This window comes from Pelodiscus sinensis, chromosome 3 (genome assembly GCF_049634645.1).
Source record: "Pelodiscus sinensis isolate JC-2024 chromosome 3, ASM4963464v1, whole genome shotgun sequence".
Lineage (NCBI taxonomy): Eukaryota > Metazoa > Chordata > Testudines > Trionychidae > Pelodiscus > Pelodiscus sinensis.
This window is the reverse complement of record NC_134713.1, coordinates 185,759,502-185,831,167: the sequence shown is the minus strand read 5'-3', so window position 1 is coordinate 185,831,167 and position 71,666 is coordinate 185,759,502. Positions and strand designations below refer to the sequence as shown.

General features: G+C 45.3%; 1 protein-coding gene across 7 annotated transcripts; it reads left to right on the top strand.

The window, feature by feature from the left end:
* The first annotated feature begins 17,483 nt into the window (after window positions 1–17,483).
* On the top strand, window positions 17,484–66,581 carry LOC102460964 (uncharacterized). 7 transcript variants are annotated; one of them, XM_075925613.1, is made up of 12 exons: window positions 17,484–17,913; window positions 28,824–28,970; window positions 34,187–39,864; window positions 45,185–45,212; window positions 48,816–51,653; window positions 53,697–55,391; window positions 57,585–57,650; window positions 59,497–59,597; window positions 60,803–60,867; window positions 61,819–61,970; window positions 62,239–62,391; window positions 65,274–66,581. In XM_075925613.1, the coding sequence occupies exons 3-12, from the start codon at window positions 39,850–39,852 to the stop codon at window positions 65,609–65,611; spliced, it is 5,451 nt and encodes a 1,816-aa protein (XP_075781728.1). In that variant the 5' UTR covers window positions 17,484–17,913; window positions 28,824–28,970; window positions 34,187–39,849; the 3' UTR covers window positions 65,612–66,581. The 7 variants fall into 7 exon arrangements, with proteins under 7 accessions (XP_075781728.1, XP_075781727.1, XP_006114126.2 ...); XM_075925612.1 differs by lacking the exon at window positions 28,824–28,970; XM_075925614.1 differs by lacking the exons at window positions 17,484–17,913; window positions 28,824–28,970 and adding an exon at window positions 17,966–20,213.
* The last annotated feature ends 5,085 nt before the right edge of the window (window positions 66,582–71,666 follow it).

The following is a 71,666-nucleotide window of genomic DNA, read 5'->3' as shown; positions in this document are numbered from 1 at the left end:
ATGGTTTGAGAGGCCTCCTGTGTGAGCAACAACAAACTCTGGGACGGAATAGGAGAATTATGTAGTCACGTCTGTGCTGCCGAGGTTAGTGAAAAAGCAGTTGGATTTCTAGAGGAAAATGAACTCTAGAACCCTTTTCTTTCTCACCCTCCTCCGCCACTGCTGTGTGGGGGAATAACCAAATGCTTCTAGACAAACTTAGCAAGCTTAGTAAAGTCCATGGGCGAGCTGACAGCCTGCCCTGTGTAGAGGAGTGGGGATGAATGCCAATGAATTGAAAGTGTGCTTGTCGGGTTGAACTTGGAACTTTCCCTCAGAATCAGCCGGTAGAATCCTTTTTGTGAAAGGGTTGCCTGCATGGCTCTGCTGGGGCTAGAAATGGGGCTAACCCCCAGCACAGAATGCAGAGTATGCAGCAGGACACTCTTGCCCCACACTGCCCAGAGAATGAGCCAGGGAGGGGTCACAGCTAGGGCTGAGAAGGGTAGTTCAGTCTCCATGGTTTGTGACCAGGGCTGATGAAAAGACTTTGCTGGAGCCTGGGCAATATAGGGCGGAAGGGGAGCTTGGTTCCAGGACTCCCAGAAGGGATGTGGCCATGGGCAGATGGGGTGGAACGAGGCAGCACATGGACTGTGCCACATAGGGCTCCGGTGGCGATTTAAAGGGGGCCCAGAGCCCTGGGCCCTTTTAAATTGTGGGGCCCAGGGCAACTTTCCTCTTTCTCCTGCTCCCATCAACGGCCCTATTTGTGATGCTTGTCTATTAGGAACTAGATTGAAACCCACAAACTCATCACACCTGAGTCACTGAACAACTGTTGAATGGTAGAAAATGTTTATTATTATCAAGCTACTGGACTAGGGGGAAGAGTCCTGTTAATGGAATTTTTTCCTCTGAATTGCTGGCATGCGGTGTCCTAGGATTGTCCGTGTGCAAATATTTTTCACAGTAATTGCAAAGGGTTCTTGAGATGATTTGCGTGCAGAGCATGACAGAAATGTGGTGTTTTTATGGGAATATGACTGCTTTAACTTCCATGATTGTATCTTAGACACACCACTTGTGACACTGAATAGAGCCCTGCCCAATTCTTCTGATCAGAAAAAAGTGGTTTCAACACAGGGTTGTTCAACAAGGAAGTAAGGTGATAAAATCAGCCTTCCCATAGGTGTCTAGATATAATTCCACCTCCTTTAGCCTACAGATTTGTCTCTACCAGAACAGCAACCATATTAAAGGACTCTGATACAGTATCATTATATTCTTACGCAGTTAAAACACACAGTTTTCTTAGGTAGCGTAGGCAGGATCTAGTAATGCTGTAAGGGTGTTTCTAAATGGTGATTTGCCTTGACTAGAAAAAGCTGCATCATTTTTAAAAACCTTATTGTTAGAGAATGGCCAAACATATACAATAAGGGCCTGATTCTCACACTCGTTTTACCTGATGTGTGGTTTCATAGACTTCTTTGGATTTGAACTTGGGCATCGTCTCCACAGCATGAGGTCAACTCCTGTTAACTTTCCTTACTTCTCATGAGGATTAGGCGTACCATCATTCGATTTAGTGGGTCTTTTCTAGACCCACTTAATCGAATACCAGAAGATCAATCTCCAGAGCACCAATCCATGGCTAAGTATAGACTTGGCTCCATAAAGAAAACAAATTAGGATAGACAGTAAGACATTCTTCAAATACTAAGAACCAAGGCCAGCCCAAGGGTCCAATGCAAGCAGCCAGTCCCAAATTGTGGACACTGGACCATTAATGGCATATAGAAAACAAACTGTCACTGTGCAGACAGCTGCTGATCACATGGCATTGGCTCTTAGTCTCAGCTACCAAACTTTTTCTTAGCATTATTTTTCCAGGTAAGCATTTGCTGTGGTTGCCACAAGGATAGTAGCAGATCCTCAGTGGGAAGGGAGGTGATGTCCCTTAGATAGTCTATTCAGATGTGATCCATATTGTGCATTTACTGGAAAACTCTGGTTTAGTGATAAGGTAACACAGGCTGTGTCTACACAGCGGAGCTATTTTGGAACACATCTGGTTTCCCAAAATAGTTATTCCATGTCTTTAAGTGTGCCTGTTATTTTGAAATATATTTTGAAATAAGAGGCATGCTATTCCGGCATCCCTGTCACCCTTGTTTCACGATGGTTAAGGGATTCGTCGAAACAGCATGTTATTTTGAGGCAAGGGTGCTGTATAGACACAGCCAGGCTTTGTCTAGACTACATCCCTCTTTCAACAGAACGATGTAAATTAGATACTTCGAAATTGCAAATGAAGCGAGGATTTGACTTTCCCATGCTTCATTTGCATATTTGTGTAATGGCGCTCTTTCAAAAAAGCGCCATTTCAAAAGTAGACCGTGGTTTTACTTGGTTTAACCGAAAAGCCATGCAAGAAATCAGGTCGGATTCAGAGACTTGTCGATTTTAAGGCCAGAAGGGATCATCATGATCATCTAGTCTGACTTCCTGCACGCTTCAGGCCATGGGCCCTCTCCCATGCACTCCTGTGACAGACCCCTAGCCCCCGAATTACTGAAGCCCTCAAATCATGATGTAAAGTCTCCAGGTTACAGAGAACCCACCATTCACACTGGTTTAAACTTGTAAGTGACCCATACCCCCTGCTGCAGAAGAAGGCCAAAAACAGGGAGTCTGCCAGGGATCCAAGGGAAAATTCTTTCTTGCCCCCAAACATGGTGACCCAGAGCACTTCAGCAAGACCCACCTGCCAGACATCAGGAAAGGATTCTCTGAAGAAACTCAGAGCCTCCCCATCTAGTCTAATATCACCAGCCATTGGGGCTATTTGCTCCTCACGGTTGCAGATCCACTCTATACTATTGTAAGACTTACCAAGCTCAATCTTGAAGTCAGTTATTCCCCCCTCCCCCACTGTTCCTTTAGAAAGGCTGTTCCAAACTTCCCTCCTCTCACAAGTAGAAACCTTTGTCCAATTTCAAGCCTGGACTTGCTGAGGGCCAGTTTATACCCGTTTGTTCTTGTGCCAGTGCTGTTACTTAGCTTAAAGAACTCCTCTCCCTCTCTGGCGCTTATCTCTCTGATGGATTCAGGTATGCAAAGCTGGTGAGCAAGAGGATTGATGTTGCTAAGGGAGGGAACGAATCCTTGGCTCAGTATCTAAAACAAAAGACGAAGCCCTCTGGAACAGCCAAACTGCACGGAGTTGAGCCTGGTTACAGCCGTGGTCTCTGCAGAGCCTTCTTGACCGGGGCTGGGGATGCAAGGGTTCAGTATGCAGGCTGCCCTGGGGAGAGAGGACTACCCCAGCCCTCTCTCACCATAGCAGCTTGGGGCCAAGTGAGAAGCACCTCTCCATGGCTGTTGTAGCTCCAGCAGGTACAGCTGAGGGAAGGGTGCATGTTCTCTCAGCTGGGGCAGATCCCGGTTCATCTGCCCCCTGCATTCCCCAGCCAAAGTGAGGAATGCAGCAAACTGTGCATTTTCCCCCACTCCCTGATGAAGGGGAACAACCAGCAGTGTTCCCATACGAATCAGGGGGAGGGGGGACAGCTGTGTCAGCTCCCCCTTCCTAAAGGGCACCTGGGGGTGGGAGGCTCGGGGCTGGGACAGTCCCAGAGAGGAGGGGTTAGGGTGTCCCCAACCAGTCCCTTTCACCTGCTTGGTGATTCTGTGTCTGTTCTGTTTGGTTTTATGAGATGCAATCCCATTTCAGGCCATCGCATTTTCCTGGCACAACCAAACCCTGACCTTTCTTTAAGTTATAATAAGAGGAAGCTGCATACTGAATCTGATGGTCCTAGCTCTTACTGTTTAGGAGGTGTTCTTGAAGGCTATGTCTACACTGGCATGATTTTCTGGAAATGCTTTTAACGGAAAAGTTTTCTGTTAAAAGCATTTTCGGAAAAATTGCGTCTAGATTGGCAGGACGCTTTTCAGCAAAAGCACTTTTTGTGGAAAAGCGTCCGTGGCCAATCTAGACGCAGTTTTCCGCAAAAAAGCCGCAATCGCCATTTTCGTGATCGGGCCTTTTTTGCGGAAAACAGTACTGTGCTGTTTACACTGGCCCTCTTGCACAAATGATTTGCGCAAGAGGGCTTTTGCCCGAACGGGAGCAGCATAGTATTTCTGCAAGAACACTGACGATCTTACATGAGCTCGTCAGCATTCTTGCGGAAATTCAAGCGGCCAGTGTAGACAGCTGGCAAGTTTTTCCGCCAAATCATCTGATTTTGCGGAAAAAGTTACCAGTCTAGACACAGTCGAACAGAGACAGATGGACACACGGACAGACTCTCAAACTCTCTCAAATATGTAGTCAATTATGGTTAATTATATGAGTTTGGATAGCGTAATACATATTCCAAGGCCTTGGCCTAGCTTTTATCTGGCATGTGTGCTGTCTTGACAATATCTAGCTCTCATATAGACTTGTTCAGATAATAGTTCTTGAGGACAGGCCAAAGGTGATGTTTTCTTTTTGTTTTGGAAGAATCCTGGACCCTTCAAATCGCTATCAGAGCCTCAAGTGGCAAATGTGTAGCACTGCCAAAGCACTGCCTGGAGGAAGCTAGCCCTCAGTCCTGGCCCTTTTGCCCCAGGCCCGGTCCTTGCTGGGGGCCTGGAGTCCAGCCTCCTCCACCTTGCCGAGGGCCCGGCAAAGTCTGCTGGCAGCTGTAAGTGCGGTAGACCTTCCCGGTATCCCAGAACTCAGTAACTTGGACCCTACCTGTTCTACCTTATCTGTTTCTTCTTTGTCATAATTAGATTATAAGAACTGATACCAGATAATAATTCTACCTGAACACTTTAAATAAAGGTGAGAATTGATCCTGTCTAAATTGGGTGGATTTGTGACTCAGTTTTCCACCTTACACTGGGGACCTCCATTGTGTTAGGTGCTGGGTAAAGGGAACAAAAAGATGGTCCTTGCTCCCAAGAGCTCACAGTATAGGCAAGCTCGTAGGCTGTAGTTGGAGATGATTATTTCATTCTTCCCCCCAGCTCGGGGGGAACAGGGGCCGTGTCTGAACATGGCATCAGAAAATCCACTTCGATGCTGTTTTGGTTCCTGGGGGATGTGGTGTATCTGTGGGAGACTTTCCTCTGAGAACGGTCTCGTTTGATGCGGTCAAAAGTAAACCCAAGCTGGCTTTAATAACAGCCATCAGATTCTCTTTACAACTCTTCAGTTAGAGGACTGGGTCAAAGAGTTTCTCCTGAGCTAGGCAGCAAGGCAAAGATATGGGAGGTTTCGAGGAGGAGGATGGGCAACTTAGTAATGATTTAATTAACACAGAGAGCAGGTTGCAACATCCTTGTCTCTGTATTGTGGGATTGCCTACAAAGGAGGGCTGGAGCATTTTTACCTTTTAAAATCAGTTCTGTATGATCCCAGGATCCCCCCCAAACAAATAGCAAAATGTGAAGGCTGGGTCTAAACGACTTCCATTTCAGATTATGGCAAACATCCCTGCAAGAACCAGTGGAGTGATGTGCATTGAGCACCAGAAATGAAACCCCAAAATGGCAGCTACCTCTGTGGTAAAAGAGAGTGTTTTCACGACATTTTGAGGTACAGAGCACAAAACAGTGACAGTATTTCCTTGAGTCATCGAGCCTTGTGTAATGCAAGATCCCTCCTGATCTTCTACTGGTCTGCACTCTGGAAACCCAGTCTCTAACAACTAAGCCATCAGTGGTAATGGCTGCTGTTTTCCTAGAAGGCTGGATGCTCCTACCTGTTATCAGGGCTGTTTCCCACTCTGGCACTCCGAGTGCAGAAGATGGGGCCTGCAAGAGACCTTGAAGCCTTTGCCTCTATAGGCTCCACTTACAGAAACTCCCCAGAGTCACAGGTTCACTGACTTTGAGGGGTAGCTGCCACCACCAAGTGAAACAATCCCCTTTCTTCTTGAACCCAGGAAGAAAGTACTTGGACTTCCTTCCCCAGGGGTAGCCCAAGCTTCTTTGCCACAAGAGAGCTTGAAAAAAGAAACAAAAGAAAACAAACTGTGTCTTTGAGAGCTAATCTCTCCGGCTAGGCAGACACACACTCCGACAGACCTCCTGTTTCTTTCCAGGATACAAGAATAAAATTATCACCTTAAAATGGTGATTTTATTAACAAAACAAAAAGATACACTTGATAAAGTATACTTGGTTGCTAGGTGTTATGGAGCAACTGAATAAAATAAATTAAAACACAGAGAACATCTCCAGGTACACTATTAGGGTACGTCTAGACTACAAGCCTCTTTCGAAAGAGAGCGTCTAGACTGCAACCTCTTCTTTCAAAAAAGTGAGCCGCTTTTTTGAAAGAGAACACCCAGGCAGTCTGGATGCTCTCTTTCGAAAAATCCCAGTTTGCATTCAAGAACGCCTTTTTTTGAAAGAGCACTTTTGAAAAAAGGCGTTCTTCCTCGCGAAATGAGGAGTACCGCCATCGAAAGAAAAGCCGCGTACTTTCAATTAAATTTCGAAAGAACGCGGCTGTAGTCTAGATGCAGGTGAAGTTTTATCAAAAAAAGACTACTTTTTTCGAAAAAACCCTGCAGTCTAGACACAGCCTTAGATAGCGAATGGGGGAAAGTAGGCATAGATTCACACAGAGAAGTTTAACCAAACAACCAAAACAAAGAAAAATGCCCTGATGGCGACTAAATACACATTTTCCCTTTATTTACTCACGATCTCATCCTGGTTCAATCTACTTCCATGCCCTGAATTCCTTGTAAGCATGGTAATTCTGATTATTGCATGTTGCTCCCGCCAGCCTTTCACTTAGAAGACCCACAAAGAAAGAGCAGGCAAGGTATCTATATGCAATTCAAATTTCAACAGTCTTTCCCATTGGTTTTTCTGGCTTTTCTGCCAACACCCCCTGCTAGCTATTTGAGTTTAACCCTTTAGTCACTGGGTATTGACCAGCACTTCTCCTTATACATCACACCCGTACTCAAGGTTCCCTCCAGAATGTTGTAGTTTCTATGATTCAAAGCTTGCTAGCTGCATTTCAGCTGCTTCCTTTCCTCAGCCTTTCTCCTCTTCCATTTTGTCATATAAGAAGCCATACGCGGGGCCTGCAGCCCAGAGGGCCGGGATGGAAGTTTCCATCCTTGGAGTACACAGCCTTGAATCCTGCAAATGCAAATACCAGATGGCCCTTATCGGACGCAGCCCATACAGCTGAGCAGGGAATGTAGTGAGGAATAAATCATGTCAACCTTGATTTCACTTCATGAGAATGCTAAGAGTGGCATGGGGCCAGTACGCGCACACCCAGTAAACAACTGTGATATAACTAGTGCAGGGAGTCCTGTGCCTGGTGAGTTTCACCAGGGACCTAGACCTCAGAGGGTGCCCTGGATTCCTCCAGCTGGAGCCACATCGACTGTGGCTCTTGAAGTGAAGATCAGGGACAGGACTCCCCGCGGTAGAAGCATTCCAAGTGTCTTTTACTTATATGCATTGCTCTGTAGAGCTTGCTGATGTGCACTCTGTAATAGCTGTATAACAACAATTCATCAACATTAACTCTGTAGTAGCAGTAACGTAGTGAGACTCATAAAACAAACTATCGCTAATCGATTCTGTGTTGAAGCGAATCCATAATCCTGTTCGTCCCTGGCCCTGTGAGTTGACACATTTCCGTCTTGTTAGTGCTTTTGATGGCTGGATCAGAAGCAGGTTTTACATGAGCTCTTTTCATTTCTCAAGACCCTTTCAGTCGTGAGCCTGCCTGGGATGGCCACTCAAACTGTATTTGACAACTGCCAGGAAAGGTGTCAGTTGTGGAGTCTTATCTGTTAGGAAGTGGGCTGAGGTGACAGGATGCTGAAGAGCTATTAGACTGCGGTGACTGGCCATTCGAATCAGTGCCACCTCAGGGCAAGGCTGGGAAAACAAGGGTAGTGACACCACATGAAAGGGATTTTCCCAGATTTTTGAGGAAACTGGCCTTTATTTGGCTTTATGTGCCAACCGCTTACTCAGAAGCTGTAGTGGTGCTAGAAAGATCCGTATTATCTTTCCCTGAGCATTAAGGGAGGATTTCTCATCTCAGCACTGCCCTGCCCTGGACCTCTCATTAGCAGGGCCTAGGAGACATGTTGGAGGTGCACCTCTGCTGTTACCATAGCCCTGACGCAGCAATGGCCCCTAGTGAGGGGACGAAGGCAGGGAGGAAACACACAGCGGCAAGGCCTCTAGACCTGCTCTGCCCAGCCTCTCGAATGCCCGTGTCACTGCACATGCGAATGCTCAAATTGCAGTTTGCTTCAGCAGAGCAGAATTCAGGCTCACTCAGGGGAACTCGTGCAGGTTACATTCCCCTCCCCCAAAATCCTGACCTCCTGCCTTGGGAAAAATAATCACAGGAGCAGGACTTTCCATTGACCTAGAATATTAGATTTTGATCAGGACCCTGTGTGTTACACTATTAAAAACCAGAAGTGCCTTCATTAAGTAAGTCTGGAGGATGGCACATCATATATATAGTAGCCCAATTTCTGTGACTCTGTAACTCTGAAAAGCTGGCTGTTCCCTCTGGACGGCGATGTTGCCTCTTGCCGTGGCACTCGGCTGACTTCTGCGCCACTCAGCCAGGCCGCTGCACAGGAGCAAGTAGGGCAAGCGGCTGTTTGAGGTCCGCACTCCCCATGCAGCACCGGGGTGCTGCATAGGGAGCGCAGAGCCCAAATGGCCACTTGCACCGCTTGCTCCTGCATGGCGGCCCAGCTGAGTGGTGCAGAAGTCAGCCGAGCGCCACAGCGGGAGGCGAAGGGGGCAGGGCAGTGATGTACACGCCTAGGGGGTGGGGCCTGGACAAGCGTGCATCCCCGACGGAGACAGAGGAGAGTGGAGAGAGAGTGAGAGCAGGAGGAGAAGGAGAAGAGAAAGGGAGAGACGGAGAGAGAGGCAAAAGGCAGAGGAGAGCTGAGCGGGGGGGAGGCAGGAGCAGGAGGAGAGACAGAGAGAGAGACAGAGTGAAAGACCGGAGGCTCAGGAGAGAAGACCGATGTGGAGGAGAGACTTGAAAATCCCATCTTATGACAGGCTAATTGGCTAATTATCAATAATACAGTTATTGTTTCTTGCAATACCATGAGCAAATTCATAGATAAAAGGAAGCAACCCCCTGCACTCTGCTTGCCGGGCAGTGTGTTCCTAATGAGGTAGAACTCGCAACATCCTGCCACAAACTGCCACATGCTTTCCGGCAGTCATGGTACCAGCTTAAACTAAATATGGCTCACAGGGTAACTACAGCTTGGAAAATGACTTTGCCAGGCTTTGTCTGAAAACAGTAACGATTTAATTAACACAGAGAGCAGATTGCAACATCCTTGGCTCTGTCTTTTGGGATTGCCTAGAAAGGAGGGATGGAGCGTTTCTACCCTTTCAAATCAGTTCAATACAATCCTTTTTGCTGCAATGAATGTGATCGGATGTCGGAATAGTTTAATAGTCATGTGGTTTTTAAATGGTCAGCCTGCCCGTGCTGCAATTGGAAATGATGTTTCTCTGTTACATAGGACTTAGGATAATGGGGTTAGCATGGATGGTGGATGAAGCTACTGCCTGGGGAGCCACTCTCCCCAGCCTGTGTCCTGCCAATCTTCCACCCTTCCTTCCCCACCCACGGCTCTCTCCCCACTGTCTTCTCTCTGCTCAGCCCTTCCAGCCAAATCACTGAACCCAAATGTAGCAAATGACATTTGGGAAAAAATCCCACTCCTTTACAATTTCTTTCTAAAGAAAATGGAGCATGTTTTCCACTGCATGCCAGATGGTGATGACTGGACATGCATAAAATACTTACTGAAAAGCACTACATTTAGAAATAAAAAATGCCAGTCACACATTTTTTTATATACTCTAAAGTTTGTCAAAGATTTATTTGCAAAACTTTGTAATAAGGGCAAGTCAGTTGTCCTGCTGAATACAACATAAAATAATATGGAATAAAAGATGTAATCCTTCCCTGGTTTACATTTTCTTTATCAATATTTCTAAGCTGATTTTATATTTTAAATATACTCTTAAAAGGCTTCATAAAGTAATCATTCCAGATTACTACATATTTAAATTCATTGAAACAAAGACATTATTTTAAATAATCAATCAGGGCAGTTCAGTGTCATAACAAAGTTAATAACAAAGGTCAAGAAAAAGGGAACACTAATTTATCATGCGATTTTCATAAGACATGTTTATGAAATGTCTTTATATATTAATGTTAAAAAATACAGTTCCAACGATTTTAGGCATAAGAAAGGATGTTATATCTTAGTAAGGTACTGACCTGGGTGGAGGGTTCCTTTAAAATTAGCTCAGTAAATAGTCAGAAGTAAAAAGGAAACTCATTTGTCCAACTCTCTGGAAGAAAACGAATGTTGTCCCTTTAAGGGTTTTCTTCAACAGATGGCATGAAAGGAGAGAAGGGAAGGCTGGGAAGACTTTGGAAGCAAGTTTTTGTACTAAAACTTGTATTAACATTAAAATGTCGATTTTCGATCAGAATGGTCATTTGAAGAATTTACTTAAAAAACTATATATCTGAAGATCCAAGCATTGAAGGCCAAAGCTGAATTCGCAGACTGCGCATCTAAATATTTATGCAAGGATGTTTTAGAGCTGTGATTTTATAATCTTCAGCAACAAACTCATGAAATATTTAAAGCAAATGTTAAACTAAGGCCCTGTAGTCGTAGTAATGCACAACTGTGTCAGTAAATTCAGGGCTGGCACATGCCTTGTAAATGGTTTCATTAGCACTTAATGGCTCTTTCACAGGTTCAGTGTTGCGCTAATAGGTCTGGCAAGCTGGAAGGCTTTTCCCTGTTAAGTGAACAGATCCACTTCGGGGAAAGCGTGGCCAGTCTGCAAGCTGCAGCAGCCTGCTGTGGGAGCGTTCAGAAACGGTCAGAATAGGGATAGGAAGTGGTTGAGCACTAAGACCCCGGGAAAGCACTGCTTCCCCTTGCCTCTTATACCCGCACTCCGGGGTGGTGAGAACTAGATCCTTCCATCCAGTGCCGCATATTGCTTCTTCCCTTCCTATGCAAAAAGCAGAGTGAGCTCTTTCCTCAGCTCTCAGAATGATTTGCCATTTTCCAGGCTGGCTGGCACATCAGAGCCTGTAGGGAGTGAGGGAAGCAGTGCAAGAGGTACAGTTAGCACACTCCTGTGTGCCGTACGTGCTAGCCAGGCGTGCACAAGATGCAAAATGTGACCCAGTATAGGATTGTTTGGCTTGCCCCGTGGAATTCTATCCTGGCTGGTGGGCTGTAAGAACTAGAAAAGGAAACCTCAGAAGCCTGCTCCTTAGAAGAGCTGTCAGAGGCAGGACTTAATAGCAAATTCCCACATTGACTGATGATTTGTTACAGTGGGATTGAGCTTTATGGCTCTTATTAATCTGAATGCATGGTAAAGATACAGGTCAAACATGCTCTCTGGGATTTGAATGTGCCATATTTCTAAAACACTAAAAATGTCATTTTGGCCTGTGCAATGAAAACGTAAAGACATCCTCTCCCTTTGGAGTTGCAGTATAAGTAATATTCAGTTTATGGGACGGCTGCAGACAGAAAATGTCTCCTTGTAATGTAAGTGATCATTAATGTAGTGACATTACTCTGCGCATCCAATGGGCCAAATCCAGCCCTGGCATAATGACAGGGAAGTCAATACAATTACACCAGGATGATTTTGGCCTGTTATTTCCAGCTGCCATAAAATGGAGTATGTTTTCCACCCCCGATTAGTCTCTCCCTTTCCCCCGCCCTTCTTCTGTAGGAAGAGAGCTATTTTGTTAAATGACAATACATTATCACCAGCCCATTTTTAGATCTGAAAGCCTCGTTGAACCTTGGTTCGTTTAAATATGATTGTTGCTTAGCAAACATCTTCTCTGCCTCTTGTTTTCCCCATCTCCATTTTTATAGGACAAAAAGAGTATCTGAGGCCAGAGATTATTCTTCATTGTTGGGTGACAAAGGGGAATATCTGATACACAAGTGACTTGAAGCTATTCTTTAGAGAGGGAAGATTATTATCATTTTTGTTTGTTTGTTTATTAGTATAGTAGCTAGAGGTTCCAGTTTAGGTTAGGGCTGTATTGTGGTAGGCATTCTACTTAACAAATGACAGGCCCTGCCCAGTAGAACTTAAAAATCTAAATAGGCAAGACAAACAAGGGGCATGAGGAAGGAAGTATTAACTCCATTTTACAGATCGGAAGCTAAGGCACTGAACAGTTATAACGTATCCAGTTTCCAAAGCCATATTCTCATTGTCTGTGTTTGTACCAGTGTAGTGGGGTGGAAGATGACAGCCTTCATGCAGTCCATCCTGTTAAATGGGAAACCACAACTAAGATCATCAAACCAGTGGCTGAACAACCACCATAGTCAAAAGAGCAGCAAAATAAGCCTGTTTTGCTCATCACCATTGTATCGAAATGTGCACCATTCCAGTGCTGCCAAAATTCATGATTTTTGGGGAGTCTTATGATAGCTGGTATTTTTCTGAGTTTCCCCAACTCCTAGAGTCTTTTGAATACATGAAACTTTCAGCTTTCTTTAATAGAAAAGAAAAGAAAAGAAAAGAAAAGAAAAGAAAAGAAAAGAAAAGAAAAGAAAAGAAAAGAAGGAGTATTACCCTGGGGTAGCTTGTAGGCTCAAAACCCAGAAGACAGAGAAAGATTCCAAAACGTTGGGTTTTTTTAAACTGTGACATGATGTTTGATTAGTAGGGGTAGGTAATGCTGTATTCCTACAGACACAGACAATTGCTTGGTGCAGGTTGGGAACCCTAACCACTTTGGTGTGGCCTACGGAGTTATGGCAATATAAGACTGTTTATGTAGATCCATGATATTGCAGTACAGTGACAATATGAAGCCCCAGCTGGCCATAAATCGCTTACGACTGAATCTGAGCTCCTGTGAACTCCAGGAGCTGTACGATTGGCTTTGTGCAAGGGAGTGGTGATGGTGGTGGTTGGGTACTCCCTCCTAAGAGGGACTGAGCCATCCATCTCCCGTCTGGACCTGGAATCTCGAGATGTGTGCTGCTTACTGGGAGCTCGAATTCAGGATGTGACTGAGAGGCTTACCAAACTGATCAAACCTTCAGATCACTACCCCTTCCTGCTTCTCCACGTGGGAACTAATGATACGCCCAAGAATGACCTTGAGCGGGTTACTGCGGATTATGTAGCGCTGGGAAGAAGGATCCAAGAATTCGGAGTGCAAATGGTGTTCTTGTCCATCCTCCCTGTTGAAGGGAAGGACTGGGCAGGGATCGTCGAATTGAGGAAGTAAACGCGTGGTTGTGCAGATGGTGTTGCAGAGAGGGCTTTGGTTTCTTCGACCATGGGACTCTATTCCGGGCACAAGGATTGGTAGGAAGAGATGGGATTCACCTAACCAAGAGAGGAAGGAGCATCTTCGCGGGCAGGCTTGCAGACCTAGTGAGGAGGGCTTTAAACTAGGTTCGTTGGGGGACGGTGACCAAAACCCTGAGGAGAGTGGGAAAGTTGGATACTGGGAAGAAATGCAAAGAGGAACAAGCAAGAAAGGAGGACCCCTGATTTGGATGGAGACGATAGGGCGATCAACTGGTTATCTGAGGTGTTGTACACTAATGCGAGAAGCCTGGGCAATAAACAGGAAGAACTGGAGGCCCTGGCCCAGTCCAAGAAATATGATTTAATTGGGATAACAGAGACTTGGTGGGATAACTCACATGACTGGAGCGCTGTCATGGAAGGGTATAGATTGTTCAGGAACAGGCAGGGGAGAAAAGGAGGAGGAGTTGCACTATACATAAGAAAGCACTATGATTGCTCTGAACTCCAATACATAGAGGGAGAAAAATCTGTTGAGAGTCTATGGGTTAAGTTTAGAGGTGCAAACAACAGCAGTGATGTTGTGGTTGGTGTCTACTACAGGCCACTAAATCAAGTGGATGAGGTAGATGAGGCTTTCTTCGGACAACTGAGAGAAGCTTCCAGATTGCAGGCCCTGGTTCTCGTGGGGGACTTTAATCACCCTGACATCTGTTGGGAGACCAACATGGCAGTACACAGGCAATCTAGGAAGTTTTTGGAGAATGTTGGGGATAACTTCTTGACACAAGTGCTGAAGGATCTGACCAGGGGCCATGCGCAGCTTGACCTTCTGCTTGCAAACAGGATGGAACTAATAGGGGAAGTACAGGTGGGTGACAACCTGAGAAGCAGTGGTCATGAGATGGTAGATTTTAGGATCCTGACCAAAGGAAGAAAAGAGAGTAGTAAAATATACACCTTGGACTTCAAAAAAGCAGATTTTGACTCCCTCAGACACCTGATGGGCAGAATCTCCTGGGATGATAACATGAAGGGGAAAGGAGTCCAGGATAGCTGGCAGTATTTTAAAGAAGCCTTATTGAAGGCACAGAAAGAAACCATCCCGACGCGTAGCAAGAGAGGCAAACATGGTAGGAGACCGGACTGGCTTACAGGGGAAATCCTTGGTGAACTTAAGCACAGAAAGGAAGCTTACAAAAAGTGGAAACTTGGACGAATGACCAGGGAGGGGTTTAAATGTATAGCTCGAGAATGCCGGGGGGTTATCAGGAAGGCGAAAGCGCAATTGGAATTGCGACTGGCGAAGGATGTGAAGGATAGCAAGAAAGATTTCTACAGGCATGTTAACAAGAAGAAGGTGATCAGAGAGGGTGTGGGGCCCCTACTGGATGAAGGAGGTAACCTAGTGACAGATGATGTGGGCAAAGCTGAAGTACTCAATGCTTTCTTTGCCTCTGTATTCACGGACAAGGTCGGCTCCTGGACTAATGCGCTAAGTGACGCAAGATGGGATGAAGATGGACAGCCCGTGGTGGGTAAAGAACAGGTTAGGAACTATTTAGAAAAGCTAAACGTACACAAATCCATGGGTCCGGACTTAATGCATCCGAGGGTAATGAGGGAGTTGGCAAATGTTATTGAGGAGACTTTGGCCATTTTCTTTGAAAAGTCGTGGAGATCGGGAGAGATCCCGGATGACTGGAAAAAGGCAAATGTAGTGCCCATCTTCAAAAAAGGGAAGAAGGATGATCCAGGGAACTATAGGCTGGTCAGTCTTACCTCGGTTCCTGGAAAAATCATGGAGGGGATCCTTAAGGAATCTATTTTGAGGCACTTGAAAGAGAGGAAAGTGGGATTAGGAATAGTCAGCATGGATTCACAAAGGGCAAGTCATGCGTGACCAATCTGATTAGCTTCTGTGGTGAGGTAACTGGCTCTGTGGACATGGGAAAGTCAGTGGATGTGATATACCTTGACTTTAGCAAGGCTTTTGATACGGTCTCCCACAATATTCTTGCCAGCAAGTTAAGGGAATGTGGATTGGATAAATGGACGGTAAGATGGATAGAAAGATGGCTAGAAGGCCGGGCCCAGCGGGTAGTGATCAATAGCTCGATGTCAGGATGGCGGTGGGTTTCTAGCGGAGTGCCCCAAGGTTCAGTTCTAGGGCCGGTTTTGTTCAATATCTTTATTAATGACCTGGACGAGGGGATGGATTGCACCCTCAGCAAGTTTGCAAATGACACTAAGCTAGGGGGAGAGGTAGATACACTTGAGGGCAGAGATAGGGTCCAGAGTGACTTAGACAAATTGTAGGATTGGGCCACAAGAAATATGATGAGGTTCTACAAGGACAAGTGCAGAGTCCTGCACTCGGGACAGAAGAATCCCAAGCATAGTTACAGGCTGGGGACCACCCAGCTAAGTAGTAGTTCTGCAGAAAAGGACCTGGGGATTACAGTGGATGAGAAGCTGGATATGAGTCAACAGTGTGCCCTTGTAGCCAAGAAGGCTAATGGCATATTAGGTTGCATTAAGAAGAGCGTTGCCAGCAGATCCAGAGATGTCATTATTCCCCTGTATGCGGCTCTGGTGAGGCCACATCTGGAGTATTGTGTCCAGTTCTGAGCCTCTCACTACAAAAAGGATGTGGACGCATTGGAGAGCATCCAGCGGAGGGCAACCAAAATGATTAGGGGGCTGGAGCATATGACCTATGAGGAGAGGCTGAGGGAGTTGGGTCTGTTTAGTCTGCAGAAGCGAAGATTGAGGGGGGATTTGATAGCAGCCTTCAACTTCCTGAAGGGAGGTTCCAAAGAGTATGGAGAGAGGCTGTTCTCAGTAGTGACAGATGGCAGAACAAGGAGCAATGGTCTCAAGTTGTGGTGGGAGAGGTCCAGGTTGGATATTAGGAAAAACTATTTCACTAGGAGAGTGGTGAAGCACTGGAATGGGTTACCTAGGGAAGTAGTGGAGTCTCCATCCCTAACGGTGTTTAAGTCTCGGCTTGACGAAGCCCTGGCTGGGTTGATTTAGTTGGGATTGGTCCTGCCTAGAGCAGGGGGCTGGACTTGATGACCTTCTGAGGTCTCTTCCAGCTCTATGGTTCTATGATTCTATGATTCTAAGAGTGGAGCATTTGAAATGAAGCAACTTGTGGGTGTGGGTACCACTTCTCTCTGCTCAGTGGGGTCAGAACTGCTCACTTCATCACTAAGCTTGGATGCCAGAACAGTTAAAGAAGCTTCTTCTTCAAAGCTCAACAAGTGGCAGAAAGGTGTATTAGTGGTGCAAGGAACTTGAGTGCTAACCTCACTGTCTTTGTGAAGCCTGGAGTGGCCATGAAGTGCCGTGCCAGAAAGTCCTACGTGGCCACGAGGTGCCAGGTGAGAGTCTCCCGCAAATCACTCGGCACTAGCGTGGCTCCTTCTTTGCACCCCGAATCCAGGGGTCACATGTGCTCTGCCTGTGACCACAGTAGCTCCACGTCACAATGAAATCCTGTCAAATAGGAGCATGCTGAGAACAGCTCACTGGCTTTATGCCCGGATTCCAGAAAGCCACTATTGGCAGATGTCACATGGGAGGGTGGAAGGGGATTTCTCATCAAACTGAACCACATCCAGGGCTCAGGCCACAGCTGTACCCAACCCCAGCCCTTGGAGGGAGGACAGATACCTTTCTGGGTCTGACCCAGTCCCCTGCCCTGTGCAAGCTAGAGCAGCCCAGGAGCTCTCCTAAATTGGGCTGATTTATGATGGAGGCCATGTTGCATTGCTCTCGTGGTCTGGGGTGCTCTTTTCACTGCCTTGCTGCTGCAGCCTGCTCACAAACAGCCTCTACCATGTAAGTCACTCCCAGTTATATCTGCATGTGCCGCAATCAGCCTGCTCCACCTTGGCTCTTGCCAGCCTTAGTCATGCTGCTGGCGGACCCCAACACTCTGGATCCCCCCCAATCCTGGATCTTCCTCTAGAACTGCACGACCCAGTCCTCTCACAGACAGTACACATATAGTAAGTCCATTATTCCTTGAGGGGACTAATACACTAGCTTAGTATTTTAAATAGTTACCCAGACACTTGAACTTAAACACACAGGCTTAGATCAAACAATAGAACAAGCTTATTAATGACCCAGTGAGAGATTTTGAAGTGAGTACACATCATGAGGCAGAAATAGTCAGAAATCACTTGAAAAATAAAGATAAAAAGCTCAGCAGTGCCTAATTTAAATGATACTGGATTCAAAGCCATGTTCTCTCAGCATATGCTTTCAGCCCTCTTACTGGCCAAGGTCATGCGCCCCTCCTCCAGAGTCCAAAGGTCTTTGTCTTTTAAGGCACAGAAAATGTGATGGGCCGGCAGAGAGGGGGGCGTATCCTGGGTGTCTGTCCCTTCCTTTTAGAGTCCTGCCCTCCTTTAAGAAGCAATTCCAGCTGGGAGCGCAGCGACAGGCTGTCTGTGTGGAAGGAAACCCCATGCTGTCTTTTGCTCAGATGTAGAGGTTTGCCTCCACCCCTTCTCCTGCCGAAGAATGGCTTCTTAGCAGGTAATGGTCCATCAACCTTGTTTACACGGGGCTGAGAGCGTTGGCTTGCTCTGTCTCTGAGGAACTGGTTTGGCTGCTCCCCAGGCTTATCTGGAAAACATGCTTGTAGTCATGATGTCAGCTTCTGTTTATAGTTGCTCATCTAATGCTGCTTTGTGCTTTTTGCCATGATTTTACTAATCAGCAAATTACCAGTTTTTAAATGACACCCTCAAGATATGCCTTGTACAAACATTGCAGTCATGTATAGGTGTGAACACAGGGACATATGCTGTCACACCTGGGGCTGCTCCCATAAAGTCACTTTCAAATATCTTTTTAGTAGTCTAGCTGTGGGAAGAGACCTCAGTGAGAGTCAGGATCTGGTCCCATATGTGGGGTGAGTGAAAATCCCTCTAGAGCAGTGGTTCTCAAACACGGGGGAGGTGCAAGAATGTATCACGGGTAGGGTTGCCAGATGGTTTCAACAAAAATACTGGACACACTTGATATTACATCACAATCTACATGACATCTTATTTAGAAAATACCAGACTTTTGTATTTTCTCATTTGTATTTTCTCAATTTGTTTCCCAAACAGAAAGCTCAAATACTGGACGGTCCAGTTCAAAACCGGACACCTGGCAACCCTAATCAAGGGAGATGTGATCTGTGTGCTTTTTTTTTTTTAAAGTGCTCGTGCTGTCAGCCGCACCAGCATCAGCGCCCTTAGTGACCATGGCAGTGGGGCACTAAGTCTGCTGAGGAAAGTTGTAGTGATGAATATCACTTTTCACATTGCCACCCTTCCTTCTGCGCCGGCGCTGCCGTCAGTGCTGTGCGGCAGTATATGTATTTGTCTGGTGGAGCACAGATGACGACCGACACAAAGAAGGGGGAGCATAGTCAAATAAGTTTGAGAGCCACTGTCCTAGAAAGCAAAAGATGCTAAATGCTCTCACTGACTTTGCTTCTACTGAAACAAGGGCCAAATGTCCCACAGACTTCAAAGGGTGCAGGGTCAAGCCTTTACTTATCCACAGGGCAGCGTATAAGAGAACTAAATCTTCTAGAACATTCCCAGTATTCATACTACAGGGCTGAGGGAAAGAGGTTACACAGGGGAAAGGGAGAGAGACACACGCCTGCTCTTTTTGACAAGCATCATAAACATGCCCAATGACCGAGGAAGGGAAATTAGCCAAATCCAGCACGAGCTTCTTTCACACCGAGCAGTTAAATCTCTTTGTCTGTGGCTTGTCATAAAAAAACCTGCTGTCCTGTGTACTTCCAGGGCCTGTTCCTGCCGGTGCTGAAGCAGTCACGGGCAAGGCTTAACACCTCCAAGGCTGAGCTTTGCAGTGCTTCTGAATTCTTGTGGCATTCCTGTAACTAAGCAGCCACACATAATTCTCCCCCCCCCCCCCCATCTTTTCTTATTAACTTTTTAATGAACTCCCAGCAGAACAGCAGAGGTGCTATGAATGTGCCGCTCTTGGGCAAGAAGGCACAGATTTTCCTCAGCACGTTTCCCCCCTCACCACCCAGGTCATTCACAGACCATCTTCTTCACGTATCATTCGTCATTTGTGCCTTACAGAGGAAAAAGGGGTTAATCCAGAACAAAACCAGCTACTAAAGCAGCCCTTTCCCCCAGAACTGAGAGCCGTGACACAAATTTAAATATCCTGGTTCTGCTCTCACATATAGGGGGTAAATCTACCTATCTTGGGTACTTATATGCCCCCTCCATTTCAGTAGCGTCTGGGCACCTGACTGTCTTTAATGTATTTTTACCCCTTTTAGACCCAGGCAGTTAGCTAATATTTGGGGCCTTCTGGGTTGTGTTCATTGGGAAGATAAATGATGCTAGAATAAGGTGACTCTTTGATGCAATCCTCTGACAGCCCTGCCTCCCCCCACACACCTTCTCATGCACTGGGGCCCCTCATTCTCTACTCCTCCCCTTTTCCGAGAGCTTGAGCAGCCACAGACAGCTGATTTGCAGCGTTCAAGCTCCGGGAAGGAGGGGACGGAGCGTGAATCAGGCATTCGTGGCCCTCCAAAGTGCCAGGAGGGAGGGAAAGGAGTAGAAAGTGAGGACTGCAGTGCTGCCACGTGGGGGGGGGGCAGACAGAGGGGCGTGGGCCACAGCTGGAATCTCAGTGGGTTGGCTGCAGCCCGAGGGCCATGGGGTTGTCCATCACTGACCTATGCCAAAGGCACTCAAACTTCTTGGTGCTGGGAGAGTGAGGTGAGCTCTGTGTGCCACCCACGTGGGATGCCGTTTACTATGGATCATCAGAACAACTGTGCAGTGGTAAGTATTTTGTTAGTTTGTTGTTTGATTTCCTGAGTTGTGAACTTTGGGCAGTAAACACAGACTGAGCACAGAGGACATGACTAAGCTGTTGGCTGGTGCTCTAATGGGTCAATGCCTCCCTTGGGTCGGACAGGGCATTGCACAGCGTCGGCTCTCTCTTCTTGCCGGAGTCTCTCTGGCAGTCTGATGCTGGACACTCAGTGAAAGCTGTTTGTTTCAGTCCCACTGGTGTGTGCGGGTTTCCCTGCATACTGCATGTGAGCTAGTGGATTCTGGTCCTCAGAGGGTCCTTTGTGGGTCGTAAGTCTCCGGCTGAAAGGATTATTACAGGAACCCCCACCCACTCCACTGGGTTCTGGCTCAGGGCCTTCACCCAAAGCAGGCTGCATCAGTCAACCATTCTCCCTGCACTACTTCCTACCTCGCTTGGTTCTATATGGGCTTCTTCAGCCCATGTTTCTGGATTGTCCCTTCTCTGAGATGCTGCTGTCTCTGAGTGGCTTCTCACCTGGTGAGACTTTCCTTCTCTAGCCGGCTTGCTTCTCTGGCAGTCACCCCACTACGCCCTGATCTTCTCTGCTCTTTTGTCCTCCTCGCTGCTCTGCCAGTCAGTGCTGATGACAGTTGCTGCATTGACTCAGGGGCTGCTGAGCCAGTATGGGAGTCTCTACACCCCATGACACATGTCCAGGAGTTGAAAAGAAAAGAAAAGAAAAGAAAAGAAAAGAAAAGAAAAGAAAAGAAAAGAAAAGAAAAGAAAAGAAAAGAAATCTCTGTGGGATAGCAGAATTTCTTGTGTGTGAATAGGCTGGCAAGTCTGACAGGGCCCTGCCAGTTTGGCTATGCATCAGCCTTCTTTAACAGCAGCTTGGCAGAAGAGAGACCCATGTGGGACTGGGTGGAGGAGGTGTATGCCCAATGCAACTTGATAAATGTAATGGATGGGGAGCTAGCTTAAGTGACAATCAAAGATAACGATTTTGAAGGGTGTGTAGGCATTCTAGAAAATCGTTCCCTGGGTGAAATCGACCTTGTACGAAGGACCAGCAGTAGTCTTATTTCCTCTGAAACCCTCAACATAAGGCTTAAGCAGGACTTAAATGATACAGAGGCCTTCTGCTCGGGGTGAATTTCTTGCAGTGTGAACTGAGATCAGTTCAGGAAATATCTGAGCAAAATACCGAACCCTTTCTCCCCCTCCTGAAGGGAAGTGTATCAGATAACAGATCAATGTAACCCTGGCATCTAATTTTTAAGAAAAATAACTAATGAAAAACAGGAAAACAGCTTTAAAATCATATTTATCAAACAAATGTGAGAGGAGGGAGGTACCTAAAAGACTATTGATACCAGGGAGGACATAGGAAGTGGTGTCCACCAGGGGAATGAATGGAAACTTGGAAATTTACAAAAGTCTGATTTCTGTTTCATTACTATTGGGAGCATTATTCCTCAATCTACTTCCTAACAAAAGACAGTTCCAATTGGGACAAATACCAGCAGCAATTCTTCAATGGCTATAAGGGGTTGACTTTTCTTTTGTTTACAGCTAAGTAACTCCAGTCAAGGTATAAAGGAGTAAAGAACCAAGCCCAACCTACAGAATCAAGTGACAAGTATTGCTTAAAAAAATCTATTGAGAGGTGGAAATTGATCAAAAATGTTTCTGCAAATATTTACTTGAAGAATCAAGTGAATTTGTTTGGTATTTTTTACTGGCTCTTTTCTATTTGTTTTCTCACATATTTTAGTGAGCTCTTGACCAGCAGGAGTGTTCCGGAAAACAGTAAATTTTACATAACTACTAGAAAACATTCACAGAAAATAAACGTTGAACTTCAAAAATCTCAGTATTCATCCTTGAAGGTGTTCATAGTCATTACAGCAAGGGCACAAAACAAAAACCAAGTTACCTTCTGTCTATGTCAAATCAAAACTAGCACATCGTGAATTTCCAATGTCAAATACTAGCAGTGAGCTGTTCAAGAAACAGGGTTATTGGCAGAAAGTGTTTTGGAATCATTCTGAATATTGAATAAATCTGAGCTGCTTGCTAACAACTTATAAATAGAAAGACGCAAATGTCATCAAATATCCACTAGAAATTATTCAGTCGTTTCTAATGTGCTGCGTTCTTACCCAGTAAACACTGTGGTTCTGATCTTGTAAAACACTTACACATGTGAATAATGTCGATACATTTGAATAGTTCCACTGAAATCAAAAGATTACTCGGGTACGAACATATCTGAAAGATCAGGGCATTTGTACATTTTCTCTGTTATTGACTGCAGTGTTCCTTTAGACCACCAACTGGAATTGTCAGATAATCACACTCATTCTTATGATATCAGGATTTGGGGAATGCACAGAAGATGAGGAGCCAAAACTTTTTTTTAAAATACGAATGCCTGAAATCTGAGAAAGAGAACCCTCAAGTATTGACCAGAAAGGCCTGCTCCAACTGAGAACTGTAAGAGTAACAATGCTTTTGGTCTGAAGGAGCAAATATTTATAGCAGCCTGGGAACCAAAGAAGGCACTGAACATAAATACACATATTATGTTTTTTTCCCCTGAGGTTGTATCCTGCCCCAGGATTCAATGACATATTTTTCTGCCAGAATGACATTTGAAGAAAAATCTCGGAGGCGGTGACTTAATCTTTTATAGCCAAGGTTGAAGTGGCGTGGGAAAATATTGTTTCTTTGGGAACGGGAATGGACTCTTGCAAATAGTTAGCCACAAGCATGCTTATTTATTAAGGTTAATTATTAACAATGGCCTAATATCCTGATAATTGTTTCTGCAACAGTTTGCTCTTTGAACTGTTTGTTTCTCCACACGCTGAGTTCTGCCCATTAAAAAGTACCCATGCTAGTCAACTGTCCCTCAGTATCAGAGATGTCTTACACAGACTTATGAGCAACGTGGACTATAAATCAATAAACGATTTGGCATCTTAAGCTTTCCACTCAGCTGTGTGCATGGTGCCCTTTGGTTTGGGTTAGAGCCCAGTGTTTACCTCTTGGCAGGTTCACACTGACAAATTTGTGAGGGGCACTTTGGTCAGGGTTTCCTTGACTGAACAGTGCAGTTTTAAGGGCTGATCTGATTTCCAGAGAGTAAGAATTCTCCTTCTGGAGACCACTGGAGAATATTTTTCAACATTATTAGGGCCAAGTTTCGCTTTTCTTATTTGATTCACAAATGTATTCCCATTGGTGCAAGGGACTGTTCCTGTAAGGCACGCGCAATCTGCCATCAAGCAACAGAGACTACAGCCGTGCAAAAGGTTAGTGACCGTGCGTCAAGCCACATGCAACTTGTTTTGTTCCAGTCGAAAACGACAAACCATAGCAACTGAAACGGCTCATGAGCTCTTTCACTGAACCTGAGTCAGAGTCAGCCTGAGGCCAGGGCCAATTTAGGGTTGAAATTGCGAATGTTTCAGAGTCACATGATTCCAGCACAAACTGATCCGAAATGCCACTGCTGCATCTTAGCTCCACACCTCTGGCATGAGCGCTCACCCCATGTGAACTCAGGGACATGGTTTACATGACCCCTAGGTGAGCTCTGAGTTCACTGAGTTTGGCATTATCCTAACACAGCCTGAATCTTATTGACCTATGAGGGGATGAGTGAGTTGGAAGGTTTTACATGGTGCCATGCAGCACACCTGGGCTACTGAGGCAGCAGAACAATATTTTATTTTGACAAAAACATGGTGCCAACCAATTACTCCACCTACTGATCAATGGATGAAATCACAGAGAGGCTTTTGCTGAGGACTCACTTGGTCAGTGTGTGCTGTAAGATATGTTACACTGCATGTAGGTACATTACAACTGACAACCTCACACTTCACTGCACTATGACTCTTCTGACAACACAAATTACTACACAGCCCCAGGAGGGGACTGAAGCCTGGGCCCGAGCCCTGCTGGCCTGTTCAGTGGAGAGGAGACAATGCCAAAATCCAAGGCCTTTATCCCTAGGCGGAGGGGCTTGGATTTAGGTCCTGGGCAGTGCAGTTCAAGCCACAGCAAGTCTAATGCCAGCCCTCGTATCCCCATTAAATTGGGATCCCGACACATTTTCAAGCCTTCACCAAGAATCTGAAAATCTGCTGGTTTAGCTTGAGGGAGATATCAGGGGAGAGCACAGTGTGTGTTTCTCCTTTATTACTGACTAGAAGCAACTGTCGAAAACAAAACAACTGCTGCATTCTGTGCACAGGCTCGTCCTGAGATGTGTAAAGGTGCAGTACACACCACCCAAAAGCCAGCGCCATTTCTTAGCTCTCTCTATACCACTGCTACTAAGAAGTTTTAGGCAAAGTGGGTTCAGCTGGTGAATATGAACATTTGGTCATCAGACTTCTTATGAAAGCCACAGGGTTAGTTAAAGAGTTATCCAGCTCCTCAACCACACTATCCAATTGTACCGGAGTCAGACCCCACAAAAGTGCCATTATTAGGTTTTATTTTGTAAAGCAAGGCCACTGTGAGATCTCAGCAGAGATGACTAGGTCCCAGCTACGTTATTCTACCTTCCTGGCAAACCCTGCTTTGGAGCAAGGAGAATTCCTATCTGTCAAGCTCTCCCAAAGCTTTTGCCTTTTGTCGATTGGCTTTTTCAGGTCTCCTTTCTTGAGGGATGTATGAACTGGAGGGGAGACAGAGAGTGACTGCTGCAAAACCTGAGGCTACCACAGTAGCCATTTTCCTGCTGCTGGACAATGAGGAGATTTATCCTTTTTCTTCTGCCTCCTCAGCAGAGCTCCCCCATGCCCAGTGGGGCTATTTGGAACAATCTGAACCATTTAGTGGAGGAATTTTCCTCTGCTGCTCTGGCTCATATTTTCCCCAGAGGAGGGAGAGATCTGGCTCAGTGTTACCAGAGTCACATTTCCTACATGTCTGTTATAATGAAAGTAAAAAACAACAACAAATGGTCTGGTAGCACTTTATAGACTAACAAAACATGTCAGTGGTATCATGAGCTTTCGTGGGCACAGCCCACTTCTTCAGATGAGTCCTTCATCGTGCATGGAGGGGGTTGGAGAAGGAGGGACAGGTGTCAGGAGGGACCTAGCTGTTTGTGACACCAGAAGCTCAGGAATGCAAGGTGGGGGCCAGGCTGCTACCAGACTAACACAGACCCCTCAGCATGCTCAGAAAAAACCTCTGACCTACAACTCTGCCTGCTGGTATACCCCCCTGATGAAGCAGTACAAATGAATGACAGTGCTACAGGTCTGTAAGGTTGGCTCCGATTCCAGCCATCGTTAGCCAGTCACTGGCGTGCACTATTCAGACCCACATTATGAAGAAGAGAAAGCTGCTCCGTGCACTGGTGATGTTTTTCCCTGCAGGAAAGTTGTGGCGTATCCCGGTTTACTCTGTTAATGGTCTTCTCTTTATTGCAAAGCTAGCTCGAGGTGTAACTTGCCCGTTGACTCTCGCTCCAAACCCATCCGAACACAGTGGGTGGGGCCTTTAACTTGCACTGGCTGGCCTGTTTGGGAGCACAGGTTCATGCTCCTCAGCTGCTCGCTTAGGCTATGTCTAGACTGCAGGCTTCTTTCGAAAGATGCTCTTTCGAAAGCATCTTTCGAAAGAGCATCTTTCGAAAGATCGCGTCTAGACTGCAGGCGGATCTTTCGAAAGAAAAATCCGCTTTTTCGAAAGAGAGCACCCAGCGAGTCTGGATGCTCTCTTTCGAAGACGGCCTCTTTACATTGAAGAACGCCTTCCTTCGAAAGAGGAGCTTTCGAAGGAAGGCGTTCTTCCTCGTGAAACGAGGTTTACCGCCATCGAAAGAAAAGCCGCGTTCTTTCGAAATAATTTCGAAAGAATGCGGCTTGAGTCTGGACGCAGGGGAAGTTTTTTCGGGAAAAGGCTACTTTTCCCGAAAAAAACCCTGAGTCTGGACACGGCCTTAATTGCTCTGTGCAGCTCAGGTGCTGCTTTGCAGTGTGGCCACTCTCCTTGGAGCCAGGCTAACTTCAGAGGGGTTACTGAAGTGGAGGGGACTGGAGGTCACTCTGCAGTGCAGACACAGCATGGAGGGGGGGCTGCAGTGGTACATCTGCACTAAGGACTGGACACAAATTGCTCTAATCAAAGCAACCAGGGCAGAATGTAAGTCATGGTAGTTTTCTTGGTCAGCATATTACAGTCAATCATTAGCTGTTCCCTGCTGCTAGCCTGACCCTGAGGCCACCGAACCTCAGGCAATCGCACTTGTTGCCAACAGAAGCAGGTCAGTCTGACATCATGAAGTGCCCAACAAAAAGTTTAGTCACTGTGATAGCAGCATCCCGGCGCACCCTGAGCAGGGCAGCTGGAATAATTTGAATAAGGGGGATGGGGAGAGGCACTGAACTGTGAGCCCTGTTAATGATGGCAGTCACTTCAATCCTCCCCCTTCCCCTCCCTCTCCCTCAGCTCTAGTCCAGCACCGAAGTCCCTGACCAACTGTGCTAGCTGAGGCCCCTAGTGTAGACTGGAGTGGGGTGAGATGACTGACTTGCTGGGATCCTGGGCAAGATGAAGGGAAGTGCCTCCGTGCCCCCAGAAGGGGCGTGGCCTCAGGCAGAGAGGGTGGGGCTGGGGTTTGCCTCCCTCAGGCAGCCCAGAGTGCACCACACCAGGCTCCAGTGAGCTTTGGCTGCCGCCATTGCTCCAGTGACAGCCAGGAGCCCGGGCCCTTTTGAATCACTGAGCCCTGGGGCAGTTGCCTCCTTTGCCCAATCCCTCCTTCTCCCTCTCCCCACAGTCGGTGGGCTTGGTGCAGATGCCATTATACTGGCAAAATTGTGCTTTTCTCTGGTAGTTGGAAGCTGGCTCCCTCCCCAAAGTTATGCACCTAGAATGGTACCTGTCCAACTTTCATATGCAAACAGACAGTTTGGGGACAGCTTCCTGGTTTAAATTGTAAGCACTTGGGGGCCAGGGCTTGGCTCTTCCTGCCTGGATGCACAGAACCTAATGTAGTCGAGACTTGGGGAGCTATTGTAATAGGAGCAATAAAAAGGGAAATTGGTCTTTAGGAATTGTCTGCTTTGCATTTTGCCCATCTCCACTGGCAGGTGTTTTTAAGCATTTGTAGGAAGCCACATTTCAGAGCTACACTTTTAGTGCTGTGATAACAGCCCACTACAATAATTAGGGAAGTGGGTGTTATTTTTTCCTTTGGGAGAAAGTGATTCCTCCAGGGTTTAGAGTGGGGGGACAGACGTGGGTTGAAAACTCCAGGGCTGAAAACCCAGAGTTTCTCGATCCTGTCAGGAGCGGGCCAAAACAAGCCCAAAATCGAAGTATTCTCAAACTCTGTCCCAGTTGTATCTAGCTTTTGGTCTAACCTTTGCTGTTCAGATTGGTCTCCAGTCACTTAAGAGTATTGCAAGTTTCCCCTTATTTCCCTAATGCCAGATTTACACTAGGGGTGTGTCTAGACTACATGGCTCCATCAATGGAGCCATGTAAACTAGTTTACCCGGCATAGTCAATGAAGCGGGGATTTAAATAAACCCCGCTTCATTAAAATAAACATGGCCGCCGCACTGTGCCGACGATCAGCTGATCTGGCACAGTGCAGCAGTCTAGACGCTGATCTGTCGGCTGGGGAAGCCTTTGCCGACCGATCCCTTATACCTCGTGGAACGAGGTTTACAGGCCTGGTCGACAAAGGCTTCCCCTATCGACCAATCTGCGTCTTGACTTGTGTGCTGTGCCAATGATCAGCTGAGCTGGCACAGCGCGGCGGCCATTTTTATTTCAATGAAGCTGGGGATATTTAAATCCCGGCTTCATTGACTATGTTGGGTACCCTATTTTACATGCCTCTGTCCGCAGAGGCATGTAATCTAGACATACCCTAGGAGACAAAGTCGAATTAAGATGTGCAAACCCAGATATATGAATAGCGTAGCTGGAGTCGACGTATCTTAGGTCAAATTTCTGCAGCATCCCAGGAGGGAGTGCAGGAGGTTGATAAGAAACTCTCCCGTCGACTTCCCTTTCTCCTCACAACCTGGTGAAGTATGAGAGTCGAAGGGAGTGCTATCAGTGGTCAATTTAGCAGACCCACTAAACCCACTAGACCCACTAAATCGACCCCTGGGAGATCGATTGTCACAGCATCGGTCTCCTGGTAAGTGGAGACAAGGGCTTAGAGGCTGAGAGTGCCGCCTTGAAAAATCCTCCTGACTCTGAAGGTTAATGTCTAGCTGAGTCTCAGCCTGAGCAACAGGAGGGTTCTTGTTGCTGTTTCTTTTTACATTTGTTTGTGAAAACTAGTGGAGCTTTTTCTTTAGGTGCAAAAAGATGGCTTGGGCTGGTTTCCTCACTGATCAGAAAAAAGGCTTTTCACTGTCTCCTGGGACTGAGTCCTGTGATTCCTCAGAATGCACTCACGCTGATTTAGAGGTGGCGTTAGAGCGCTGTTCTCGGGATGTGAATTCCACTGCTGAATAACAAACAGCCTTGCCCCGTGGCTAATGCGTCATCAAAGAGAGGAGGATAAAGAGTCCAAGTGCTCAGGATGTTTTAAAAAAGATTTATTTTTATTTTTATTTTTTAATCTCATTCCATATCAGTTTATTTCAGAGAACTTGGATGTTGGTCTTCCAGCACCTGGAAACACTCCGACATACCATGTCCCAGCAGCTGACCCGTTTCCACTGATCATTCAGGATAGGAAATGAGGCTGTTCAACGTAAGGAGAATGGAGACACTCACCAAAGGTTTCTATTGGTCCAGTCACTGAACCTTCCGTTCCCTTATTTCCAGAGGCAGTTAGCGGAATTGATACTAAAATATGCGCTGATTGCATTTCATTGATAAGTGAGCCTTCCACTGAAAGATTATCGGCAGCATGACTGCCTCCATTAAATTAGTGCCCTATTTCTGCTGTAATTACACCCATCTTGGGGTGTATGGCCACAACCCCAAATTCACTTGGCTCAGAAATTCCAAGACAGCCAGTGGGGCTGTTTCTGTCTCCACCATCCTGAAACCACAGCAGCAGTTCCTGCTTGGGGCCAGTGGAGTCACAGCAATAATTTCCCAGGGGTTCACCATGACATATCTAGGTGAGACCTGGTAGGTAACAGTGTTTTAGGGGCCAGATGGTGATTGGTCCTTGCAAGGGTTCCCAGGGAACTTTTTTGACCTCTCCGATCATGACCCATGCAAGAGCCATGTGGGGCACAGCCTCCTCAAAGAGGCAAGGAGAAGGCGGGATGAGGACCCTGGCTCTCTTCCGTACCACCTATGAGCTGATCAGCTGCACAACGGAGCATTTGTAATAATAACGGCGTCCCTACTTTGCTGTCCTATATCACAGTTCAGCCTCAGAGCTCTTTGCAGCCATCTGTCAGCCAATTCATCCCTACAACACCCTGGGAGGCAAGTAAACTGAATTTGTCTCTAGTGTTGGCATTCAACCAGCTAGGAGCTTCCTTTCACACTGTTTCCTACTTATTCCTTTATCTGCACCCCAGAGTAACGGAAACTTTCCAGGGAAGGAATAACCACAGATACAAAATGCAGAAAAATATGTTAATCATTTCCCATTAAACATTGAGTCATCATTTGACTTCTCCACTCTGCTGTCTGAGATCAAAGTCCCGCCACCATACACCAAGTAGCGCAGAGGTGAATTGGGCCGATAGTCTCTAAGGCTATGTCTACTCTACACTGTTCTTCTGGAAAAAGCTACGCAAATTACGAACCACAGTTTTGCTTAGCTTTTTCCGCTTCTTTTTTTGGAAGAGGCTTTTCCTACATTTGGCCCGTCTACACTGGGCCAAATGTGAAAAAAACCCTTTTTTGGAACATCCCCTCTTCCTCGTGAAATGAGGTTTACAGGGATGCTGAAAAAGTGCATCTGCTCTTCCAAAAAAAAAAATTTTCGGAAGAGCAGACACGTTCCCTGGATGTGGCAGAGTTTTTCCAGTATCCCGGAAAAACTCGGCAGTGTAGACATAGCCTAAGACAGCCACTGAAAATGAGCAAATGAGGGCATTTGCATTTTCCTTATGACACCTGATTGGATTTTAATGTGAACGGGCAGATCATTGATGCACCCACTGTTGTGCCCCAAATTTAGTGCAAAGTGGGCCATGTGAGATGTTGAACACAACCTTATGCTATGCTGACCCTGTCTATGCTACTCATATACTTCTATGATATTTGTGTGTAGAGTTACGTATATGGGCTTTGTATTTATATTCAAAATGTTTTCTGTCTGGGAGACAGCAGTAGGCATTGACCATGGACTGGGAGGGGCCCTTGCTCAGTGCTGTATGAACAATGGCTCTTAAGGGTTGCCAATTGACACATGACTAGCACACCTGGGGTGTGTCTAGACTACAGAGTTTTGTCGACAAAAGTGGACTTTTGTCGACAAAACTATACCTGCGTCTACACTACCGCTGAGTTCTGTCGACATAACATCGACAGAACTCAGCAGTTTTGTCGACGCTGGTAAACCTCATTTTACGAGGCATAACGCCTTCTGTTGACAGAGTTTCTGTCAACAGAAGGTGTTATTGAATGTAAACTGTCCTTTGCGTCTACACTACCATGTCGACAAAGCAGCTTGCTTTGTCGACAGAACTCAATGTAGCCTAGACGCTCTTTGTCGACAGAAGTTTTGTCAACAGTATCTGTCGACAAAACTTCTGTCGACAGAAGCCTGTAGTCTAGACGTACCCCTGGATACCTCATGTCTCCTTGCCTAGAAAGGACATAGACTGGTTTGGTGGTCATGTGATAGGCCCCATTTTGGGAAGCACCAGCGCCCAGGCAAACAATGGATTTTCCCTCCACGTGGGCAAGGTTATAAAAGTATCCTGAGGGTGCCTCCATCTTGTTTTCACTCCTGCCCTCCACTCCAGAAGCACCTTTGCTAGGGACAGGGAGCCAGGAAGGAGCGTCAACCCATCCTGACATAGGATGTACACCAGAGAATTTTAAGCTAGCAGTTTGTTACATCTCTGCTAAAAGCCTGCATCACGAACTTAGTAATTGGTGTATGTGTTGTGTTTCTTTAACAATCTTGCTCTCAACCTTTTCTTTCTTTTATTAATAAACCTTTAGGCTGTGTCTAGAGTGGCAAGTTTTTCCGCAAAATCATCTGATTTTGCGGAAAAACTTGCCAGCTATCTACACTGGCCGCTTGAATTTCCGGAAAAGCACTGACGATCTCATGTAAGATCGTCAATGCTTTTCCGGAAATACTATGCTGCTCCCGTTCGGGCAAAAGTCTTTTTCCAAAAGACTTTTGTACAAAAGGGCCAGTGTAGACAGCACAGTAGTGTTTTCCGCAAAAAAGCCCCGATCGCGAAAATGGCGATCAGGGCTTTTTTGCGGAAAACCGCGTCTAGATTGGCCACTGACGCTTTTCCATAAAAAGTGCTTTTGCGGAAAAGCATCCCTGCCAACCTAGACGTGCTTTTCTGAAAATGCTTTTAACGGAAAACTTTTCCGTTCAAAGCATTTTTGGAAAATCATGCCAGTGTAGACTTAGCCTTAGATTTTAGTTTCTAAAGGATTGGCCCAGTGTGCTTTTTTGGGGAAAGATCTGAGGTATAAATTGACCTGGGACTGTGGCTAGTCCTTTTGGTCTGGGAGAACCAGTTCAGAGTTGGTGAGAATGGTTTTCATACCTTCTCATCTGTGTAAGGTGTGGGGCTGGGCTGTGGCACAGGTAAAGATGGGGTGTCTAAGTTGCTTGTGAAACTTTTTGCTGGCCTGGATTGGCAGCTGAAGTGCTGTGTGTGACTGGTTTGGTATCTGATAGAGAGGACCCCAGTCTTGGGCTGTAAGTAGTCCTGGTTCTAAGCAGTTCACTCTGATTAGACTCAGTGGTGCCCCAGACACCCCCCCCCCCCATTTTATACACCTTAATAACATGAAAACAAGTGACATAACAAAGAAGTTTTTCCTCCTGACTCTCTAAGCCCTTAGAAGGGCATTGGACAAACACTAAACCCTGTCTGAGATCCACAAAGCAAAGCAACTAGTTTCCAACAGTGACACCTTGTGCTAGACTGTAGAAGCTACATGCAATTCTGTTCGAATGCTGCGCTGTGGTAGCAGGGCTCTTATATTAGGACAGGGGTGGGAAATAATTTTTGACTGGTGACCACTTCAGAAATTTTTGAAGTGGCCTCAGGCCACCTCAGAAGGGGCGGATCCTCAGGCAGAAGGGGCGGGGCCAGGACACTTCCCTACTTCCCTGCCCACAGACCGTGATTGGTCTGGAGGTGGGGGAGTGCACAAAGTCTTTTCCCCCTTCCCCCCCCCCCGAGAGAACAGCCAGATGTTCTGAACAGCTGGCGGTTCCCTTTGGGCACCCATGCCCCTGGCGGTGGGAGGAGACTTTGCATGCTCCCTTCTGCCTCCAGGTCAATGAGTTGGCATTTGACTCTTAAGTACAGAGCCCCTTGCAGGGGGGGAGGAGACTTTGCGTGCTCTTCCCATCCCAGGCCAATCCGGGCTTTGAGGCGAGGGGAACATGCGAAGTCTCCTCCCATCCTGCCGCCGCCGCGCACTCCTTGCAGGGCAGGGGCAGGGCAGGAGGAAACTTTGCAGGCTTCCCCCTGCCACCAGGGTTGACTTTAAACACTGCATGGTCCCCCATCCCTAGGCCCTAATTGGCCAGGGAGTGGGGGAGCAGCAGGACCTCCGCAGGTGGGATCAACCTACTTGGCGGGCCAGATCCGGCCCATGGTGGCCCTTTTGCCCGCCCCTGTATTAGGAACTGTGCTCTGTTGCTGAAGGGTCCATGAAATAAAGGCAGCTCTTACAGGAGACTGACAAGGCCTTTGCCTGCCATGCCTTGATCTCCAAATACTGTGTATCTCCATCACAGAATATCCCTGGTGTCTAGAACGGCACAGGCGCCAACTCTCCTATGTATTTGAATCTGCTTTAAATGTTAGTAAAAGCATCAAATTCAAAGGGAGAAAAAAGTCACCCAGCAAAAATAAAGACATCAACTGGAGTTTGTGTCTTAACAGAGAGACTTAGCAAGCACCTTCCAGCCAACGATATTTATGTGTCTGTAGTGGCCCATCTTCCTTTAGTAACGGAGACAATAGTTCCTTGTTGGTAGTGCAGGACCACCAGTTCTCTGGAAGGGAAGTGTTATAGCTCAGCTATGGGTTTTGTTATGTGCAGGGAAGTTGTAGTGGGGGTTGTTTCTGGAATAGGAAGCTAAGTTTGCTACTCTGTTTCTCTGTGCCTCTTCCAGATTCCGTCTTGCTGTATATTGCGCTGGCTTTGACTCTGTGGATACAATTTAAATGTTTAGGCCAGGGATGTCCAAACTTTTTTCAAAGAGGGCCAGATTTGAAGAAGTGAACATGCGTGAGGGCCGACCATTTTGCCTGACATTCTTTGAACCATTAAAATGAAATGCAAATTAACTATTTTATGCAAAGTTTATTGCAAACAGCATACTTTTCATTTCGTCACATGGATGACAAATCTAAACAGGTGTTAAATCACTCTGCCTTTCATATCTGAAGGCCAGATGAAAAAAAAATCCAAGAAGCTGAAATATATGTCAGGAACATTGTAAAGTACATTACATATTATTGGTAATAAAGGTTGTCTGTCAACTTTTAAGTTAAAAAAATATGAACAGGAACATAAAACCAAGTATACATGTTGTGTCCAAATATATTTATAACTGATTTAGACCAACTGACATTAACTGAGATTTTACAATGTATTCATCTCAATACATATGGATTCGTTGGGGGCCATAAAAGATAGATATTGCCAAATTACCTGTGGGGCCATATTAAACCGGAACACGGGCCACAATTGGCCCGCGGGCCGGACTTTGGACATGCCTGGTTTAGGCTGAAGATCAGTGCTGTACCCATGTCTTTATAAACACTGACTGTCAATTGTTCTCTTTCCCTTTGCTCTGTATTCATTCCAGGGGGAGAACATCAGGGCAATTAACAGATACTTCCTGGGATCCTCAAGGAAATCTGGAAATGTGGATCATCTGATGCAACATGACAGCAAGATTTGTGATCTACCAGTCTAAACACAGGACTGGGAGAAAAAGGGGGAGCTCCTCATACCCTTCTGGACCCCTGACATCTTGTACATTTTCTGGAGTAGTCTCAAGGGGCACTGAGAGGCCTAGTTATGGCTGGGAGAGAGTTCTCCAACACAAACACTATGGAAGACTGCTTTAAGGCTGCCCTCTGAGGATCCACTCACTGGCTCTTGAGTAGGGAGAAAGCGGAGTGGGGAGGAATAGCGGGGGCAAGTGAGGCTATAACATGCAGCACTGTAGCTCATAGGGCAGTCCCAGGGAGGATGCTGTAAATTAGGCCAGGTCTACAGTAAAGGAGAAGGTCAAATCAAGATACGCAACTCCAGCTACATTAATTAGTTCACATACCTTGATTCAAGTTTCCCCACTATCCACTATCCCCTCAGTGGGAGGCCAACAGGAGCAAACACTCCTGTCAGCTTCCCTTACTCCACATAGGTGCAGGAGTACCGGCCACCAACAGGGGCACCCTGTGAGTTCGATTTAGCAGGTCTTAACTAGACCTGCTAAATCAAACTCTGGTAAATGGATCATGGCAGCGTCGATCTTCCCCTGGCGTGGAAACCTGGCGTCAGGCTATGGCTACGCTAGAGAGCTTATGCCCACGCAACTGTGTCACTGTAAGCACTCTAGTATAGCCGCTCTCTGCTAACATAACGTTGTCACACAGATGCTTATGTTAGTAACTTATGTTGCTCAGGTGAAGGGGTTATTCACTGAGGCTATGTCTACGCTACGAGTTTTTTTGGCAAAAAATATGCTAATGAGGGACTTTCATTTGCATATTTTCTGTTGATCTGTTTTTTGAACTCTGACCTTTCATTGTATAGTAAGACACTGTTTTGTATTTAACAGTTTCTAGGAACCAGACAGAGATCTAGCAAAGAAGGATATTTATCATCAACAAGACCCTAAGATTTATTTATATTCACATTTTAAAAGTGAATGGTAAAGAAAAAAATATATAATTCACCAACTTCCGAATATGAGCTTGGCCCAGTGTTCACAGAAGTCAATGGAAGCATTTCAAGTGACTTTAATGAGCCTCAAGTCAGGTCTTATATGGATACCCTTATTAAGAAGACGAAGAATGGGCAATGAAATGGCAGATGCATGTTAATGTTGATAAATGCAAAGTAATGCATATTGGAAAACATAATCTCAACTATATGTATAAAATGATGGGGACTAAATTAGCTATTACCACTCGAGAGAGATTTTGGAATATTGTGGATAGTTTTCTGAAAACACCCACTCAATGTTCAGCAGCAGTTAAAAAAGCAAACAGAATGTTATGAATAATTAGCAAAGGGATAGAGAATAAGATTGAGAATGTCTTATTGCCTCTATATAAATCAATGGTACGCCCACATCTTGAATACTGTGTGCAGATGTGGTCTCCTCATCCCTCAAAAAATATCTTGGCAATGAAAAAAGTTCAGAAAAGGGCAACAAAAATGATTAGGGGGTTTGGAATGGGTATCATACGAGGAGAAATTAATGATACTGGGACTTTTCAGCTTAGAAAAGAGGAGACTAAGGGGAGGAGTATATGATAGAGGTCTATGAAATCATGACCAGTGTGGAAAAAGTAAATTAAAAAAAGTTATTTACTTGTTCCCATAACATAAGAACTAGGGATCACCACATGAAATTAATAGGTAGCAGGTTTAAAACAAAGAAAAGGAAGTATTTCTTCACACCATGCACAGTCAACCTATGGAACTCCTTGACAGTGGATATTGTGAAGACCAGGACTTTAATGGGGTTTAAAAGAGAACTAGATAAATACATGGAGGATAGCTCCATCAATGGCTATGAGCCAAGATGGATAGAAATGATGTCCCTAGCCTCTGTTTTTCAGAAGCTGGGAATGGGTGGCAGGGGACGGATCACTTGATTATTACCTGTTCTGTTTATTTCTTTTGGGCACCTGGTTTTGGCCACTGTCAGCAGACAGGATACTGGGCTAGCTGGATCTTTGGTCTGAGCCAGTATGGCCGTTCTTATGTTAATGTATTCAAAAGAGCAACTTATTTATTTATTTTAAAAACTTCATTATATGGCCTCATCATTCTACAGCCATTAGATCTGTAATGAACGATCAGTGCTCCTCTTTCAGGCTCTCTCCCAATAGGGTTTTAAAAAGTTTCTTCACTTAGCCATTTGTACTTTACCCTAGCAGTACCTTCTTGGGCCATACTTAATGCCTCTGCGCCACTTAGCATTGGAATTGCTTCTCAGAGCAATAAGCGTAGGAAGGGGCCATGGGATCACCAGCTACTCCCTTTGCTTTATTGCACAATAGCCTGGCTACTGCACAATAGTTGCTGTTCCCATGGTTTAGCCAATTAGCCCCACGACCCACAAACAAGCACAAGGGGACACACCAGCAGCTCCCACACTATTCTCTGTAAATAGCCTGTTTGTGGGTTGGCATCAGTGAACTGCATGGACTCATTTAGTGAGTTTTTGGGAAAGGCTGGCAGATCAGCAGTTTTCCCGCTACAGTTAGGGCTCTCGTCTCATTCATGACATTGCAGGACACGTGATGGTATAAAACAGATGATGTTTATGAAGTAGACCAAATTTGATCCACTAGTTTAAATGTGAGAACTTTGGATTATGGTTCAAACCTCAATAAGCAATTCAGTCCTCCCTATACTGCAGACTATTATCCGGTGTATACTTTTGGACTGGTGAGTTGTGAATTGGAACAAATTAAATTACAGTTGTATTATTAGTTGGAATTATTAGCATTTAGCTCTACTTTAATGGATAGCTGATCTTATATAATTAAAAAAAACAGATTTCTATAAAATCCATAGTTCTCCTACCTTGTAAGGTCTGGACCCACTTTGCTTAAGTTGGAGAAATGCCTACCCTCATGGAAAATCCCCCTTTAAAAATATCCTACTACTACTAACAAATGCTTGAATCAGGATGCTATTATAAGACTGTGTCACTAGTCATATGCAACTCACCCATTTCACAACTTCTGGAACTTCTCCACCTTGGGCACTGCAGTTGTAGCTGCTCTGTAAACTATTTCTTTGCTTGCATTAACTGTCTTCAGTTCAGACTAATCTTGCAAATAGATCAGAGCTGCAAAGAAACAGTTATTCCACCTAGCAAGGAACAAAAACTTTAAATAATCCACTGTATACCAGTCTCGGTTCTATTTTGGAGCCAAGTGCTTGTTCGCTGGCACTATGTATTTATTTGGTTTGCTAACAGCTAATTGGTTATTGCCCTTACTGTCCTCTTCAAGAACTTGCATTCTGTCTCATTTTAATAGAGAAATCATACCAGGGTTAAGCTTCTTACTTGCCATTAAAAATGATTCAGCATGTAAATAGGATGAATTTCAGGAGATTACTAGAGCTAATCTTTAAGCAAGACTCTGACTTGCCACAATTCTGTGATTTCCTCTAATTTAAGTTAGATAATGAGAACCCTGGTCTTCCAGCTCTGGAAAAATAAACAATACACTATTGAGGAACAATTGCTTGAAATTATCGGAAGGCCCTGAGAAAACAGGTTCAATGTAGATTTCCGTTTCATAAAACATCATGTTTGCTTTATATATTTATGTGGCAGAAGGAACTAAAGTACTGGTTCTGGAATCTGAAGACTGGAAAATGTGACCAGGCTTTATTTAGTGACATTACAAAAGATATTAAACAAAGTAGATAAAGGTATGGCATGTGCATGAAACATAAACCTCATTCCTTTAGTAAGTTAAAACTACTCTATACATAGCAAAATGACTATATTGCTAGAACAATTCAGGAGGATGGTATTTAGGTCCTAAGTTCTGGGCCAAGGTGCCCAAGATTTGTCACGTTGATTATCCATGCATTAAAAAAGTTACACAATATATCCCGAGAAATCTTTTATATTTTATTACATCTAATATCCCCAAATTTTGCAAACCTAAAACAATTCCCTCTGACCAATGGAGCAAAGAAATGGGAGTTGGTGCTGATGCTTAACTCCGGGTAGGTAATACAAAGGTCTCATGAGAGGAAATAATTTTGCATACATGTATAAGAGAGGAACTACTATAGCCACAAAATAATCAACTAAAAAATTGAGAGCCAAATGTCTCTTGAGTGTAAATGAGCATAGCTCTTTTGTGTCCGTTTACAGTACGACAACATAGACATTGCCCCAACATGTTAGTTTTAGCTTCCACTTGTAGCAGGCTGAAATTTTTTCAGTGAAAACTCTGCCTTACAATGTCTCCCTCCAAGGTCTGTGAACAAACCTGCTGCAAAGCCTAACTTGTAACCATGTAACTCTGTCTAATCAACCTTGAATTTAGTTATAGATAGCAAGTGTCAACTTGAAAGAGCCATATTTAAGCCAGCAATTTTTAAAAAAATCAGTATTTTTGATCTCATGGAAACTATTGACTTTTGACTCCCCAAAATATCAACATTAGATACAAAAAAGACCACTCTTGAGCAAACTGAGGCCATGTTTCCATTTGTCATGCTGGAGATTGATCTTCTGGTATTCTATTTAGCAGGTCTAATACAGACATGTTAAATTCAACACCGAGGGTCTCCCTGATTGGCACCAGTACTCCTAGCAGTTGTGAGGAATAAGAGAAGCTCATGGGAGCATTTGCTCCCATTGGCCTCTCACTCTGATGATGGTGCCAAGCTTGACGTAAGGTATGTCGACTCCAACTATGTTATTTATGTAGATCAAGTTGCGTATTTTAAGCTGACCCTTAGTGTCTCTTATAGACCTGGTCTGACATGCTCTTATTTTTATTGGGGACAAATTCCTAAAAACACATATGCATGGTTGACTTATCTATATTGGTCCCAGGATATTAAAGACAAGATGGGAGAGGTAAAATCTTTAATTGGATCAACCTATGTTGCATAGAGAAAAAAGCTTAAAAGCTTCTCTCTCTCTTCATCAGAAGTTGGTCTAATAAAAGATATTACCTCCTTCACCTTGACTCTCTCAAAGACATTGTCACTTGTTTATGGAAAATTCAAATAAAACCCTTCTAAAAATAACCAGTGGGAAAAGACCCAGGAAAACTAACCACACAAACTATTGCTCAAACATTTATTCATCAGTAAAATAAAAATAAACTCAGACGTATGATACATTTCATCATCTCCACTTTCTCATTTACTAAGCTAGAAAGACAATTACAGAAACCTTTCTATCTTTTAAACTGGGCTATAGGTCACACATAACTTATCTTATGAAATCTAACTTGATAGGGGAAAAAAAGTTGCTTTAAAGCCCATCAAGATGAAAGCCATTTATAAAATACAATTTTAACATTTTATTTTGGGTCATTGCACCCATACAAACTACTGTCCACAAAACCAGGAGTTACCTATACATGGACACACACATACAGAAGCACAAGAGATGAGACACTTAATATTTTCACGAGATGATTAGGGATGGAGAAATCTCTCTGACAGAAAATATCCAGATACCAATGGAAGATTTAGCTGAAAGAGGCAGAAATATTGTATCCGCCAACAGCCACCAGAAATATGAAAACAGAAGAGGTACGACAGACTGCAAAGTATATTTGTCTATAAAAGAGGAATAGCCTGGATGATTGCAACTCCTCCTTTCTGGCTTTGACAAATGTCATCACGTATCCTCCTGTCCTTACGTCTATTCCAAACTCTGCTGCAAAGACCATCACCTGGCTCGTGGTTTCAACTTTGTCACTCCCCAGTGCTTTGTATCTCTCAGTTGACAGCATGAAACACACATTATTTCTCAGTATTGTTCAAGCGCGTCATGTACACCCACGCCCTGCCTATCACCTCTAGCATTCTGCTCGGTTGTTGGCACTGAACGATACCTTTGTCAACCATCACCCTGCTATTCCTATAAGCTCCTTGGTGCTTTTGGATACGCTGCCCCTTTTGAATGGGAGAAGCAGCATGTAAAAATCTACCAGACCTTCAAATCTCCTCTTAAGACTTACTTCTGTTGTGAGGCCTATAAAAGCTTGTTAATGATTAGACAGCTAGTGTACCTTTGATCATTGCTATAACCTCAGTGTTACCATGTACTCCCCCCTCCCCTTCTATCTGTTGTCTCTTGTCATGTACTGAGATGGTTCACTCTTTGGGGGGCAGGGGCTATTTTTTGTTGTATGTATGTACTGCCCCCAGCACAATGGGGAGCTATTGTAATAGAAATAATAGCCTTAATACTTCAACATTAGGAAACTGAGCTATGGTGGGCTGAACTCCTTAGTCATGAAAAAAACAAAACCTTTAGCTCTTCTGATTACACTGGGCTGAGTTCATCCCTCGTCTTCAGCAGAGCACACAGACCCTGAGTGAGACTTGCACACAGGCGGAGCCGTATACCCCGGGAATAAGCCCATTTTAGTAGGGGCATGCACAAGGTGCACAGTTAAGCACATGACTAAGTCTTCTCAGGATCTGGGGCTTAGCATCCATTCCTGTATGGGGAGGAGGGCTGGATTTATTGGCAAAATAAGAACGTCAATCCTGACCTTGGTTGTCCCTAAAGTTTTCCCTAATCCAATGGTTTTCAAACTATGGGTCACGACCCAGTACTGCGTCGTGGAATGTCAGGCACTGGGTCTCATAGCAGCAGTGGGGGTGCTAAGGCAGCTACTTGCCTGTTCTGGCACCACAGACTGTGCTGCACCCCAGAATCGGTTGGTAAGAGGCCCAGCTTCTAGGTGGGGAAGAAGCGCACAGAGCTCTGTGCACTGTCCCTGTCACAAGTGCTAGCTCTGTACTCTCATTGGCTGGGAACCTGCTGCTGGCCACTTCTGGGATGGTCTGCAGTGCCAGGAGAGGCAGGAAGCTGCCTTAGCACCCCCACTGCACTGCTGACAGGAGTCGCTCGAGGTAAGCCCCTCCTGTCCCAGCCTTAATCTCCCCCCAAGGCCAGAGCCCCCTCCTATACGTAAGAACATAAGAATGGCCATACTGGGTCAGACCAAAAGTCCATCTAGCCCAGTAGCCTGTCTGCTGACAGTGGCCAACAGCAGGTGCCCCCGGAGGGACTGGACCGAAGACAATGATCAAGCGATTTGTCTTGTGCCATCCATCTCCAGCCTCTGACAAACAGAGGCCAGGGACACCATTTCTATCCCCTGGCTAATAGCCTTTTATGGACCTAACCTCCATGAAATTATCTAGCTTCTCTTTAAACTCTGTTATAGTCCTAGCCTTCACAGCCTCCTCTGGCAAGGAGTTCCACAGGTTGACTACATGCTGTGTGAAGAAGAACTTTCTTTTATTAGTTTTAAACCTTCTACCCATTAATTTATTTTGGTGTCCTCTACCCCAAAGCTCTCCTCCTCAGCCCCACTCCAGAGCCGACACTTTAGTCAAATTACGTTGGGTCAGGGCATCAACAATTTTCTTCAGCTGGGTCATGAGGAAAAAAGTTTGAAAACCACTAGAACCCAGAGAATTGAGACCTTACAAAGTTTAGGCCCAAGCAAGGGGGCATGGGGGCATCATTTGAGCTCCCTGCCTCAGGTGCCAAAATGTTTTGTGCCGGCCCTGTACATCTGTCAGCAGCTGTATCCAACCCAACAGCTGCCAACGAGTTGGGCCACACAAGAGTCCTGTTTATACTCATTTTGGGAGAAATGACATTGGGTAAGAACTAAGATACCAAAGAAGGGGGCATTATGACAATACTGTTTAGATGTTACCTATAGAGTAACAGTCTGGAAAATTTGAATGTGCAGCCTAGGAAACTGAAAACCCTCAGCAGCCTGATTGGGAACTTTGCTTCGGACTAGAGCTGTTTGCTTCCTTCAGTGGCATAATGTATCCAGGGGTCTGTAGCCTCATTTCCTTTTTGTGGATTTTCTACAGGCATTGATTTTTACACAATTTCTTGCTGTTTGTAACTGATGAACAGCTCATGAGAACAGGTCTCAGCCTTTGTGCTATGAGCGAGCTATTTGCTTTGCCTCAATCTTCAGCCATACGGAATTCATGATTATTGGTGGTGTGCCTGGTCAACTGAGCCATATGCTTCTTCCTTGGCGACCCACTGTTATTTACAGAGGAGTGGGGAGAATACCAATTGCTATATTTACACACATAAATCCTGTCTCCTACAATTCCTGAAATCCTTGCCTGGACTTTATTCTCATGCAAAACTTCCGGTCAGCCAGTGACTGACATCCTCAACTGGGCAAAATCTTAAAAAAAAATTGCTCAGGTTGGGATGTCAGTTTTGGGGCCCTGATTCAAAGTGTATTCAGATCAATGGAACTTTTTCTATTCATGTCAGTGGATCATTGGCCATTTGGCCAGTTCAGTTTGGCTACACTACATGTCCTACACTACATGTTTTAGCGGCAGAAAATATGCTAATGAGGGACTCATTAGCATGAGTCGTGACATCATTAGCATATTTTTTGCTGTTTCTTTTTGCCCAAGGGGTTTTTGCGCAAGAAGAAGCAGTGTAGCCACTTCTGTTTTGCACAAAACCGCTATTTTGCCCAGGATCCTTATGCCTGTCCTGGAAAAGCATAAAGATCTTGTACAAAACAAGGTTTTTGCACAGAACAGAAGTGGCTACACTGCTCGTCCTTGCACAAAAACCCCTTGCGCAAAAAGAAACAGCAGAAAATATGCTAATGATGTCATGACTCATGCTAATGAGTCTCTCATTAGCATATTTTCTGCCACAGAAACTTGTAGTGTAGACAAAGTCTTTGTGTTTGTCCCCCTCCCCCCATGTGCATTTGTGCTGTTGCCATTTACTGACTAGAATGACAGATTTGCTCCAGAGTGTGTGGTCTAGTCACTTTCTAGTGGCTACCTTGAAAGTGTGACTCATTTAATGGCTCACCAGTGGCTCCAGAGAATATAAAGTAGAAGCCTTAATAGTGCTTCACAAGTGTGTCTCTTTGTCTCCTCTACTGACAAAACATGTACAGAAGGACATCTACTGTGCTCAAGAAAATGGGCCTCACCTTTCAGCTTCTGCACTAGGGCCCAGGACCACAAAGCTGCCTAACAGCCTACTGATTCCACCTTTGTGGCTATGAATCTTGAGGCTTATATAGTTAGACCCAGATGTCCTGGATTTGATCCCTGCAGATGAATTGGCCAGAGGCACCACTGCACCCCCATGAATGTTATGAAGGCTATTTCTAAGTACCTGTTATGATCGTTATGAGTACCTTTCATTTCAAATGAACCAAGTGCACCTGAGAAATTGCAATAAGCCGGAACCACTTTGCCTACAGATGCCATATGACCACCTCTGATCTAAAGCACAACTGCTTAGCCCCGGATCCTGCCCTGTCCCCCTCCCCATAGGGAGTCCCACTGAAGTCAATGGAGCTGTGTGCAGGTGCAGAGGTCTGTCCAGATGGAGCAATATGCAGAATAAGAGCCTAAATAAGTTAAACCCTGAGCTGTGCATAAGGGCAGGGATCCACCCACACAGAGCTCATTGCAAGAGCAGAGCCTCACCTTCTAAGAACTGGGTCCTGCTATATAGAAAACCAAATGGAACATTGTTTTTGCCACCACCCTGGATTTTTAGTTGTGAGCCTTCTGATTAGAACAGAGAGATGTGCATGTCACTGAGCCTCAGCTGTGACAATCTCAAAGAAGATTTAAAAAAAAAAGATTGACATTTTAAATGGAGACTATCAATCAAGTTAAATACGCTAATTGCCTTGTCTGTGTTACCAATGACATGTTGAGAGTCATGTTGAGAGAAAGAATTTCAAACATCTAATTTACACGTCACTATTAATGCTGTTTGCTTTTTGTGCTTCAGTCAGAGATTGGATTCACTTGTGTTTCTCATCCACCAGCATAAGGCTGCCATGCCTGGGCTACAAACACAGTAAGGCAAAGGTGTCCATCTCAGCTTTCACATGTTATTGAAAACAATGGTGGTTTTATAAAAACTTAAACTTAATTGATTTCTTTTTCTAATTTTGGCCCCAAGCCTGTAAGGATGCAAATAGGCCCTGTTATCTACTCAGGTGTATAGAAAGAAGCCTATACCAAATATGTTTATAAGGTTAATGTTTTTGTTTGGGATAACCTTCCCGGCAGCATCCCTTTAAATGTTCCATTGAAACACCAGCAGAATCCTCCCGCACCAGGAGAGAATCCTTGAGAAGGTATTAAGCGTTCATTCCATGAATGAGAGAGCTCTCCTCTGCTTAATGATTGCTACTTGGCAGTGCTGATTAGATAATAGATAACACCTGAGTAGCTGGCCAGTGTATAAGTTAGTTACCGCTCTCCCTACCCTTTCTATAATAAGGGGCTATTTGTTAGAAGGATGGGGGAGTGGATGAGCTGAGGAAACCCAGAACAGCAGAGTTTGTCATGCTGATTATGTCTGGGAGAGCCTAGTTGATTATTCTTTAGTTTGTTTTCTTTCTCATGTAGGTCCTCAGTCAAGTTTTGCCATGAAACCTTTGTTTTTCTCCATATTTCCACCCCTCTTATTGTTTTCTTCCCTGCTGGGACAGGTGATTAATGCACAGGTTCACTGGGACCTGGCAAAGTCCACCCCCAATGTGATTAAACCTGAGGAGGGGGTGAGTATGAGAAAGCAGTATTATTAGGCTGAATATCAACATGTAGATGCCCCCGTGATGTAGTAAACTATGCTCTTAGGTATCCTGTCTCTGTTCCTTTATAAATCCCACTTTCCTCTCTTTCTCATGCACAAGAGCTGGAAACCCTCATAGCTAGTTTTCTATAACCCTGAAAGAGGCAATGCTTGCCAGCTACAAGTTTTAGATTTAAAGTGACCATGAGTAAGAAGAAAACTGTGAACGTATTCAGTGCTTCTTTCCTGTAATGAACACTAACTCTGTTTTCTTTACAGGCAAACAGGTCCCAGGAGGTGAAACCAGGTAAGAATTAAACTTTAACAAGATCATTACTGTTTAGATCAAATAAGGTTTCAGTTAAATCTAAACGTGGCTCATTCCCTCAGCCTTTGGTATAAAGGTCAGCAGCACTAAAGATTGTTGAAGAACTTGTATATTGCAGAGTGGACTTTGGGGTACTTTATATCAAGAATTGGTGAAAAGTCCTTTCTCCCTGCCAAACAACAATCAGTGATCTCGGTCAGAAAACTAATACTTTAAGGAAGCAACATTAACTGTAGCTAATCACTATTAGCCCCCAAATAATCCTTACATCAGGTGGCAGCACCAGACTGAAAAACCTAATCCTATGTCTCTAAATTGGGCTTCTATTAAGCCTTATGGGCCCTTCTCTTTCCTCAAAATATTTTTATAGTACATGCTGAAACCCAAGAGATGGGTTTTCTAGTTCACTGAGTTAGCATCTTTCTACCACTTCTAGCTTAATTCTCCTTTTCCTTAATAAAATCAAATGTCTTTCTAGCTAGATTATCTATCCCCTCTTAAAATGATGGGGACTAAGAGTAGGAAGCAGCTTCCCAAAACTCCGAACTGCTGTTACTGGGCCATCTGCTCCAAAAAGTCCCCTCTCTTGGAATATTCTTTCAGCTTAAGTAAAGAGCTACAATTCTTTTAATAGCCCCTGTGTTCTGTTTCTGCACATAAACCAGAATTCATGAGCAAATCCCCCATGTTTTCACTTTATGGCAGGCATCACTGGGTTTCAAGTATTTTGTCTTGCAGTGCAAGCTAGTTCTAACACCTGAGGAAGAACTGCTGTGGTGTCACTACTTGTTATGCAAGGCTCTGTGTAGAGGCAGGGTCCCTGAATAAGAAACTGTGCAAGAAGCAGGAGAATCTGCTTTATGCTACTGCTTAAACCAAAGCTGCTTGCAAGGCATCCGGTATAGATGTTGGGCTGAGATCCCTTGAACAGATTTCCCTGTATGCTGTTTGAGCATCTCTTTCAGGACTCGTGTATGTAAACAAAACAAATTACTTAGATGCTACCCAGACTCTGTCATTAGTTTCTCCTCCTCTGGGAAGCTGCTACCCCTTGTTAGAGGGGAGATACCCATGTCAGAAGGGGCAAAAATATATGATTTGCCATCTCTAGCTCTCCGTGCAGTACGGCAGCACTGCATTCACCTTAATAAATTTGGAAAAAGCTCTGAAAAATACTGTGGAATGCGGGGTATGTTGGGAGGTTTTATGCCAGCATAACATGGGAGAGGAGTGCAATTAGATATGGTGAGGTTTTTAATCAAACAGGAGTCAATGTCCCAGTTGCAGGGAGGAAAGAAAGTTGCTTTCCAAATGCCCGAGTACATTTGTCAAGCAGCCCTTTGACAGCAAGGTCGCTCAATAAAATGGTGCTTTTAATAGAACTCCCCTCCCTTTGGTGGCTGTTTGCATGGAAGTGTTTGCGTAAGCACAATGTGGCTGACCCCTTCACCTAGTGGATTGTGTTTGCCTCCATGACACTTTTGAATCCAAGTGAAACTGTGCTTCTGTGACTGGGTAATGCTGACGATGCAAGGGGCAGTTCACCAAGACTTGCTTTGTTTTGAATAGTTTCTCTTGAAAGCAGAAGTGTGTCAGGATTAGGCAATCTCCCCAAAAAGCTGCTTAATGGGAGCATGTGACAAAAAGCTGCTTAATGGGAGCATGTGACAAAAAGCACAGCGTCCTTAAATGTGTGATGCAGCCATGTGGATTCCAGTGGGGCTGTGTGCATGCGTGACAGTCCCATAGAGCTCAGGAAGGGGGTAAATTTGGATGCACCGGTAACCTGCAAATCGCAGCCTCCTCTCCAGGCAGTTAAGCAGCTTTACCTGCTCTTCAAACACTGGTTCATATTACAAAACCACTGCATAACTTGTCAGAAGTGGCAATGGGATGGGTCACTTGATGGTTACCTGTTCTGTTCATTCCCACTTTGGGCACCTGGCATTGGCCACTGTCAGAAGACAGGATACTGGGCTAGATGGACCGTTGATCTAACCCGCTATGGCCATTCTTAACTTGGCTCTTGAATGGGGAAGAGACACCTGTGGTTTAGTCTTCTACTGCTAGAGGGAGGCGGGGGGACATGTTTTCTCAGTACCTGCTTCTAGATGCTGTTAGCTCCTGCCACCACTGTACAAATCCCTTATCCCTTAAGGGTATGTCTAAACTACAGAGTTATTTCAAAGTAACTCCCATTATTTCAAAATAAGAAGGCGAGTGTCCATACAGCAAGCCCAATGCTTCAAAATAGTTTTGAAATTATGAGCTTGTTTTGAAATAACCCTTGGATTTGAGGAATAATGTCTATTTTGAAATTGCTATTTCAAAAAAGGTTAGTTGGGATTCTCAGCTTCTGTGATTTTGAAATAACTATTCCCCAGTGTCACTTAAACTAATTCAGCCCTACCGCTTCCTGGGGCTCTAAGTTGAAGTAGCACGTCCACATTAAGGGAGTCTGCCTCAGATTACTTTTGAGGCTTCTGTGTAGAGTGGATGTGCCATTTTGAAATAGTTATTTCAGGAGTTATTTTGGAATAACGTTGTAGTGTAGACATAGCCAAAGAGAATATCTGGCTCATACTTACCTGACAAGCACTAAACTGTGTGGAGTGCTGCTGAACTGATGCCATTTCTAGCCCAACTGACCTCAAAATACCCGACTAGCTTTTAAAGTTTTGTTGTCTTCAGTACAGCTGGGAAACGAGTAACTTTTAAACTACCTGCTGTCCTGGGATGGCTCTTTCCTTACGTGACACTAACCCTACCTGTGGATTGTCTATCTCTTTTCCTACTCGCAGAGGAAGAGCCACACTCTAGGGTAACTGAAGCCCTGTCCATGTCTTACTCAGGCCTGTAGATTTGGGTGGAAGGGAGGGGGCCAAGGAGCAGCTGCCTCTGGGCTTGGCAATTCAAAAGGTCTGGGGGCTCTGGCTACTGCTACTGCAGGAGCAGTGGCAGCCTGGGCTCTTTAAACTGATGCTGGAGCGCCATGTGATAGGCTCTGGGTGGTGGCTTGGGGCTGGAGGGGAGGTAGAGAGGTCTGCACAGTGCACTCTGGATGGTGCTGAGGGCTGGCTGGCCTGGCCCAGTCCCACCCCTTGCATCTGCCCCTTCAGGAAGTGCAGAGCTGCCCCTGATGTTGCCTGGGGAGCACTTTCTCATTGGCATAGTGTGGCAACATCTACAGTAGCACAGCTGCATCAATACAACTGTGCCGCTGTAAGCGCTCTAGTGTAGACATGGCCTTATTTTCACCTCTGGACTCTTCTCAAATCACAGCAGGTGAGCCTAGATTCTCAAAGGCTTTTGAGGTGCTTGCTACACTGCTTTCAATGGCTGTTAAGCACCTAAATATGCCTGAGAATCTGGTTCCTATGTTGAGGGCTGACTTATTTAATTGCATGGTTCCTTTTAGTGTACTAGAGCCTTATATACACCTGGCCACTGAGGGGAAAGGTGCAGGAGACTGGAGACTTCTTGTATGAAACAGCAGAGTGAAAATCTGAGATGTCAGGAAAAGCTTTCTAATCTTTCTGGGAAGGCTTCAGCTTGTATCTGTATCTCTCATTTGTTTTCCAGAGCTGGGGCTCCCTTGGATGTTGGTATATGTACCCGTGAGAAATTGCCATAGAGTCTTGAAGGAAAAGCTAGGGGAGTTTTCTCCTCCAACGTATAACAGTTTTCAGCTAAATATTTGGTGCAATTGGACTATCTGGGCTGGTTCCAGAAAACATATAGTCATTTATATCAAAGGATTTATGACGGATGAGGACTGTGTCAAAAATGAAGATAAAATCTTATTTCAAGGAGTCTCTTCCTTAGTAGAAAACACTGTGATCTATGCTTGTCGGAACAAGAAGATATATGTCTTTGCCACCTATGCCCGGGCTGTCCATGTAGTGTTCCTGATGAAGTATTCTGCAAATGCTAGGCACAAATATTTTAAAGGGAAGTATTATATATTCAAGCACCGTGACATTAACACCTCTTCTGAAGATATTTTAGTTTCTCAAGCCTCTAGGGAAACTGCTGATGGCACTCCCAGATCTAACAAAGTATCAGTAATATACCAAGGAGAGAGTTCCGATTATACAAACATTAACACAGCTTCAAGTGCTAAGAATCTTAATAAAAACCTTAAGACAATTGTCACTAGTAACACAGGGTTATTACAGGTAGAGGGTAGAGGTCAAAATGTCACAGTTCTTGAAAGTTCTCTTCAGCATGTTGCAAGGACTCGCCTTCTAAAAACAGAAGCCCATAGCATGCAGGAGTGTCTTGATTTGTCTACAACATCAACGGACAAAGAAAATAGTACTGGCATAAGGAAATCTTCTGGAAGTCAACCCCAAACTGTGTCACCTGAGACGAGAACATCAGAGAGTGAAGTCCTTGTGGACTTGAGCCAGGTGTACAGGCCAAAAAGTCTTCTAGGTGTTTTTTCTGAGATTCCTTTAAGTGTTTCTCCTCAAATTGAACCTTTGAAACCTATTAAGTTAGAAGGAACAGCGAGTGAATTGTCCCTTTGCCTCCCTAGTTTGAGCCAAACTAATATGGGAGATTTACAACTGAATATAAATCCAACACCTCTGAGTTACTCTGTCCTGGCCTCATATTCACATTCCATAGCTCATGACCAAGTGGAAACCAAAGGAGACCAGAACATTGACTCTATCCCTTCCCAAAGTCTCAACAAGGTAGCCTTAGTGAGTGATCTGCAATCCAACACCTTGGCTTATGAGGTGATAAGCAGTCATAGGGATAGTCTCATGAAGGGTTCACTGCTTAGCCTCAGAGTGACCAGTAAGGATCAAGTGGCACTTGGTGATCCGTCACAGTTGGAGATGAAAGGAATGGATAAAGTAGGAAGTTACCAAACAAGCTCTACTCAGATGGACAGTGGAGACAAGCCTGTAACAGAACTGGATCTGAGAACATCCTCCCTCAAAAACATGAACCCTCATAATGTTTCTGTTCTGGAAAGTTCCATGGAAGTCATTGACCAGTTGAAAGTCAAGTTGTTCACCACAGCTCCATATGGCATGTCAGAGGATGAGTACCACTTGAGGCTCCAAAGCAGTAAACATGTGGATTTAGCTGCTACGGAACTAGAAAGTATCCTGCCAAGTACAGCAGTGTCCCTGCATCTAGCTGCTAAAAAGGTGAATGTGTCGGAGGTGCTCTCTGTGGACATGACAGCCAGTCAGCAGGTGGGCCTCGTTATGGAACGGGGGCCTCTTCCGAGTACAGAAGTTTATCTTCTTCCAACTGCCTCTGAACTGAAGCTCCACCCAAGTACAGAAACCTCCTTTCCTGTCCTTCTCTCAGAACTGGAGGCAGTCATCTCCTTCCCACGTACAACAGCATCCCTTCCTCCAGCTTCCTCGGAACTGGGCCCTGTCCTTTTCCCCAGCACAGAAATGTCCATTCCTGTTCTTCCCCCAGTAAGGGAGCTTGTCACCCCTTTCCCCAGAACAGAACCATCCCTTCCTCCAGCTGCCTCAGAACTTGTCCCCTTCCTGGGTACAGAGGTGACTTTTCTTCTGGCTGCTGTGGAATTGGAGCCTGTCAGCCCAAGTAGAGAAGCAGCCCTTCCTCAGACAAGTGACGAACATAGAAATGAGCTCCACTTGAGAACAGAAGGTAGTCACTACATTGACACTGACGCAGAGCTACATCAGCTCCACCTGAGCACCACAGCCCTGCTTCAGCCAACTGTTCCCGTGGAGAGCCTGTTGGAAGGTGACCATCATGAGAAGCCATACACGGACTGCCATGGTGCTCTGGGTGCTACGGAACATAATCCTGTCCTCCCAAGTACAACGCAAGCTCTTCATTTCTCTCAAGAAATGAAAATAGGTGTCCAACGACCAATGGATGAAAGGAATTTCACCACCAACTTCGTCACTGCCAATGTCGTCTTGGATACAACTGAGCTGCAGGCCTTAAGGCCAGAACGTGAGCTTGGACTTCTTAAATCTGAGGCCCATACAAGCAAACTTTCTCCAGTAACTGAGAACCTGGCTAAAATGCCCTTACTTGTTACAAGGCTCAACAGAGTAAAGCAAAATGAGCTAATCCTTAAAAATGCTCCTACGACCTTTAGCACAAGGGCCGCTTTTCCACTGCAGCACATAGAGACGAATAATAACGTTGAACTGACTCAGTCTGTAAAAGAGATGAGTAACACAACATTGAAACCAGTATTTCCAGATACCACACAATACCCCAAAGCGTGGGAAACCTCTGAGTGGTCCATTGCTTCTCAGAGCTCTGCTATGGATTATAGTGATGCTCTAACTCCATCTAAGAAACTGGCACTGAAAGAGAATGTAGCTTCACCTCCTGCCAGAACCTCTTCAGGTCGTGCACCTGAGAATACAACAACTTCAAAAGCAAGAGTCCTCAGCCGCATTGGTATGTTTAGCACTTACTGTGTGTCTATATCAACGGTTCCCAAACTATGGGTGGGGACCCCAAAGTGGATTATTAATGGAGTCACCAGGGCTGGCTTGGACTTTCTGGGGCCCAAGTCCTACAACCCAGGGTTGAAGCTGAAACCAGAGGGAGGTGGGCTGAGGCTACATGGGTGTTTGGTCCTCCGCCTGGAATTATCTAGGTTTTTTGTTATCAGAATGGGCTCCCTGTGTAATGAAGTTTGAGAGCCCCTGTTCTGGGCAAATCTTGTCTCATGGTTCCTCACAATGACTGAAACCAAGTAGTTGGCTTGAGGAGTAGGGGAGGGCACTGTGTATGCTCTAGCGCTCTGCTGTAATAACTACATTAGCAGCACTACAACGTGCTATTTGACGCTGCACTAGAAGTCTTTGTGCATGGTCCTCTGATGCTAAGCACTTGCAGCTGCTGTGCAAAGGAAGCAATTACCAGCTTCCAATTGTTAATGAAGATAAATTCAAAGCAGATGAGTCCAACAGAAATTTGAAATAGAGGCTTCTTTACAAGGAACACGCCATATAGCTTAGGAATTCTAATGGCTGGAATTGTGGAACTTGCTTTCTAGCTCTGCTCTAAAGGGGACTGTCAGGGGACTGTGGACTGCCTGGTTATTACAAAATGAAACTTTAGACCACATGCCAAAATTACCTTTTGGACTAGTGGGTGGGAGGAAGAACGTGTCCTCTTTGATTGCCAGTCTTGACTAGTTCTAATAGAATAATAGCCTCATTGCAGAGTGAGAGAAATAATAACAGTGTAGTCCAAAATTAGATTAAATTGTTTATTAGAACCAGTCTAATCTAATTTTTGGACTACAGTGTTCCTATGGCTTGTGACAAGCATTAGTGGAGTGGGATCATTTATGCCCTGTTGTGATCAAACACAAGGGTGCCCAATAAACTCAATTTTTCTTCCTGCCTCTATGCAGACTTCTCATCTTCCCACCAATCCTGGGAGAGAGAGACTCATCATATTCATCTCTGGTCCTGTCTTAGGTGCCACTGTCAGTTTCTTACACTAAACCTTTTCACTGCTGCCAGATCCTGATGACCCGAGGGACAGAATCTTGTTATCTAGCTAGCATAGTGCTTGGCAGGTATTGCCAATATTAAGTGGACTGTCTGAAGAGCAAATATTCATGAATAACTCAATTGATTGTTTTATTTAAGAAAATGATTTACCCAACAGTCTGCCCAACTATTTAGGTTAGTTTCACCAGCTCTAACAATTATTGATACAATTTGTCACTAGTTGTAATAGAGCTGGACAAATTATTAATAACTAACCGTAAGAATTTTCCTCAATTATGAGGGGATAACTGGAAAAAATGTGGAGAACTAGCAGAGCCAAATAGGTTGCATAGCTAACCAAGGCTATGTCCACACTGCAGCCATTTGCTGGCAGAGTATGCTAATGAGGACTCATTAGTATTTGTCATGCTGTCACTTACTTACTCTCTGCTGATGCTTTTTGTGCAAGAGGCTTTTGCGCAAAAACAAGCCGTGCAGATGGGTCTGTTTTGCTCAAAAAATCCCTTTTGCACAAGATCCTTATGCCTCCTTTTTTGAGGCATAAGGATCTTGCGCAAAACGGCCTAGTCTACACGGCTTGTTTTTGTGCAAAAACCTCTTGCACAAAAAGCATCAGCAGAGAATAGGCAAATGACAGTGCGATAAATGCTAATGAGTGCTTCATTAGCATACTCTCTGCTGGCAAAAGCTTGCAGTGTAGACGTAGCCCAAAAGCCCCAGTAATAGTTTCACTCACTCCTTAAATTTTTTTTTTTTAAGCAAAGCGAGAGAAGGTATTAAAACAGCCGAGCAGTAGGAATGCATTCAGACAGGTCTCTTCTATGATGAAAGGAATCTGCTTTTCTTGTAAATGTGGAGTGTTTGGGGGGGTTTTTTGGTTTTTGTTTTTGTTATAAAGCTTCAAGAATGAAGACTGACCTTCAACACTTTTTTTTCCCCCCTTCTCCTTCCATGCATCCTCCTTTCTCCTCAGAACCAGAGCTGCCTTGGTTGTTGGTGTATTTTCCTATAAGAAGTTGCCATGTCACTTTGAAGGATGAAATGGGGACATTTACCCCACCTGCACACAGTGGTATTCAAACCAACATCTGGTGCAACTGGACCATCTGGGCAGGCCCTCAAAAACACATCCTGATTTACATAAAAGGATTTCAGGGGAAGGAAGATTGTGATGAGAACCCTGATAAAATAATTTTTCAAGGGGTCTTGTCAAGTGTGGAAAGAAAAGTAGTCTATGCGTGTAGGAGCCAAGGTACTCTGATCTTTGCTACCCAAGCTTTGGCTGTACATGTTGTGTTTCTGTCAAAGGGCAATTCCTTAAACCACAAACACCAATACTTTAAAGGCCAGTATTATGTATTCAAAGACTATGAAACTTCACAATCTACAAATGATGATGCAGTTTCTCAAGAGACTGTTCAGAATACTATGAAAACAAAGTATGGCAGTATCCGATTCTATCCTAAATCACCCAAAAAACACTACAGAGGTCTTCTGGGTTTTGTAAAGACCAGCACAGCTAATAATGAAAACCAACTGCTTAACAAGCTACCTATGATAGACACAGAAGTCCAGGCCAAAAATGGAAGCTCAACGACATTAGAAGCTTTTTTAAGGCTTGTTTTTGGGAACAACACCCACATCCCTCTTTTGAAAGCTGTGGGCAACATGACCTTCAGCACTCATGATCTGAAGTGGAAGCAGCCTATGAAATCTTTGGGTAATGAAACCAGTAGCAGCGAAGAAAAACCTTCTGACTTTCTAATAAAACCAGCATTAGATGTATTGAGGCCAAACATCCAGGACAAAAAAGAACAAACTATTGCTTTTGGTAAACTTATTCAAAGGCCAACAATCCACTCAAACCTGCTCTTTGAGACTCTAGGTTTCAGAGAGCCTTTGAAATATGTGAAAAAGCAAAGTGTCAAAACAACCCCGTCATCAGAGTCACCGCACAGACCAGCTAGTATGAAAGATCTACAGCCAGATGCAAGGCCATCTGTACGTAGAAATTTTACACCTCCTCATGGCTTGCAATCTCTGCAGAGATTATGGGAAGAGCAGGTCATTCAAACAAACTCTTCTCAAGGCTTCAGAGTTGCACTGATCAAAGATGAAGAGATGCCCCAGTCAAGTCATGTGAATGATGAAAGAGTAGCCAGTCATCCTGCTGCTTTTGAGGAAGACTCCCAGTCTAACACCAGGCTAACTGGGGATGATCAAGAAGAAACTGATCAGTTAGCGCATATGATGAACTTGGAGAGAAGCATTAAAGAAAGTCCTGTTGAGCGTCAGATGCACAGAAAGGGAAACCACAAAGGTGATCTACACTTGATGCCAGCTTCTGCCCTCAAAAACAAACTCACTGTTGAGCCGAAGGGAACACCTAAGAGAGCTGTCAAAATGGAGTCTACCCAGGTTTCTGTAGCCCTAGATGCCTCTCGCATTCACCGTGCTGAGAATACTGCTACTGAATTCAAACCTGTCTTCCTGAGCAGCTCCAGAAGCAGCCCATTGGTAAAAGCAGCTACTGCTCCTCCACACCTTGGCATTCCAGGAACCCAAGACACACAACCTCCATGGACTGTGAGCACAAAATCGCATCCTCCTTCTGATGAGGTGTCAGACACTGCATCCTTGGAAACAGACCATGAACAAGACTCCTTTGGTAAGTAGGTAGCTAGGGTGGATCTAAGTAAACTTTATAGTCAGGTTATCTACTTGGATTGGCAGATATATGGTCATGTTAAGGCACTAGCCAAGTGTCGATGGATATGGCTTTTTATGGCTTCTGAAAGATACTTTGTCAGAAATAACTCTGGGAGAAGTGTTGAATGACTAGATATGAAAATTTTCACCATCCCTAATGCTCTGAATGTACCGTATATTCCGGCGTACAAGACGACCTCTGATGTTAAAAAACATCCCCCAAAAATCGGGGGTCGTCTTGTACGCCGGATGCCCCGCCGCCGGAGCGGAGCCCCTCCGCGGCTTTGAAAGCCTCGGGGGAAGCCGGCGGCGGGGCATCCCAGGCGCGCATGGGCTGCCCCCCCACCGGAGCCCCTCCACGGCTTTGAAAGCCTCGGGGGAAGCCGGCGGCGGGGCATCCCAGGCGCGCATGGGCTGCCCCCCCGCCGGAGCCCCTCCGCGGCTTTGAAAGCCTCGGGGGAAGCCGGCGGCGGGGCATCCCAGGCGCGCATGGGCTGCCCCCCCGCCGGAGCCCCTCCGCGGCTTTGAAAGCCTCGGGGGAAGCTGGCGGCGGGGCATCCCAGGCGCGCATGGGCTGCCCCCCCCGCCGGAGCCCCTCCGCGGCTTTGAAAGCCTCGGGGGAAGCCGGCGGCGGGGCATCCCAGGCACGCATGGGCTGCCCCCCCCGCCGGAGCCCCTCCGCGGCGGCGCGGAGGGGCTCCGGCGGGGGGGCAGCCCATGCGCGCCTGGGATGCCCCCCCGCCGGCTTCCCCCGAGGCTTTCAAAGCCGCGGAGGGGCTCCGGCGGGGGGGCAGCCCATGCGCGCCTGGGATGCCCCGCCGCCGGCTTCCCCCGAGGCTTTCAAAGCCGCGGAGGGGCTCCGGCGGGGAGGGGGGGGGGCAGCCCAGGCGCTCCTGGCGGCTTTGCTCCCGGTGCCTCTGGTCTGCTGGGGACCATCTCCAGCAGACCAGGGACACCGGGAGCAAAGGAGGCGGAGGGGCGCTGGGGTATAAGATGAAACCCTATCTTTTAATTAAAAAGATAGGGGGTCGTCTTATACACCCAGTCGCCCTATACGCCGGAAAATACGGTATATAGCACATCTCCTTATACTACTTCAGTGATAGAAAAGCATATAAGGCTTAGTCTGCACTAACCCCCACTGTCGAGTTAATCTATGTAACTTCAGCTAGGCAAATAACGTAATGGAGGTTGACCTACTCACCATGGTATCTTACGTGCGGTCGGGTCAGTGGGGCTGCTCTCCCATCGACGCTGATTGCTCTTGTTCTGATGGAGTATCAGCATCGAGGGAGTGCTCAGATCAATTTATCGTGTCTCAGAAGATAGTGGAGACAAGCCCTAAGGCTGGAAAGTTATCTACTGAATGTTTAGACCCATGTTCTTCTCTCAGCATTTACAGAGTGTCCCTGGACTTGGGCCTACATTCCTGCCCTACTTGTTGAGTATGCAGTTTTAATTGTGCAATGTGCCTCTGTCAGCTTGTTTTTGCCTCTCCCCTAAAACCCACGCTTTCACTTGCTTCACAATTGACAGGTGATCAGTTTGTACTGAGCTTTTCCTACTGAACTTTATAACTGGTGCATTAAGTGGAGGTTCATTTAGAGTCCAAAGTCTTTGGAAATGTCTGCCACTTAAGATGAGAAGAACATTGGGGCATGCCCATGCAGTTGGCAGTAAGGGAGTGTGTATAACTGAGCACCGAAGTGCTATGCTGTAGCTCCCCCTTGTGCATGCTGCAGGTATGAATGTAAAGGTTTTGAGTTTGCACTACTAACTCATTCACCCCCAAACAATGGGACAGTGTAGACATGCCCAATTTGTTTACTGACCTCTCATTGTGAAGCTACCGTGCCCTGTACCAGAACTTGCGTTAAGTAGAACTTGGAGCAGTTGTTCTAGTAACTACAAAGGAATGTTGAAAAACTGATTTAGGCTCTTGGTGTGTAACTTAGAGGTTTTTTAAGACTGTCTTAGCACCATTTGTTGCAGAACCCCTCAGATTGTAACTTGATCATTAGGCCTATTTATGTAGTAGTAGTAGTAGTAGCACAAATGGCATAAGGTGTAATTGAATTATAAAACTTTGTTCTTCCCTTTCAGCCTTACTCAAAGGCTACCACACTGGCCTCTCTCTTTTTCACCCTGACAGATTTGGCTTCCATTCTCGCTTCTCTTGAAAATGATACTCTACTGGAATCACAGCACAATCCTGGAGGTAACAGATGTGGGCAGGGGAAGCTTTTATCCTGGATGAGGTTCTGAAACCTGCGAGCGTTTAACTTTTTTGACCAGCAACCAGACTAATGGCGGGGAAATTATAGTCACAAATAGCTGAAGAGACTGGTCGGGGTTTTGAATGACTAAATATGAATAATAAAATTGTATGGTGTATAAAAGTACCTGATGTCCGTGGGGATGGAGGAGGGGTGCCTGTATGACATTACCACTGATCTTATTCCTCTCACCTTCTTGATCCCTGGAGAACTCTCTTCTCTCCCTCCCCTCTTTTGAGAGTTTGTCTCCAGATGAGGAATAAGCAACAGGAGCAGATAATTGTCCTAGAGCTCCCCATGTAGTTAAATTTAGGAAGATGACTCCCTTTGGAGTCAGCTTCCTAAATCCCTGAACTCCAGAAGAACAGGGGCCCAATAAGGAGGGCATAAGCATGGATAGTAGGGGTGCTGCAACACCCTCAGGTTTTCCACCTGGCCTCCCTGCACCTAGGGGCCAGCTGTGCTGCTGATTCTACCAGTCCAATGTTCTGGCCTCTGCGCAGCTCTTCTGGGGTCCTGCTGGCCCTGTGGGCTTCAGCATCCCCGGGGGTTCCACTGCCTGCCATCCCTGCAGGCTCTGCAGCCTACCGTCCATTAATGTGGCTGTAGGGGGAGGGGATTGATAGCTCTAAGCACCAAGCTGAGATGTTTTTTTTTTTTTAAACTTGCACCCCCAGAAAGAGGCTGTTGGTCAGTAATTATTTTTGTGCAATGTGCCAATGGATATTCATTCAACGTGCTTTAATTTCTAAGTTGTTGGAGATATGTCGAAGGGAGCTAGATTGGGTGAAAGATGTTTATTATTTTATCTGTGCTTCTTAAGCAACCATGACTCCTTTTTATGTTAGATCCCAGGGCATGATTCCTAAAAGCAGGTGTGTTAACTAGAACTGGGTGGCTGGTACAAAAATCTTCCCCGGATACTTAAGAAGTTGCCTTAGTTGTGTTGAGGCACTTGTTACCAGCCTATGAATGGTGAGGTTTTACTTGCTTGGCTGTTGGAAGACAGCTGACGAATTGCTTGTGCACAAATGCTCTTGGTCAACTTGCTTTCCATGACCACTTGAGCCAAAACCCAGTAAAATAATGCTCATTTAATTGGGGGGGAGGGCAGGGACAGAGAACTCTTCTCCCTCTGTGCCTTGCATGATAGAAAGCAGCTAAGAAACACAACTAGGTCAGATTGTGAGCAGGAAGACCAACAACCAACTTGAAACAGTCAATCCTATTTTTTTTCCAATATTTAAATGTATCTGAAGGGGATAAATGTCATAAACTATGAATTCGTGTATCTTATTCTTTCGCATCCTAGCCACATCACATTTTACCTATTTAATGCACCTTCTGAATGGCATTACTTGAAAAGAGGCGTTTTCCTTTCCTGTCCAAAAGTATCCGTGTTAAATTACTTGTTATCCCAAAGCTGACTGCATTGTTGGTAGCGAATGGAAGGAGCCCGATGGACTAAGCTATGCAGAATGTTTCTCCTTTCTGGTGGAAGGTGCAATGGTTGCATAATGCCAATTAATTAAGGAGCTAAACTTGTTTAATGTGTGAGTGTCTCCAACATTTTGTTCTGCCTGTGACACAAATTCTAAAAGTATCAAAATAACTCTAATATGGCCCTGACTTTTACAAAATGTTCTTGGCTTAGCTGGTTTTGCTGTGTTCTATTCCCCTGCTGTGTTGGCAATGACAAAACTGAGCGGTTCCTTAAATCATCATTACATAGCTAAATTGAAGCTGCTGGCTAAGGTCTTTTGTTTTGTTTTTTATTTCTTTTGACAGATATCTTATTTGAAGTAACTAGTGAAATTGAACACCAGGGATGGATCCCAAGTAGTGGGAATGAGCTGAAAAAGGCTGTCCTGGACTCCATTAAGCTTCATGTAAGACTGGAGAAATGGTACTAGATACTATAGATTTGCCTTGAGAAAAGACCATTCCCGTTCAGTGTCCCTCTGTGGCTCTCTGACATCCCAGCTTTCACATCCAGAGACCTTCTAAATGCCCCTTCCTCTGCATCTTGCTACCATATGCTAATGGTGTCCCAAACAAACACTGAATATCTAGTCCATTGTCTTGCCTCTTTCTGACACTGCTTCATTGGTGAATTTTCAAAGTACTATAAATTTTACGAGTTAATAGACTGGAATATGATACAAAGATGAACATTCAGACAACTTAAATTCAGCTTATGGCCTTAATTTCTTCTAATAAATGAGCATTAGCTGCTCCCCAACCCTACATAACTTGTAGGGATAGACCTGCGAGCATTCACCTTTAAGGCTACTGCATGTGGCTGTTTGAGGAGAAACCCCTAACGGGTCTGTTCTGTGGAGCACAGGACTGGTGCCTGAGTCTTAGCCAAAAGTCATATACTCTTGGCTGGGTAAACTGGCTCCATTGAGGGTTTACACTGGCATTTGCTACTAGCATAGCTGTACTAGTTTAAATTCCTAATGTAGGCAGGCAAAGCTGCTGTCTTCAGGAGTAGTTTATTCCGTATCCAGCACCAATAAGCTCCATCTATGCAAATAGATGCTTTGCTTGTCTACCCTACAGATTTGCACCACCGTGGCTGGTTGGGAATTTGCCCAGTTCCACTGACGAGACAACCTCAGTATTCTGCATTCACACAGCTAGTCTAACAGCATTCACCTCCTAGTATGACTTGCTGTAAGGAAGAAGCAGGTATAGAATACTGGCCTACCTGCAGTCAAAACAGCTATCATATTCATTGCCAAACTGAATATTTTTCTGGTATATGTTACTCATGAGAAGGGGAGGTTGCAGTTCCCCCAGCTCTTCCCATATAGCCAAACACGAGTATGGGATCCCAAGCTAAATGGGGGGGTGGTAGGAAAAGACTGAACTGCCCTAGGAGAAAGGGTCCTATCCTTTTTGGAAGACTCCTTTTAAATTGGTGACAAACTTTTCTTCGTCAGGCAGCCACCCCAACAACACAACCGCTAAAATAGACCTCTATCTTTCCACAGGCGTCTGTTAAGAGTATACTTGACAGCTGTACTTGGCTAAGCATTTGCCATCCCCTTATGAAAATAAACATTCTTCATTTTTTGTTACTTTTCAGGTACAAAAGAACTTGAAACTCTTGGTAAGCGAAGTCAATGAAATCAAGCTAAAGGAAATCAAAAGGTATGGCTGGCTGACTAAATAGTCCAGTAGTGGGTGATACGTGTGCGTTCTCAAAATCAATTGATGGAGAATATGATCTTATTATATATTTTAGAAACGTGCCTCTGTCCATCTGTTTGTCCATATGTTTAAGAACTCTTCCTAAGCTATAAGAGCTAGGACTTCCAAATATGGTACACAGCTTCCTCTTATCATAACTTCAAAGCAAGGTCAGGACTTGATCCTGCCAGGAATTGGGATGTGCCTGGAAAACAGGGGCTGATATGCTCTGCAATGGCCAAAGAGGAGCAGCGAGTGTGGAGGGCCGTTATACTGCAGAGTGACCACAGATGGGTGGCTGCACCGGCCTCTGCATGTTGCAGGCTACTGGCCTGCGTAAGTGGTGCCTCTGCCCAAAAGCCTTAGGCTAAACCCTTCCTCATACCTGGCGCTGGGGCCAAGGAGGCAGAATAATCAGGCAGATGAAAAGGACTGGCTGGGGAGTGCACCCTCCATCTGGGACTGGTTCAGCCCCAAGCAGCACCGCCAGTGTCCCTAAATGGTACCTGGGAGTGGGGAGAAGCTTCCACACACCCCTGATGCATATGAGGACGTTGCTGGTTATGAGAAGAAGGCCTCTGAGGGTAAGTTGTGGGTTTTTTTCCCCATTAAGGACCTTAGCTGTCAATCTCAACCAACCTTGCCTTAGTTTACCTGTTGTCTGTGGCCTAGTGTAAATGAGTCTGATAGTTTCGATCCACATGGAGGGATCGTAGGTCACCAAGAAGTGAAAGGGGGAAATGAAATTTGTGTGTCTCCTTTTTAGAAGTAGTTCCTATGGGGACGACAAACGAGGAAGAACTTAGTCCCTGGTCTGTGTAAATGGAGACTGATTTCCTGCTATGGAACCTGGTTCAATAATACATGGATACTTTTCTTAGCTTTGCTGATGTTACTTTTGCTTTAATGCAGAACAAATGACCTAAAACCAACATTGACTTTCTGGTTACACTTAAAACCGGAGGAAAGGAACATGTCTGTCTTACTCCATTCTCAACTGAATGATCTCATTGGCAAGTCTGTGGGAGCTGAGAAATTGCAGCTGGGTTTGTTGTCTGTTAGAGGTATGAACTGCTTCTGCTGCCCCTTGTCATAGGTTTAACAATTGTACACTATAGACTTGGGGAAAGGAGACTTTGAGTAGAGTTGGCTTGAAGCGCTACATGTATGTATCACTTGATTCTTAGGTAACCTGTCAACTAATTATTTTTAATTGGATTGGGGTGGGAATAACCCATTACTTTGTTCAAGGTGATATTTCAAGGGAATCTTTTAGAAGAAGCACAGAGTAACTCTACAACAGACCTGCTGCCCCTGTTCTATCCCCTACAGATGTGAATGAGTGCAACTCTGGAATTGGACTGTGTGGTGATGAGGCAGACTGCCTCAATGAAGATGGCACTTACTTATGTCGCTGTAAGAAGGAGTATGACGATCGTTCTCCAACAAAATCTGGCACATTGTGTGTCCGCATCCCACAGTCAGGTAGACAAGACAATTCTACTTCTCTGTTCTTTGACTAGTGCCAGAACTAGATAGATATACAGATATATATATAGGAGACGCACAAGTGAAGTAAATTAATTGCTTTTAATGTTGATACAACATGTGCCAAAGGAACTTTGAGACACACATTTAGGGTGCATCTACGCTCAACTGTAGGTCAAAATAAGATATGCAATTTGAGCTACACAAACTGTGTATCTTATTTCAAAATTTGGCGCTGTCTATCCAGCACTTATTTTGAAATAAATCGCTATTCTGAAACGTTCCTTACTCCTTATGGAATGATGTTTACAGGGACGTCGGAATAGTGAGCCCATTATAGTTTGAAATAGTGGGTACACTCAAGATGTGGAATAGCTATTTCAGGATACCTCTGGTATCCCAAAATACTCTACACTGCAGCACGTAGCCCTACTGTGAAATACTCAACCGGGCATAAGTAGCAAAAACTGTTAACACGCTTAGCTCACAAGTAAGTGGCAAACAGTGCAACTTCAGTCCTTTGTAACAAATCACTGACTCTTCATGTTAAATGTGAATTGTTTGAAAAATAACTGTTGCTGAGGGTATGGTTACACTACCACTTTTTTCTTCTTGGGATGAGCCTTCTCCCACATTTGGCCCATCTAGACTGGGCCAAATGTTGGGGGGGGGAAATACTTTCAGAAGCCCCCCTTATTCCTTGTGGAACAAGGAATACAGGGGCTTCTGAAAGCATAAGAGAAAACGCCTCCCTGGATGCAGAAGAGTTTTTCTGGTTTCCTGGAAAAATTCTTGTAGGCTAGCTGTACACAGATAGAATTCAGTTTTGTGCCTAGTGTGGGATGAGAAGCCTTTCCCATTTCTTTGCAAGGACCATCAATGCTGGCCATATCAGACATACACTAACTTCTCAGAGTAGAACTCCTGCTTTTAGATCTAAAGTTAATAAGCTGCTCTTCAACTGAGGATGGGAGCCAACAGAGGGGTTTGTAACCCTTCCCAAAAAAGGCTTTTAGTTTGCTGCTATTCAGAGCAAGATTCTCTAGTGGTAAATCAAGTCAGGAATAACCCTTCTCCCCCATCCCCCGCTCCCTCTTGAGCTGTTAGAATGTTAGAGTAAATCTGGTTTTCAATCAAATTTTCAATATATGCTCTCCTGAGCCGGTAGAAGAACAAAACTGCTCTGAGATTCTGGTTGGGTACAGTGATGTGAGGCAGTAGTTGGAACATGAAAATAGTGTTCCAATGTGTCTCAGTGAAAATCTAACTAAAGCCCTGTTTCACATGTGTCCTATGCTGACTAGCTTCACTCAAGGGATATAAATTCCAGTTTACACTTATTTAACCAGTTAACTTTTTAATCAGTTAACCCTGAGGGCTGAGGTCCTGGGAGGTGGGGGTGGGGGGCTTCTCAGGCAGAGATGGCTGAGTCACGCTGCCAGTGGCTGAGTCACTTCAGCCAGGCCACTGGTTAACCCTTTACATTGCTACTTCACTCCATTAATTGCCAAGTACATTCCTAATCCTTTTTTCCTTTAATCTGCTATAGATACCAATGGCTACGACTCTTGCTAGATTCTTAGTTACAACTTGAATTTGTCATATGAGTTTGCAAAAGAATTAACCCACGGGACTGGGAAACCCTAATCGCTACCCCACATTGTCTTGGCATTGTTCATACCTTGGTGGAACTCTGCAGAAGACAGCAAGGAAGGGATTAAAATTCTTCCAATACGTACACTGCTCTTTCTTTGGCATGGTAGCATAAAGCAAAACAGTTGGCACAAACTGTGGATCAGAGAACTAGAGTCGGTTAGTCTAGTCAGTTTGAATAATTGTATATTAATTTAACTGCTTCCTTTCCTAGCTAACTAGTCACAAATTGACTTCTGAGATGTTCATGAACATCTGTGAAACAGGTTTACAGAACATCTCGCCAGATCCAGGTGCCTTTGCCAGAAACAAACAGCAAATAAAATTGTGCCCCATTCAAATATTTATGAATCCATTTATTCAGCCAGTTCTAATAACCAAGCAACCTTCTTTATTTATATTGAATTTTTCCCCCAAACTAATGGTAAGACAAAATGCATTGTAAACATTTCAGTGTGATTTGTAAGGAAGAAATGGACAGTGGAAATCAATGCCTATGCTCCCATTTTCCCCTGATAAGAGCTAAACTGGGTTCCACCTTGTAATGGATCGTAGATATTGCTGGTGACTTTCTGCCACTGGGCCACCTGTATTAAGATAATCAGAGTAAAATATTATGCTGGGTCTGGATACCATTATTGGGTCTCAATTCTTCTGCCACAGAAGATTGAAATGAGGAGACAGCTGCTTCTCTGCCTCCTCACTAACCTTCTACAGCGTATATCTCTGCAATTGGACTTCCATGTAGCTATAGAAAAGCATAGACTGCCTGCTTCAAAAGTATCTGAGTAAACATACAGTTAAAGGGTAGAATTCAGGCAGCTAATGGACATAGAAGCCAAAGTCCCATTCATATTTTTTTCCCATGTCTCCAAAGGGAGACAAGGTGGGTGGACTTTTTTTTTTATATTGAACCAACTTCTATCTCCTCCACCTTCTCACTAATATACTGGGAGTAGCACAACTCCCACAACACTGCATACAATAGCACCAATGTCGCTGTTGAAAATGGAATGTGAGCTATTGAAAGTCAATAGGACTTTTGGCTCCTAAGTCACCCTGCTTTTGAAGGTCTTATCTGGTGTGACTACAGGATAGTCATTCTGAACGTGATTCTCCTTCAGGCAAAAAAAAAAAGCCCCGCCTGCAGTTATCTGCTCAACACAAGACCCATAGACAGTGGTCGGAGGCTGACTCTATAGACTGGCATCTTTTTTTCTTTTTAGGCATTGGTGGCCTCTTCAGCTACATGGAAATTCTGGTAGGCACTACTGTATTCTTCATCTTCATCCTGGTGGTGGTGGCAAGCAGTCTGTGCACAATACTCAGGAGGAGACCCACAAAGAAGGACCCTTGTATTGAGGAGCCTGTTCCGAGTGGAACACCTTCAGCACAGTCCCAGCTGCCTGCACAGTCTATTGATCTGAGTAACCTTGGTGATCACCTGACCCTAGACCCCTTCCAGCCAAAGCTTCGAGCCAAACCCCCAGCATGGACATCACAAGTACGAGCCAACCCCAGTGAGACTTACAGAATCTTTGTTGAACAATCTGAACGTTTGTAAGGCAAATCTACGCTGAAAGTTTGAGGAATCTTTTTCTACTGATAGCCTCTTATTTTACCACTAATGAGCTGAAATGGCCTATTAAAAATGTCAACAGAATGTGAACAATCCTAATTGTCCTACACATGTCAGTGGGCAGAAATGAACAGTACTGTGGCTCAAATAACTTATTTTGGTTCTTGATCCCTGTACTGTCTGCTAGTTTCAGATGTCTGATTGTTTGTAACTTGGAAGAGTTGCTTCTGTAGACATCTGGCATGTAAATAAAGCTGATCTTTCCATGCATGGAAAATGTACACCTTGCTTGCTATTGGTGTTTGGAGGCAAAGAGCGGGGAAGGCTGGAAGGCCTCAGGTAGAGGGAAACCTCAAAAGGATTATGGTTTCAGCAAGTAACTATCTCTTGTTAGGCAAATAATTCAATTGAGAAGCAGAAATAAATAAGCAGTATCTGGGTAACTCTCAACTGCATTGCCTTTGGTCTTCTGGCCACCCTATTCCTCTTTTCTTGCTACCGAGGCAATCTGAACACCACTCAACCTAGTCCTCATGCATGCATGCATGCTCATATAACAGATGGTTTTGCACAAACTTGGGACATCTGTTATCAAGACACTATCTTGTCTTACCTCTAGCATGTAGTTCTACAGAATTCTAGCTTTATAACTTTTAAAATTAGAACTTCATTGTTTTCTCACTAGCTATTTCCATGATTTGCTGTGCAGGAATCTTCATGGGTTTTTGGGGGCCTGGGATCCTGCTTAGTGAGGATGGATCTGTGTTATGTCTCCCCCTTGTCATTGCATTGGAATAAAATAGATTTTTAATATGACTGCAGCGTAATTGGAGGATCTGAAGGGAATGAAAGAGTTGTGTATCTTGCCTCTACTTTTTCTGCCCGTATAAATCTCCCTCTACTGCTGTCCCACCAAGAAAAATCAGCTGGGAGAGGTGGGGCAGCACAAAAGTGGGTTTGGGGTATTTTTTTGCTTCTCAATCTCACTGACTGTGGGAGCAGAAAGACACCCTCCCATTTGCCTTTGCACTCCAGAGTCTGAGCCCAAGCTTGTAGATTTTGTGGGTCCCTTTGGGGTGGACTCAGAAATGAGGGGTTCAGTGTGTGACAGGCGAGGCTGCTGGGAAGCAAGTTTGGGGTCTGGGCAAGAGGGAGAATGCAGGAGTGGGTTGGGGTCAGTGGGCCTGGGAGGGGTATAGGGATGTAATATTGTGGTCAATTAACTGATAAAGCAAAAGCTTATAGGTTAATGCTATAGACTACATGCATTTTCTCTCCCCTCCCCACAGAGTAAAAAAAAAATTTAAAGCAGACTGGCCAGCAGCCTGTCTGTCCTGGCTTGCAATGATTCTAGGACCAACCCCTCCTGCAGTTCTCTATTTGAAGTGTTATTAGGAGGTAGGTGGGCAAGCAGCCTGTCTCAGTTCCAGCTCATGCTGAGTCCAGGAGGTCAGGCACCCCCTGCCCCACACAAGGGCTGCTGCCACTCTTATATCAGAGGCAGAGCAGGAGGTGACAGGCAGCCAGTCTGTGGGGGGAGCTGGCTTTTTAAATGGCTCCCCTCGCAGATAAGCTCCTGCCTGGCACCCTGTGCAGCAGTGTGGAGTGACAGGCCTCCTGTCCAAATCTCACTGGCTGCTGACCCCACCCCCAAGCACTATGGAATAGTCGATTAACCGATAAGAATTTGTGAGGTTACTCAACTATTCAATTCGCTGATATTTAACATTCCTAGACCTGACTTGCCTGACTCTGGCCCATGAGGCTCAGGGCTTCCCCCAGGGGCAGGGAGATGGTGCTGGCACTCCAGCCCCATTGTGGGGGAGCTGCAGGGCTGGAGTGCCAGCATCAGCACCCCCGTGCTGGGGCGTTGGGGAGAGAAGAGCCTGGACCCAGGCAAGCCGGGCACTGGATCTGGGCCGTGGACCTTAGGTTCCCCACTCCTGCTATACTGGAATGATCTCTTGAAGAAAACTCACTGCATTTCACTGCAGCGCTCTCATACCACCAGAGGTCAGTATCTGCCACGGAAAAAAAATCAGCTGCTGCATACTTTGATAGGCTATTATGGCTCAGTGCCTGCTTCAGTGATGATTCTTCTGCCTAATAACGTGGAAATGCGCTAAATCCTCTTCCTTTCGAGGGAAGACTGGCTGACCATCTGAGTCCCGCTACAGTGGTGTCAGGCTGAAACGATCACCATTTCTGTGCTTTGAAGTAGAGGCCAGCCCCAGAAAAGGAGCGCGTAGCTAGGGTACAACTCAATGTAACTTTACAGCTTCTGTTGCACTTCAAGGCTGTGTCTAGACTGGCAAGTTTTTCTGCAAAAGCAGCTGCTTTTGCGGAAAAACTTGCCAGCTGTCTACACTGGCTGTTTGAATTTCTGCAAGAACACTGATGATCTCATGTAAGAAATCAGTGCTTCTTGAGGAAATACTATGCTGCACAAAAGGGCCAGTGTAGACAGCTCAGATTTGTTTTGCGCAAAAAAGCCCCGATCGCCATTTTCGCGATCTGAGCTTTTTTGCACAAAACAAATCTGAGCTGTATACATTGGCCCTTTTACGCAAAAGCATGACTAGATTGGCACGGACGCTTTTCTGCAAAAAGTGCTTTTACGGAAAAGCAGCCATGCCAATCTAGAAGCTCTTTTCCACAAATACTTTTAACGGGAAACTTTTCTGTTAAAAGCATTTGCGGAAAATCATGCCAGTCTAGATGTAGCCCAACTGTATCACTTTTCTGGAGCCAACCACGTATGCGTGTATTACGGGATGGACTCTGAGGTACTAATGTAGTGCACCAAGATGCTGCCTGCCCACTTGTACCAGCCAGAACTGTGCTCACGAACGCTTGATGAACTGAGGTGAAATACAACAGGTGACTCACTGCGAGATGTTTGACTATTCAGGTCAGTGTCTGAGGTTCTCAGTCATAAAGCTTATCTGAGAGTGATATGAAAGCCTCTGTCAAAATGGAGGTGGCTCAATTGTGGCTGGGGAGCTGTCCAAGTGGTAGGGTAGTGTAGCTGTAAGCAGCTAGTTTAAGTTACTTGGTGCTAATCGGTGCACTCCTGCCCAAATTGCTGTCTTCCGGTTGCTTCTCCCCCGGTGTTTATCCCATTCTGAATTCAGCGATGTTGCCTCTCATCCAACAATCTATGTAGAACAAGGGTTCTTGGCCTCTAGTTCTGAGGCCCCACCACCTGTTTCTCTATCTAGAAAAGCCAGGGCCACTATTAGCAAGCAGGGCAATTTTCCAAGGCCTGGGCCCCATGAAGCTAAGTTGCTCATGCTTCAGCTCTTTCTCGCATGGCTCAGGTTCTTGGGCTGTAGCTCCAGGCTGTGGAACCCTGGGCCTAAGTGAGTCCATCTTTGGCCCTGCTGGCTGGGCCACCTGAAATCTGCTCACGGGCACTGGAGGATCCCCAGACAGCTGGTTGAGACCTACGGATGTAGAATATGTCTCATAGGGTCATCCCAGGGCTGCTGCATTAGATGTAACCTGCCTTCTAAATAACACTGCACTTACAGCCCATCTTCTGTGCCATGTAGTTATAAATGGTGAATTATCCCTCACTGCCTCCGTGGGAGATAAATATGCATAGAGCCATGTTACACATATGGAAACCAGCATGGCTGGCAATAACCTGCTTTCTATTCCCCCATGCTGAGCATGCATGAGGCCTATTAAGGTTAATGGGAACTGCTAGCACTTGACCCTTCTGACAATCATAAGACATTGGGTCATGTGTAACAACCACCACCAGGCAGATGGGAACCTGGGGAGCTTAGAGTAGGAGCCACTACTGCTTGAGCTAAAAGCCAGCTGGCGCTCGGCCTCGGCTGTAGAGCTTCCTTGTTCTTATCTCTGGCTGTAAGTAGTCTAAGTGCCACTCCATGGGACAGAGAACCACAGTTGGTGTGTGGGTTATACATGCAGATGTCTGCAGCAGAGGTTGGGGGGGAACCTAGGTCTTCAGCCCCCCAGATCTGTACGTTGGCCTCAGGCCATCCTTTCTCCTCCTCCAGTCTTGCACAGCGGCTTGTTAGCAAGGAGCTTGAAGATTAGACCCCTGCTGTTCATCAGAATTTCCCCTGGCCGGAGTCCTGGAGGGGCTCCCAGCACTGGTGGGAGGGCAATGTGTTCTGTGACAGGGACATGGTGATAAGTGGTGGTCAGCACCTCTTGCAGGCTGGCTACAAGCAGCTGCTGCACTGTTTGTTTCCCGGAAGGAGCCCTGTGCTTTCTCTACAGCCCAAGCAGTGCTGACAGCAGCTGGCTCTTACTAATGGGGCTTGTGCTGGATGGAGGGGAAACCCAAGCAGGAGTGAGGCTTATCATCGGTTTAAAAAAAACATTCAAGCGTCTGATAAGAGCAGCCTGACACCAGGAGTGACAACTCGCACAGGAGCTACACAAGCAACACTGTAAATCATTTACTGGACTATCACTATCAGTCCTCCGTGTCTTCTAGCCTCAGAGCTGGCTGCATGGGCCTACCCAGACCTAGCATATGAGGGAGGCCAGGTGGTGCTTGGTGCAGAAGATGAATCCTGCACCGTGAAAGTGCCCCTCAAGGCAAATGAAACTGAACAGCTGCTTGCAGGTATCTTCCACGTTCCGTACCAAAGCTGTTGAATAATACCCGTGCTGGTCCCATGTACGCTACTGGTGTGTTTTTAAACCTGCTCATCTGCTTCTGGATATTACAACTAGTTTGCAATCTTACAGTACAGAAATATGTTCTCTGTAATAGCCAATAGGTGGGCATAATCCCATGCTCACATGGAGTGAGCTAGAAGTTGAGAGTCAGAGTCTCCAGGAGATTTGCCACCACTGGGGCTCCTTTCGAGTCCTGGACCCCTTTTCTTGCCCACCATCCTGGTGTTACACATGTTTTATGTGATCTAAAGTGTACATTAGACCTTCCAATCAGCAAGGAGCAGCAAACACCCTTATTTACTTAGAGAATGGGGGTGTCTGAATGGAAATACACTGCTATGTTTACATGCCTAGAATTGCTGGGTGAAGAGTAAAAAACTCCCAGCTGAAGACTTCTTCTCTGTGTCACTTTTTTTCCCCCATTTCCTTATTCTGACTGGACTTTGCCACAGGCTGGGGGCAGGGGACACATAAGCAGGATCAGACAGGGCTGTACTTTGGACCATGTCTGTCAACTTTGATCAGTAGTGGGAGAAGAAAACCTGCTCCTAGTGATAGAAATGTAGCTGTGTTAGTCTGGGGTAGCTGAAGCAAAATGCAGGACAAGATAGCACTTTAAAGACTAACAAGATGGTTTATTAGATGATGAGCTTTCGTGGGCCAGACCCACTTCCTCAGATCAAATAGTGGAAGAAAATAGTCACAACCATATATACCAAAGGATACAATTAAAAAAAATGAACACATATGAAAAGGACAAATCACATTTCAGAACAGGAGGGGGATGCAGGGTGGGGGGGGAGGAAGGAAGGTAAGTGTCTGTGAATTGATGATATTAGAGGTAGGGAGAGTGGGATGTCTGTGAGCTAATGGTATTAGCTTCCCCAATTATCACCTCTATCTTGGTAATGGGTAAAATAGTTTGAGTGTTTGTTCATTCCTTCCCGGACAGTGTCGAATTTTAACATGAATGACAGTTCAGAGGATTCCCTTTCAAGTGCAGATGTAAAAGGTCTTTGTAGCAGAATGCAGGTGGTTAAGTCATTGAGAGAGTGTCCTTTCTGGTTAAAATGGCAAGAAACTGTTTTTTCTTTGTGATCTTGTCTGATATCTGTTTTGTGGGCATTAATCCTTTGGCGAAGTGTCTGAGATGTTTGTCCAATGTACATAGCAGACGGACACTTTCGGCACATGATAGCATAAATTATATTTCTGGATGCACAGAAATATGTGTTCTTGATCTTATAACTCACTTGGTTAGGTCCAATAATGGAATCAGCAGAATGAATATGTGGACAAAGCTGGCAGCGGAGTTTGTTGCAAGGGAAGGTACCAGGGTTGATATTAGTGTGGTATGTCCTGTGGTTGTTGGTAA

Excerpts from the sequence above, each read along its gene's own strand:
- LOC102460964 (XM_025180182.2), top strand. The coding sequence starts at position 19,827 with ATGCACTGGGGCCCCTCATTCTCTACTCCTCCCCTTTTCCGAGAGCTT. Across the intron at positions 55,392-57,584 it reads CCATGAACAAGACTCCTTTG|ATTTGGCTTCCATTCTCGCT; the intron begins GTAAGTAGGTAG and ends TCACCCTGACAG. Across the intron at positions 61,971-62,238 it reads GGGTTTGTTGTCTGTTAGAG|ATGTGAATGAGTGCAACTCT; the intron begins GTATGAACTGCT and ends TATCCCCTACAG.